Genomic DNA, 72,089 nt, shown 5'->3' with positions numbered 1-72,089 from the left:
AGTCTACTTTCTCGCTCAAAAATGTGTTGAATTTATGTCCAACTTATCAAAGCAAATAAAGCCAAGCCAATTTCTAGATTCCAAATAAAGAACAGAGCAGCTCAGAGAGCAGTTTCTGACCTCAACATACCATGCTTCTAAGTTTGACGTTCAAAAACGTTCAGTAAATCAGAGACAATCAAAACATTAGACACAACAACCGAAACGGTTTTACCTGTACATTTTTATGTGATTTTTTTTCATACTTCATTGTCTACAAAATCTTAACCACAAGCATCACAACTAAGAGATTTTTCACCTGTGTAAGTTCTCAAATGGCTTTTTAAATACGACTTGTCACAAAATGTTTTACCACGTCACAACTAAAGGGTTTTTCATCCGTGTGAGATTTCATGTGCTTTTTTAAATTGACTTTTATTTTTATCTTTTACTACAAGCATCACAACTAAAGGGTTTTTAATCTGTGTGTTTTTGTGTGTTTGTTTAGACTTGATTGCTCACAAAAACATTTACCGCACAAATCACAACTAAAAGGTTTTTCACCTGTGTGAGTTCTTACATGAATTTTCAGACCAGAGCTGTCACGAAATCTTTTACCACATACATCACAACTGAAGGGTTTTTCACCAGTGTGAGTTTTTATGTGTTTTTTTAAAATTGATGGTTCAAGAAAACTTTTCGCGCACTCATCACAGGTAAAGGGTTTTTCTTTTGTGTGCGTTTTACTGTGTTTTCTTAGTGTTGACCAGCTATGAAAGCTTTTACCACAAACTTCACAACTAAAGGGTTTTTCCCCTGTGTGAGTTCTAATGTGGCTTTCCAGAGTCAACTTGTCACACAATCTTTTACCACATGTATCACAACTAAAGGGTTTTTCACCTGTGTGAGTTCTCATATGTTTTTTAAGGATTGACCTTACATGAAATCTTTTACCACATTCATCACAACTAAAGGGTTTTTCACTTGTGTGACTTGTCATGTGTTTTTTTAAAGTTGACCCATCACAAAATGTTTCACCGCAAGCATCACAGCAAAAAGTTTTCATGCCAGTGTGAATTCTCATATGCACATTTAAATGAGACTTTAGTGGAAATATTTTTTCACAAATATCACAAGCAAAAGCTTTTTCACCAGTGTGAGTTCTCATATGCACATTTAGGTCACATTTCCTTGTAAATGTTTTACCACAAACATGGCAACCAAAAGCTTTTTCACCAGTGTGAGTTCTCATATGCACGTTTAAGTCACATTTTCGTGTAAATCTTCTACCACAAGCATGGCAACCAAAAACATTTTCACCTGTGTGAATTCTGGTATGTATGTCTAAAGAAGATTTCCATAGAAATCTTTTACTACACATATCACAACCAAACGGTTTTTCACCCGTGTGAATTTTCTGGTGTGTCTTTAGATTGGATTTTGTTTTCATTCTTTTTCCACAAACTTCACAATCATATGTATTAACTCCTAAATGATTTCTCATGTGTACGGTTAGATACTTTTTAGAATTCCAACTTTTACCACATTCATTGCAGCGAAACCTTTTAGAATCTGTCGGAGCTTCTATACGTGGGTCTGCATCCTCCATCTCTCTTAAACATTTATTAAATGGACAGTCAGAAGAACTTTTTACTGAACACATTTTCCTCTGAAAAGACAGCGTGTTAAATGTTTTTTCACACTCAGAGCTGCTCATAGACTTGTTGACAGTGCTTCCCTCCAAATTTATACCCTTCTTCCAATCATCATCACTGTCTTCAGTCTCAGACTCTGATACGTGTTTGAGCCTAGCGCTGGGATAGTTCACATCCTTATCCTCACAAACTTTAGTTTCTGATAAGAGAGGAGCGTTACCGTATGTTTTTAGATCTGGGTTACTGATGAATTTTGTCCCCCAACATCCCTCTTCATCAGCTTCTGCTTTTACATCTAGGTTTTCTATTAGGGGTTGTTTAAGCAAAGGTTTCTCTTCATCATCTTCATTCCACACACGAACTTCAATTGTGGGGAATCCTGTGGCATCAGGCTCCTCCTTTGCACTACATTCTTCTCCCTCCAGACTGGCCCAACTTTCCTCTTGTTCCTCCTTTACATGTAGAATCTCTGGTTTCTGCTGTTCCACATCAGTACTCTGCTCCTCAAGAAGCTCTTCTTTAACAACTGCCAGAAACACAGAAATGCTTGCATTAGGATTAGGGGAATCTATATTTGTAGAATCTATATTTGATCAGAACCAGTCCACCGACTGGAAATAAAAGCTTCCCAATATCAGCAAAGAAGAATCTACAGAAGTGTGCACGCGCAGCCATTTGTTTATGCTGCAGCATTTAAAAGTGTGGCTTAAAGTTGATGACATAAATTAACAGCCTGCAACACTGGCAATGGATTATATTATGCAAAGGCCGTCACACAGTTGACATGTTTAAACACCGCCTCACTCGTCTGTGACCCGCTGCACCGATGCTGGTTCCATAAGGGAATTAATTCTTCCTTTTATTTCATTACACAACTCCTGCAGGGAAAACTGTGTTGCCCTGCGATGGACTGGCAACCTGTCCAGGGTTGTACCCTGTCTCTCGCCTGTAGACAGCTGGAGATAGGCACCATCACCCCTCGCGGCCCCAGTAAGGATAAGCGAGACAGAAAATGGATGGATGGATGGATGGATGGATGGATGGATGGATGGATGGATGGATGGATGGATGGATGGATGGATGGATGCATGGATGGATGGATGGATGGATGGATGGATGGATGGATGGATGGATGGATGGATGGATGGATGGATGGATGCAGGGAAAGCAGAGTCTTTTTGTACTTTCTTCCTCTTACTTTATATCTGAAGAGATACCACCTTGTTTCGTACACTTTCTGGATAGAATGAAGAGCACTTAAATCTCTAACTGCCAGACTTGTAAATAATTTTAAAGGGAAACGTCAGGTTTTTTTTTTACATTGGACCCTTGATTTTGTATTATTACATCATGTTCTACACACCCATATGAGTTTGAAGATATTCCCTTAGGATATATCAAATTAACGTCGTGCTGTGGGCAACAAGTTGAAGGCACAAACTAAAATGTTCATAATTTATCATTTATGGTACGCCAGCATTGCTTACGTTACTTGGATATAACCTAACGGAATATCTTCAGAACAGCTCGACAAGACACAAAACTCATATGGGTGAGTTAGGGATGGAACGGTTTATGAAAACCGTCTTGGTTCGGTTCGCGTGTGTTGCGTTCGGTTCATGCGCTGCTCCTTTTTCTCATAGGCGAAGCGTTTACACTCCAGAGCAGAAGGTGGCGGTACTGCGACCAAAGCCAACCACCAGTAGTAAACAAGAAGAAGAAGAAGCGAAGCAGCGTAGCCGGGTGTAGCCGAAAAAAATCAGTTGTTGTGGAGAATTGTGTGGGTATGGCGAGTGGGAAAGAACAGGAGTTGGAAGACGCGCCAGCAGCACTTTAAAGGTCTGCTGTATGGGACCACTTTGCATTTAGAGTGACCTACAATGACGGCGGAAAGAAAGTTGTGGATAAAAGTGCAACAGTGTGCAAGCATTGTGCAACACGTTTTGTTTATGCTAACAGCAACATGACCAACATGTCAGGCTAACCCCGAAATCCCACATACTCCGTCAGCGCTCCGCCCCGCTGCGCTCCAGACCGCCTGCTCAAAGCAAAGCCTACAGCCTCCGCTGTGGCACCCGTCCGCTCCGCTCTGAATTCCTTGGAGATCGTAGAGGGCATGCGCCAGATTTTTACAGATAATTACAATTCATAATTTTTTTGGGGATTTTTTCATTAATTTCATTAATTTTTATGGGATTTCGGTGTAACAATCAACATATACCGTTCCACCCCTAGGGTGAGTAGAACATGATGTAATAACGTAAAATCAAGGGCCCAATGTAAAAAAAAAAAAACGTTTTCCTTTAAGCATGAATTCATCATTTTATTTTACACTCAATTTATGAGATGAACTCAAAGATCCAAAACTTTCTCCACATACACAAAAATAATTTCCCACAAATATTGTTCAAAAACCGGTCTAAATCTGTGATGTGAGCACTTCTGCTTTGCTGAGATAATCCATCCCACCTCAAAGGTGTGCCATATCAAGATGCTGATTAGACACCATGATTAGATCACAGGTGTTAGTGGATTTCATGTACGTAATCCAAACTGCACGCATCAGAATAATAAAAGCGAACATATTTTGCCAGCAGATTTTGACATTTTAAGTTAATATAGGAGATAATAAACAGTTTCAGAGGAGTGATCATAGTTATCTTCTTCAGCAGCGCTGTGTCTGTCTCCCTGCCATCCTCAGATCAGCTTCTCTGATTGGTTGTTGAGGTGCGTAAAGCAGCAACATTTCATTCTTTCCATCTCCACTAGCTGCTGCTTGTGAAGCGCGTCATGTGCATCAAATGCTCAAAAGCTCATGAGGCGCTGATTCGGCTGCTCAGTTGCTTCAAGATGCGCTGCTCCTGCTGCTCAAAACACGCTGCAGGACCGTTTAATGCGCGTCAACCATTGACTTTGCATGTAAACCATCTCCTATTGCTGCTTCAATCGCGTACAGAGCATAAGCCAAACTAGATCTAGGAGGTGTCACTTTTATTTGATTTTTTTTTTTTGGCAAGCCGTTGCGCTAACTTTTTTTTTTTTTTTGAGGAAGAAAAAAGCTTATTTATTAGTATATTGCTTTTGGCCAAACTGTATTGTTTCCTACTTTTTGAACTATTTTAAAAGCTTTTGCTTTTCTTTTTTCTTAAAAATAACATTGATGAGTATAATTAGGAATATGACAATTAAACATTATAACATTCATTTATAATATAATTGATACTTAAATGTACACCGCAGACTTTTTGAGCTAAAGAGTTGATGCAAAGTAGTTATTTTTAAATGATTCCTTAGGCTTATATACAGCACTTGGCACCATCAATGTTTCAAGCAGGACTCCTGTTCTTGAAACACTATAGGAGCAATATTATTTGAGGCCATTTAAAAACCATGCAATTATGTCTTTTAGGAAGAAACAGACAAAATAGACACACACACAATCCAATTAGCTTCCACACGGTTACAATAGGTATAAATACAACTGAGATGGATGCTGTATCTTTTGGGGGGGGGAAAAAAGCTTTGTGAGAGGAGCTCTGTATTGTGAATCTTGGATAGCATTATCGAATTTGACATGTCTATAGATTAAATTTCCCCCTCCGGTGGGCTGACGAAGATAATCGTTTGCAGTTTCTTGATTTTTGTCCTCTAGCCCCAGCCCTGAATTTTAGCCCTAAAGATACCAACTATAATAATATAATCATCTTTATTATCAAACGTTTTATACATCATGACTGATTCTAGCTCGTACATTCTTTGGTGATCACATTGTTCTGAAGCTACAGATAGCTGCTAAGTAGTTCTTAATATTTTATCCATCTATTGCTTAGGTTTCGTGTTGGGGCTATATGTCTAGAGTTGTTTAGGTTAATAAAAATCTTCCAATTTATTTTTTAAACTGCACTTTTGTTCTGCTCATAGACATTATATACGTAGACGCCTCATTGGACGCTGTTGGCAGCTAAGCCGACTTGCGTAGAAGACAGCCATCTTGGATTGGACCACAGTTCAGACTGCTGCTGTCAGAATGATTAGGAGGCATCTTAGACCTCCATTTAATCACCTGAAAGACGAGTCAGAGATAACATTAATAATAAGAATAATAATAAAAAAAGTGAAGCCACCGGCTGCCATATTGGTACTCCTCACTCCCACGGAGATGCGCAGTAAAAATGCCTACATGTTTAGCATTTGGCTTCAAAATCAAGCGGTTTGCTGACTGTGGGAAGACGTTTCACAGGTAATTTCACAGTCACTGGATGTACTAACCAAGAAAATCCATATATACTATAGTACAGTATCTATGATCTATGTATAGTATGTAGCGTAACATTAGTCTGGCTATCTCGGATCGGCTCGAAGACATTGACTGAGTTAGTTATTGACATTGTTACTAATGTTAGAAAATAGAAAGTAAATAGAAAGTAATTCACTGTGAAATGTCAATGTAGTAAATCTTTATTAAGTGGACGATGCGCTCATTCCTGTAGTGTTTGTTGTATTTCTCACTTGAAAAATCAATGTGTTCAAATATTTTGCATATTATATGAACGGGAAAAAAGCAACTCAAGCATTTTTAAAGGCTACATCACAGACAGCATAAAAGTATATGCCATCATTCATGCACAATTTGCAAGTAGGAATATACTATAGCATTAACAAACATGTACTTTTAATTGAGTCTTGATGTAAAACTTTGAAATTATATGAAATATGTTATAACAACAATAAAGTCATCAATACATGTATATTATATCATCATCATTTTAGCACTTTTGGCACATCTGTATTGTTATACTCCGTTAACCCATTCATTTTGTTTTAATGGATTTTTATAATATGTCATATTACAGGATTTATTGACTTCATAATGACTATGCAATGTGATGTTTCTATGTTTTATTACAAGCTAAAAGTAATCTACTGATGCTATGAACCAGCAAGTGTCTGTCAAAGTGATGAATTTATCTTTATTTTAAAAGTCTTAAGGCCCAATGAAAATGAGAACATCCTCGTTGTTCGGTGCTGTAGCCCACGGATTGTTTACTTTGCAACAGGTCTAACTAGGGAGTACCAATATGGCAGCCAGTTGCTTCCCTTCAACTACTACCAACGGGCAATCGTCAATCCAGCGAATAAATAGAGATTAGTGGTCAGAACCCCTTAAAAGACCAAAACAAATTTTAAAATTACCTTTCAGTTAGATTACACATATTTATTCAGATTAAAAACTATTTAAGCTGAACTCCGTCTGGATGAGATATATGGAAAGTCATATATTTTGCAAATAAATAATATGATAAACACAAAGTTTTATATCACTATAGAATTATGTTTTACAAATATTATATACTTATATAGTATATTATTATTATTCAAAGGATTGCACTTTGATAATGTGATCTATTGAGGATATTATGATCTTTTGAGGAAAATTTGTTGTAGCCGATTACAGCACAATGATACATTTGAAGCATCTGACAGACCACCAAATAACTTTTTTATTTCCTCTCATCAACAAAAATACACATCCCTGAGTCATCATGTATTCGTCATCAAAGATCTATGTTTTGCTCATCGGTTTTCCTTATGAAAATAAGGAGCTTCAACAAAATACTTTTGTCATCATCATCGTTGGCTAAAACAACAGTGCTCAGCATGCAGTCAAGTCTTCCAGAGTCCTGCTAATGACCTGAGTATTCGATACAGGTGTGTTGAAGAAAACATGCTGAAAAGTCACTACAAGTGCCTGAAAAGTTGCCAAACATAGCAGCAAAGTCATCAAATTGGCAGGTTGAATTAAAACTACTATTCAGCTAAATTCATCTGATTAGAGAAATATAAAAAAGTAAAAAACAAAAAACAAAAATATAAATTAGTTAAAAAAACTTTAATGAATATTACAGTAGATTCTAACAGGCTGGTTTGGAGAACACATTTCTCTTCAGGATTTGGAATGAGTTAAAATAAACTTGTTCAGAACAATTTGAATGTGTTGAAAGTTCTATTGGTGCGTTCTCACCAAAAGCGTTCTTGGCGTCAGAGCACGTGTTAGGTATGCAAAGTCTATCAATGATGGCGTCAAGTAGCGCCGAGGGCTACTGTGGTGCATCTGAGCGTTGGGAGCAGCGTGTCCTGATATCCCAGCAACAGACACTGGAGTTCAAAACTTGACCTTTTGTAGCTTGACATAGAGTCAAACTTTCAGAAAAGCTGATCCAGGAGTTTTCAGGGAGACAGACACTACATGCAAGTGGTAATCTGTTTTGCAGAGCTGTCAGCATATGTAAACTGTGGTATTTTTCACCTGTGTGAGTTCTCAAATGGCTTTTTAGATTTGACTAATCACGAAATCTTTTTCACGTGTCACATGTTTCTCATCCGTGTGTGTTTTCACGTGTTTGTTTAGACTTGATTGCTCACAGAAACATTTACCACACAAATCACAACTAAAAGGTTTTTCACCCGTGTGAGTTCGTACGTGGCTTTTCAGACCCGAGCTGTCACGAAATCTTTTACCACATACATCACAACTGAAGGGTTTTTCACCAGTGTGAGTTTTTATGTGTCTTTTTAAAATTGATGGTTCACGAAAACTTTTCCCGCACTCATCACAGCTAAAGGGTTTTTCATTTGTGTGCGTTCTACTGTGTTTTTTTAGTGTTGACCAGCTATAGAATCTTTTATCACAAACATCACAACTAAATGGTTTTTTACTTGTGTGAGTTTTCATATGTTTATTTAGAGTTGACTTGTCACGAAATCTTTTTTCACAAGCTTCACAACTAAAGGGTTTTTCCCCTGTGTGAGTTCTAATGTTGCTTTCCAGAGTCAACTTGTCACACAATCTTTTACCACATGCATCACAACTAAAGGGCTTTTCACCTGTGTGAGTTCTCATATGTTTTTTAAGGACTGACCTGACACGAAATCTTTTACCACATTCATCACAACTAAAGGGTTTTTCACCTGTGTGCATTTTCATGTGTTTTTTTAAACTGGACTGATCACGAAATATTTTACAACAACCATCACAACTAAAGGGCTTTTCATCATTATGAATTCTCATATGAGCTTTAAGGGTCGACTGGTCACACATTCTTTTACCACATGCATCACAACTAAAGGGTTTTTCACCTGTGTGAGTTCTCATGTGTTTGTTTAAAACTGACTGGTCACGAAATCCTTTACCACATGCATCACAATTAGCGTGTTTTTCACCAGTATGAGTTGTCATGTGTTTTTTTAAAGTCGATCCGTCACAAAATCTTTTACCGCAAGCATCACAGCAAAAAGCTTTTATGCCAGTGTGAATTCTCATATGTACATTTAAATGAGACTTTCGTAAAAATCTTTTTTCACAAATATCACAAGCAAAAGCTTTTTCACCAGTGTGAGTTCTCATATGCACATTTAGGTCACATTTCCTTGTAAATGTTTTACCACAAGCATGGCAACCAAAAGCTTTTTCACCAGTGTGAGTTCTCATATGCACGTTTAAGTCACATTTTCGTGTAAATCTTCTCCCACAAGCATGGCAACCAAAAACATTTTCACCTGTGTGAATTCTGGTATGTATGTCTAAAGAAGATTTCCATAGAAATCTTTTACTACACATATCACAACCAAAAGGTTTTTCACCCGTGTGAATTTTCTGGTGTGTCTTTAGATTGGATTTTGTTTTCATTCTTTTTCCACAAACTTCACAATCATATGTATTAACTCCTAAATGACTTCTCATGTGTACGGTTAGATACTTTTTAGAATTTCAACTTTTACCACATTCATTGCAGCGAAACCTTTTAGAATCTGTCGGAGCTTCTATACGTGGTTCTGCATCCTCCATCTCTCTTAAACATTTATTAAATAGATAGTCAGAAGAACCTGTTACTGAACTAATTTTCCTCTGAAAAGAAAGACTGTTAAATGTTTTTTCACACTCAGAGCTGCTCATAGACTTGTTGACAGTGCTTCCATCCAAATTTAAAGCCTTCTTCCAATCATCATCACTGTCTTCAGTCTCAGACTCTGATACGTGTTTGAGCCTGGGGCTGGGATAGTTCACATCATTATCCTCACAAACTTTAGTTTCTGATGAGAGAGGAGCGTTACCGTATGTTTTTAGATCTGGGTTACTGATGGATTTTGTCCCTCCACATCCCTCTTCATCAGTTTCTGCTTTTACAGGATCTCCGTTTTCTATTAGGGGTTGTTTAAGCAAAGGTTTCTCTTCATCTTCTTCATTCCACACACGAACTTCAATTGTGGGGAATCCTGTGGCATCAGGCTCCTCCTTTATACTAAATTCTTCTCCCTCCAGACTGGCCCAGCGTTCATCTTGTTCCTCCTTTACATGTAGAATCTCTGGTTTCTGCTGTTCCACATCAGGACTCTGTCGCTCAAGAAGCTCTTCTTTAACAACTGCCAGAAATACAGAAACGCTTGCATTAGGATTAGGGGAATCTATATTTGGAGAATCTTTATTTAATCCGAACCAGTTCCAACCTTTCAATTCTCCCAAAATCATTCAATAATATTTATTTTAAATGACTAGATTCAATGCCGTCCACCGACCAGAAATAAAAGCTCCCCAATATCAGCAAAGAAGAATCTGTAGTAGTGTGTGCGCGCAGCCATCTGTTTATGCTGTAGCATTTAAAAGTATGGCTTAAAGTTGATGAAACTAGAACAGCTGCATATTTGCGAGAAAGAGTGAGCACTCCAGAAGCCCACCAGGTTGAACTGTTTGAACTGACTAGTTTCTTCGTTCAGCTAAAAAGGCGCAGCACAGCTGTACCGCTTCCACTGGAACAGAACCTGGTTCTACTGGTTTCTTCCAGTTAAAAGGTAGTTTTCCTTCTCCACTGCTGCTGCAGCAAATGTCTACTATCCCACATGCTCATTCAGGAAGGGTGAATCCTGCAGTCATGCAATCAGCTGATTTTCCTTAGAAAACTTTTAACCAATCTGTTCATGATTGCATCGTCTCTGCAAAAGATCCTCAAAATGACGTGTTGTGATTTGAGCTTTTGATGCAGCTTCACATGCAGTAAAGAAAATTAAGACCCATTTAAAAAAAAATTAAGACTTGATTCAGTGAATTTAAAGCTTAACATTTCAAGATTTTAAGTTGAAGAATTTTTAAGGACCTGTAGACACTCAGTAAAAAAATAAAACATTTAGTATTTGATGAGATTAAGAGATACACTGTGTTTAAAGACTAGCCCAATATGTCTCATTGTGGGAATAAAAGCTTTAGGTAAAATCTCTAACTTATCTAACATGAATGTGCTGTTAAATTACTTTATTTTTTATTTACCTGAATATCACTCTTCCATTTTTAATTATGCTTTATCCCTTTGTTTTTATCGTTTTACTGTATGTTACTTTTATGCTTTTTATTTAGTAATATAAATAATCTCCACCTTAATCGTTTGTTCTATTAAGTGCTCAATATTTAAAAAATAAATAAATCTCAGAAAAACACAGAAATACACTAAGATTTCAGGAAGCTCACGTGTTTTTGTTTTTATATCCCTGCTATCGGTTGCTATGGATACCATTAAATAAACCTGCAGGAAACACAAACCTAACTTCTGGAGCAAAGCTTCAGACTGCAAACCTCCCTCCATTGTTCGGGGTTTCTTCATCTCCTGTATCCACTGTGGTTTCCTGAGCTGCTTTCTCCCTCCGATCAGCTGAGCTTCAATCCGCTGGACTTCTTTCCAGACTACAGGAGGTAAAACTGCTGCTTCTAAGCTCCAACTTCTTTCATTATCTGAAAGAAAAGCAGATCCGCGCTCAAGATAAAACAAGAATACCACGTAGAGCAGTGCGCCGCCATCTTTCTTATTTTTCTACTTCTTCTTCTTTTGCTTTTCATTCTTCTTCTTCTTTTCTGTTATGGCGGATCGCCAGCAACTTTAAGGTGCATATCGCCACCTACTGTACATGAGTGTGCAGCAACATTACTTTACATCAAATTCTATTTTTTATTTTGTATTCTGTAGATAAATAAATAATGCTCTCCTTAATCTGTGAATATCCTTTATATTTCCTTCATTTCCACATATTTCTTTAGGACTCCATTACTAGCCTATCCTTCCAACCATTCTTCTCAGTTTCTCCCTTTCATGTTTACATGTTTTACAGTTAATCAGTACATGTTCTATATTTTCTTTTTCTCCACATCCTTCACATTTATCATTATTTTCCTCCATATTAAATATAAATTGTAATTTAAATATGTATGACCCACTGTTAATCTGACCATTATTACTTCTTCCCCTCTGTAATGTATTCTTATTAATTATTCTATTTAATACTGACTTTCTTATCTTCATTCAACCTCTTTTGCCATTTTTCCATTTCTTTACTCTTAATAAGTGATTTTCCTTCCCCTTTCTCAAAAGGAATTGTAATTGTTATTGTTCCCTCTAAAGCCCTTTATGCCAATATATCTGCCTTTTCATTGCCTTTTACCCCTTCATGTGCTGGAACCCAACATACCAAATATCAATGCCATCCCTATATAATCTAAATAGACTGATAGATTTCTAATACTAAATCTTTTCTATCATTTCCTGCTCCCTGAATACTTTCTAAAACTGTTTTGGAATCTTTCCGTAAAAATTGACTGAGAACCTTCATCAGCATACTGTTTTGGAATCTGTACAGATCATCACCATGTCTGGTCTAACTTCCTCTACCCATTATAAGCTTGATATAATTGCCACCATTTCTGCCGTGAAAGCAGATCGTTGATCAGATATTCTTTTATAAATGTATATTTTAAACTCTGGTATATATATATTCCTATTCCCACACATCCTTTAATTTAAAAGAACCATTTGAATATATTTTAAGGTAGTTATAATATGAGTTTCTTAAATATGTCAGTCTTTATCCCTATTTTCCTAGATCCTCTTTTTGTTTTATATTGGCCAATGGCAACCAATTTGAGGTGCATTTACAGCCACCTATACCAGCCTGGAGTGTGGTCATCAATGACGTCAGAGGGAAGTTATTAATGCATACCTCAAAGGTATGCACAGACCTGCATATTATCTATCTATATCCATACACACTCACATATACATTAGTATGTGTGTATACGCACATGCATATAAGTGTTTGTATAGTTCTTAGGGACATAAAAAAGGATTTCGACACGCGTGGCGCCATCTGCTGGCTGTACTGCAGAACTACCACAAAAAAGCCAGATTTTGATTTCTGCATTTGTGAATGAAAAAGATGGAATTTGAATTCTACACAGTATCCAAAGTATCACTTCCTTGTTTACCCTCTGTACACGTTGTAACTCTGTTCTTAAGGTGTTGGTATTGTAAATATACACAGAAGAGCTTTATTTACTAAAAAAAAGCATAAAGCTTTTTAAAACATCTGAAACAGTTTTTCTTCAGATGTTATTTGGCGTTGAATACTATGGTGAAGAGGAGGAGGAATATCCTCAGTTTGATGACGATGGTGTTGATAAGCTGGACAGTGAGCTGCTGCTATTCTTTTTGTAAATTTAATTTTACTGCAGTCAATCCGCAGCTTCTTCTGTATTTTTGATGTAGGCTACTTTTGCATTTTCAGAGCCCTGGAATTGGGATACTTGGACAGAGGAAGAACAGCAGGAGGAATGTAATGAAGAGGAGTACAGGATCTCTGGACCTCACTGCGAGGATGAAGATTTCATTGTGAGCTAACTCTTTTTCTTTTCTTCCCAAAGAGTTTTATCGAAACTAACCAATCAGCCTCAAGAATTAACTAATTTCTGCAGATGGATGCAGACTACAACCAAGATGGACAGATGGACAAAAAGAGAAAGAAGTCTCACTTGGCAGAGGTCATTACTAAGGCTAAGCCAGTGTTTGATCTTGGTTGGTATCTCCAACCATCCTGAACCTGGCTGCTCCTCATGTGGTTCCCTCTCCTGACTGGAAGTTGTTCTTGTCATTTTAGAGGAGAAAACCTTGGAGCAGTACCAGGATGAATAATACAAGCTGGACTATGAGGACATCATCGACAACCTTCCATGCAGGTTTCGCCACAAGCAGGTTGAGATACGGAGCAGAGTATAGCTCCTACTTTGCAGAATGTCTTTGCTGGTTTAGCTGCTACCAAAGAAAGCCAAAGATTTGGACTTTATGTTAGAGTTACTCTAGTATTCAAATGGAGAAAAAGTATACAGGCAGTTTCATTGTGATGATATGTTATGTCCTGATTTTCTTCATTTTTTTTTCAATGCATTTCTATAGCAATAGTTATATAGTTAACAATGTACCTTTAACATATAAACATAATTGGGCTAGAACAAACCCCATTATACCCACATATATACTTCCACACTGAATACAGAAAAATTATAAGAATAATAATGAATAAATAAAAACATTAAAAAGGTCACAGTGTCATTTTTATAAGAATACTCCAAAAACGAAATCTGTGCATTGAAAACCAAATACCTTAAATTTGCTATTCTGCCTAAAAATAAAGAGATAAATGTATTCAATATGTATAAGCTCCAAATGTGATTTTACTGTAGACAAATTTCATCTTTGTGAACAAGAAGAGGAATGAACTGAACATATTTTTTTGTGTAGTAAAACCCAAACATTTTTTTCCTCAGTTCATAACTGGTTTCTCTCCGTCATGAACAGCTATATTTTATGTAGAACTTCCCAAGGACCACCGGTGAAGCTTGTAGAACTTAGCTTTATTAGCCAATGTGCACTTAAAGCTGCAGTCTGTAATATTGAGAAGAGAGCAGACTGCGACTGAAAATTTGAAGAAAAACAGGTTTCACGCCACTCCCCCACCCTCTCTGCTTCACTCATGCCCCACCTCCAAGCTCCACCCCTCTCACAGCATCTGCGCGGCTACCGCATGCGACCACAAGCGTCCAAGCAGCGTACGCGGCATGGAGTGTGAACCGGTAAGAGCGATAACACTCACCTCCAAGTAGCTAGATATAAGATGCTGGTTATACCGAAGTTTGCCGTGTAAGCAGTTGTCGGCAGGGGCAGTAAGGGCAGTTTCTCTTTCGCTGGTGGCTGTCGCTCCGCCATGACTTCCACGCGCGTCCTCCTGACTGCGGAAGCCGGGCGCTGCGGCAGGTTAAGCGGTGAGGGGGGGGAGCTGTGACTGACACTCCATCAGACGCTCCTCTGGCTGTGATTGGTTGTTTTGACTCGTCCCGAATTATTCTTTCCAGATTGAAATACAGGCAGTAGGCAGGACCAATTGAAGCAGTTTTTTTCACAGGTTACATATCACATGTACTGCTGTCTGGGCATAGGGACAGTTTTAGCCAATATGACAAAAAAGTGATTTTTAAAACTTACAGACTTCAGCTTTAACAATAACAGGATGTTCAGCCTATATACGTCAGTCTGCTCCCGGCTACGGAAGCCCAACCATGCCATATCACTATATCTCCCCCTTTTCAGCAGCAAACATGCATGCTTAACCTCACTTAATTAAAATAGCATCTCTGAACACTAGGACGTTGGGGTAGAAAGCCCTCAGTCCGCAGCAACGTAGGGATTATTCTGCCCTCGATAGTTACTGTTTCTATCAACACTTGAATCCAACATGAAATAGAACCTTTTGAGTCACTGTCTCCATATCTCAGAGGAATTCTGACTACTCTTCCCCTGGATGTAACCTGTGAACCTTCAAGTGGAGTAGGACGCTCCACCTCTGGGTGCAGCTTCTTCTGAGGAGGGCTTTGGGGCGTGGAGTCAGAGCTGTCCTCAGATGAATCAGAATCCGAATCAGAAATACTTCAATAATCCCAGAGGGAAATTACTTTTGTTACACGCTCCAGTTACAGTTTTATATATATATACACACATCCAACTACACAAGATAATAAAGATAAAAATAAAAATAAAAAAGATCAAATATATACACATATAGCTCTTCTGTGTGTGTATATATATATATATATATATATATATATATATATATATATATATATATATATATATATATATATATATATATATATATATATATATATATATATATATATATATGTATGTATATATATGCATACGTAAAACAAAATCCAAGTAAAGCGATAATCCAAGTAAAGTGATGCGTGGCGTGCAAAAATAGCGCATAAATGTCAATTACGGGGGGGGGGGGGGTCTGAATTACTTGAGGGAGGCGTTATAAAGATTGAGATGACCACAGGTAAGAATGATTTCGTGCGACAGCAACAGACCACTGTCCCAGCATGTGACAGCAAAGAAGAGCGTGCTAGCAACAACTGACTCATAAAACATCCTCAGCATCGCCCCACAGTTGTTAAAGGACTTCAGCTTCCTCAGGAAGAATAGTCGGCTTTGGTTCTTTTTGTAGACCGCCTCAGTGTTTCTAGACCAGTCCAACTTATTGTTAAAGTACACTCCCAGGTACTTATACTCCTCCACAGTGTCAACAGGAACCCCCTGGATGGAAACAGAGGTCACAGGTGTTTTTGTCCTCCTCAGATCCGCTATAGGTCCTTAGTCTTTGTCACGTTTAGCTGTAGGTGGTGCAGCTCACTCCAAGTGACAAAGTTGCCCACCACAGTCCTGTATTCAGGTAAGCTATCAGTCAGTTCCGCTGGGGAATCAGGTGACTGTGGCTGATCTGGTCGATCGGCGGGCTGTGGAACGGCTTGCAGGTGTCTCAGATTCCGTCATAGCACAGCTCTGTTCTCTTTTTCCACCATAAGACCATGGCTCCTTGCATTTTGCAATGATCTTAGCCGGTGCTCTCCACCCTTTTTCCCCATCAAGTTTTATCCTAACATTCTGTCCTGGTTGTAGTGTTGTGCAGAATGATGGTGATCATGGAAGAACAGATATGCTTACCTTGTCTGACTGTCTTTTCACGTACCAGATCTTTGTCCACCGTGCCATCTTAGTGCGTGCCTGGCAGAGTGTTAGTCCTTAGTGCCCTTTATGTAGCTCTGATAGCACCTCAGCCCTCTGTGCAGCAGGATTGACCAGCCGGTCCTGATATAACACCAATCCATCCCTTTCAGAGAGATTTGCTCTTGCGGAATAATAACGATGAACAGACGGATTCATCGCCGTTTTGGTTGGCCATCCGTTCCGGATGAATCTTGTAATATGCTGCAACTCGAGTAGCTTCACAAATCTTAGGCAGGAGCATTTGCTACAATCGACTCAACGTGTGCTTTTACTATATGGTCTGTTGTCACATCACTTACGTTTTTCTGCGGCCTCCTGGATTGCCGGAACACGTTGTGCTTCCACGTTAAACCTTAAAAGGTGCATCAGGAGTCTCTGGCACCTTGGAGATGCCTTATCCAGATCATAAGTGTTTATGAGTGGTACAAGCGGTTTGTGGTCTGTTTGCAGAAGGAAACTGTCTATTCCTTGTACATAGCGTGCAAACCGTTTACACGCCCACACACTGCCAAGCACTCTTTTTCGATTTGGGAGTATCTTCTCTCGGCATCTGACAGCCTGCAGGAGCAGAACGCTACTGGCTTAAGCCATCCTCATGTTCTTGTAATAGAGCTGCCCCTAAGCCACAGCTGCTTGCATCGGCGGTGATGAGAGTCTTCCTATTTGCATCATAATATGCCAGAGCTGGGGCTGTGACACAAGCATGGCTTTAACAGCGATGAATGCCTGTTCTTGTGTCGTCCCATACCCACTTGTTCTTTCTTCTTAACAAGCTGGTGATTGGGTGTAGCTTGGTGGAGAGGCCTGGCAAGAACCTCCCCACGTAATTAATCAGACCCAGAACCTGACAAAGCTCCCCCACATTTGTGGGACTCTGCATCCATGTGATGGCTTCTACCTTGGTCGGGTCTGGTTTAACGCCCTCGGCACTGATGAGGTGACAGATTTTCTGATTTGCTGAAATGACACTTTGCTTTGTTCAGCTTTAAGCCACTGTTCCTGATGGTCTTCAGAACAGCATTTAGGTGGTTGTCGTGTTCTTTCTTAGTCTGTCCATAAACAAGAATGTCATCCATGACTACCACGACACCTTCATGGTCCTTTAGTAGTGTGGATAACTGTCTTTAAAAAACTTCTGGAGCTGATTCCAAATGGGAGTCGTCTGAAGCAGAATCTACCAATAGGGGTTATATATGTTGTCAGTTTTCTGCTCTATGGATTCAGAGGGATCTGCCAAAATCCACAGGAGGCATCAAAGGTTAAAAACACTTTAGCCCCCACCAGCTTTGGAGCAATGTCTTCCCAAGTTTGTAAGATGTAGCGCCCTTGTTTCACTGCTTTCTTTAAGCGTTTCAGATCCACACATACTCTTCATACTCACAATCGACTTGATCTCTGTTTTTTCAACAGGAACCATGGGGGCGCACTGATCAGTAGGCTCGGTAACCTCTTCTATGATGCTCAAATCTAGCATGCGCTTTAGTTCTGTTTCAACCTTCGCCAGGAGAGGGACTGGTACACGGCGAGGCGTTGTGAGGCTGTAGGGCTCTGCGTCTGCTTTCAGTTCTATTTTAACAGTGTTGCTATTAAGCAAACCAATTTCTCCAAAGACGTCACCTAGGAGGTCTGTATTCATGTTTTTGATCCTCCTGACCAGACTCATCTTCCCAGCAATGCTACCTCCCAACAGGTTGTGAGCATAGGGTCCATTTATGACAGTAACACAGAAACAGTATTTATGGTGCTTGAACTGACTTGTGGCCAGAAAATTGCCCACAAAGTGGACTTCACCTCCAGGGCTGCTAACAAGTGCCATTTTACTTGCTGTTACCCATCTTGGGCTCTTTGGCAGTCTGTAAAATGCAGCCTGAGACATCACTTTAATGTCGGCACCTGTGTCGATTTTGAATCTGACAGAACAACTTTTCATACACTAACCTCATCTTGCCAAAACTCTCCCTACAATCGCATTTAAAGGTGAAATAAATATACTTACTTTGTCCTTAAAGAAAATGTCTACCACCAATGCTAAAAGACACTATTGTTTCTGTCTCAGTGTCATTCTTAATTACCCATTATTATTTTTCAGTGCAGTGATTATTCTTTGTCTATGTTTATATCTCTATTTGATGATATAATTTAGAACTGAATAGCTTTTCTTTTTTTATTATATTTTTTTATTGCTATTTTGCACAATTTAGTATTTTTGTTGCTGAATATTTTGCAGATATATTTTATAAACATACATTTTTTTAGATTTACTGATATCTTTCTACCCCTTTTATACCAATACAATGGATTATATTTGTTCAAGCTCTCTAATGACTGTAGTCTTTGTTCACTTTACAATAAAAATAAATAAACAAAAAATAAATAAGAAACAGTAGTGAGAAGTTTAGTCTTAATTTTTTTCTTGCTTTATGTGTCAACTCTCACAGTCAGATCTATAGAATCCTGAGCCAAAACTACGGTCTCCTCATTTTCATGGACCTTGAATAGACCGGGACTTCTTCTTCTTGTGAGGTTTTATGGCGGTTGGCGAAATAGTTAAAAGTGCATTACTGCCACCAACTAATAAGGAGTTAAGCAAGACCAGATGAACCTACTGTGAGGAAAAAACTGAGAGAGCATAATGTTAGAGATAGTACTAACAGATTCTGCAGATTGGGAGAATAGAGATAGAATGAAGCAGAATGATGAAATGGGGGTCCCTATGTCCTCCAGCAGTCTAAGCCTATAGCAGCATAGCTATAGAGATAGCTCAGGATAACCTGAGCCACTCTAACTATAAGCTTTATCAAAAAGGAAAGTTTTAAGTCTAGTCTTAGAAGTAGACAGGGTGTCTGCCTTACGGACTAAAACTGGTATACATATAAAACTGGTATATATATATATATATATATATATATATATATATATATATATATATATATAAGAAGGTTCTGGGTATATATATATATATCTTTTTATATATACACTCACCGGCCACTTTATTAGGTACATCTGTCCAACTGCTCGTTAACACTTAATTTCTAAGCAGCCAATCACATGGCGGCAACTCAGTGCATTTAGGCATGTAGACATGGACAAGACAATCTCCTGCAGTTCAAACCGAGCATCAGTATGGGGAAGAAAGGTGATTTGAGTGACTTTGAACGTGGCATGATTGTTGGTGCCAGAAGGGCTGGTCTGAGTATTTCAGAAACTGCTGATCTACTGGGATTTTCACGCACAACCATCTCTAGGGTTTACAGAGAATGGTCCGAAAAAGAAAAAACATCCAGTGAGCGGCAGTTCTGTGGGCGGAAATACCTTGTTGATGCCAGAGGTCAGAGGAGAATGGCCAGATTGGTTCGAGCTGATAGAAGGGCAACAGTGACTCAAATAACCACCCGTTACAACCAAGGTGGGCAGAAGAGCATCTCTGAACGCACAGTACGTCGAACTTTGAGGCAGATGGGCTACGGCAGCAGAAGACCACACCGGGTGCCACTCCTTTCAGCTAAGAACAGTAAACTGAGGCTACAATTTGCACAAGCTCATCGAAATTGGACAATAGAAGATTGGAAAAACGTTGCCTGGTCTGATGAGTCTCGATTTCTGCTGCGACATTCGGATGATAGTGTCAGAATTTGGCGTCTACAACATGAAAGCATGGATCCATCCTGCCTTGTATCAACGGTTCAGGCTGGTGGTGGTGGTGTCATGGTGTGGGGAATATTTTCTTGGCACTCTTTGGGCCCCTTGGTACCAATTGAGCATCGTTGCAACGCCACAGCCTACCTGAGTATTGTTGCTGACCATGTCCATCCCTTTATGACCACAAAGTACCCAACTTCTGATGGCTACTTTCAGCAGGATAATGCGCCATGTCATAAAGCTGGAATCATCTCAGACTGGTTTCTTGAACATGACAATGAGTTCACTGTACTCAAATGGCCTCCACAGTCACCAGATCTCAATCCAATAGAGCATCTTTGGGATGTGGTGGAACAGGAGATTCGCATCATGGATGTGCAGCCGACAAATCTGCAGCAACTGTGTGATGCCATCATGTCAATATGGACCAAACTTCCTGAGGAATGCTTCCAGCACCTATGCCACGAAGAATTGAGGCAGTTCTGAAGGCAAAAGGGGGTCCAACCCGTTACTAGCATGGGGTACCTAATAAAGTGGCAGGTGAGTGTATATCTTTTTCTACTCTGGTTAGAGCCTGTTTGTGCTGTACTCTGAAGGGAGTAGTACACATCGTTGTAGGAAATCTTCAATTTCTTACCGATATCTCTAATGGAATAGCCTTCATTTCTTAGAACAACAATAGACTGTCGAGTTTCAGATGCAAGTTCTCTTTTTCTGGCCATTATGAACGTTTAATTGACCCCACAAATGTGATGCTCCAGAAAGTCAATCTGCTCAAAGGAAGGTCAGTTTTGTAGCTTCTGTAATGAGCTAAACTGTTTTCAGATGTGTGAACATGATTGCACAAGGGTTTTCTAATCATCAATTAGCCTTCTGAGCCAATGAGCAAACACATTGTACCATTAGAACTCTGGAGTGATAGTTGCTGGAATTGGGCCTCTATTCAACTATGTAGATAATGCACCAAAAACCAGACATTTGCAGCTAGAATAGTCATTTACCACATTAGCAATGTATAGAGTCTATTTCTTTAAAGTTAAGACTAGTTTAAAGTTATCTTCATTGGAAAGTACAGTGCTTTTCCTTCAAAAATAAGGACATTTCAATGTGACCCCAAACTTTTGAACGGTTATGTATATAGATTGTACATCTGAAAGTGTGCAATGGTGTAATGACACAACAATAGGCCTGTGAGCAACATTATCTGGGTGGGCCCCATATGAGGCAGAACCCCATCCACCTCTCCCTCTTCAGTTCTTTGAAAGAACGTGTTTATTTTGGGAAGTTTTTTCCGTTCTTCCAGCAGCTCTTCTTTCCCTCTTCTTTTCAGGAATCCGCTTAAGTTCCTCTTTTTGTTATCCATCGTAACAGTTATGGTTTTAATCTACGCTCTGGATTACCCATAAATCCAAGTCGTTTAGTAAAAAATAAAATACTCAAATACATCAATCTTTTAATCTCTTTATTGCGGTTTGAAACATATTATATGAGTGTATTTTTTAACAACCGTCTAATGAACTATACACAGTTATTAACATAGTAATTAAAAGTACTGCTTTGCTGTTGGTGTCGTGTTTAAACGGCCTAACATCATGGTGAAATCTGCCATATGTTGAGATATAAATATTAAGAGGATAAATATTAAGAGGATTTTTTCACACCATTACATTTTCAAAGAGACGTCCTAGTCTATAATTGAGTAGGGAGCCAAACAGGTGTCAGTGAGAGCCTGTCTTTAACAGTTTAACCTTGTAATGCCAAATGTATCGTATTTGATACATACGGTTTCTGGGTATTTTTTGCGTCTGACACCTTTTGCATAATTTAATGGTAAAAACTTTGCTCAAAATCCTATTGTGCACAATCAGATATACCTGATAACAGAGGGCAGAAGACTATACAAAAAAATTATCTTGACTTATCGCATAGTAATAAATTATTAATATCAAAAATGTATTTCTGTTTTTTTCTTTTTACATATTTTGTTAAAAGGCCAAATAAGGACTTCAAACCAAAAAAAAGTAATTTTCTGTTTTGTTTTATTCTTGGATCGGGCTTTAAAGGGTTAAACTGGCCTGTTTTTGTTTTGGTCCCATGGACCGTATGCATACATGCAGAAGTTAACCAGAAGGTGGCAACATTGTAACTAGTTGCACATAAAGTAACTCCAGAAACAGAAAAGAAAAAAAAAAAAAACTCAATGTGATAAACCTGGGGTTTTATTTAGCATTATGTAATTATTTTATGTATACATCAAGTTATAAACTATATAATTTCCTCCTTTTTTCCATCGATGACCAGGCTCCAGGCCGATAGGTGGCGCTGAATACACTTTAAGTTGTTTTGCCAACTGTAAAAGAATAAAAGAGAATAAGACAGCGTGATGAAACTTCCTCCATGCTCTCCAATCCCCCCATAGAGCAGGTATGAAACATTAATGCTATGTTTTTAAATAACTGGTTATCTTCAATGTTTTAAATCTGCATCAGCGCGCGCATAAATCTGGGATCTTCCGGTTCCTGTAGTCAGGAAGCTAACATGCTAAGTAGCTGTTCATGTTTTAGCCGAAAGCAGGAAACGTTTGCTGGATCAATCTAAGATTAAATCTGCGGAAAGTTTTCTGTTCTCACATTAAGATCTGAATGTAACTTTATCAGATAACGCAGAGGTTTATCTTCCATTAATTCTATGTTTCGTGAAATAGCAAAATGATTCCCATCGATAAAAACCAGTTCAGTTTCAGTTATAATTTAATAACCTTTAGATCGGATGTTTTTTTTTTCTTTTCAATCTGTTTCTGGTTTAAAGAAGATATTTGTTTTTAAAAAAGATAAACACGTTTATTGGTAATGAATTAGCTCCTGTAATTAGGGAGAATAGGAAAAGAAATAATTAAATAGTCCAGGACATGAATGTGGGATTAAATTATTCCCCATTAAAGGTGAAACAGAAGAAAAATGTGGACTCCCTGAAAACCCCATAAACAGCTCGATATGGAAGAGGATTAGAGCCACTGGAAAAATAAAAGTTAACTGATTTTTTTTATTTGACTTCAGTATAATATGAGAAAAGGTTAGAATTCTGACTTTAATCTCAGAATTGTGACTGAATTCTGACAGCTAGCAAACATGTTAACATCAAGCTGTAGCCATGTCTGTTTTAGAGACTAGCTCTATTGTTTTCATCAGCTTCTGCTCTTCCATAATGAAACAGCATCACCAGGGACCCAAGTTGCCTAATTTCATCATTTTTTACCAATGTGTCACTGTTCCTCCCAAACTACTCACATCTTTGTCAGTGAATCTGAGTGTTCCACATCTCTGCCTTCATGGTGCCCATCTACATTAAAATCCAAAATTCTGAGATTAAAGTCTGCATTCTGAGATTAAAGTCTGCATTCTGAGATTAAAGTCTGCATTCTGAGATTAAAGTCTGCATTCTGAGATTAAAGTCTGCATTCTGAGATTAAAGTCTGCATTCTGAGATTAAAGTCTGTATTCTGAGATTAAAGTCTGAATTCTGACATTAAAGTCTGCATTCTGACATTAAAGTCTGAAGTCTACTTTAGCTGTTTCCTAAAGTAGACCGGACCAAATTAATTCTGTCTTATATGTAAAGGGATGCTGTTGATGTTCACAGGTTCAACAGACACCATGGATGTGCTGTATAGTCCTCTGGGCTGGGGCGTCGTCGCCGGGCTGGGCTGCGGACTCCTCCTAGGCTGGCACCTCCGCACGCGTCTTGGCCCCATATCCAAGAGCCTGATGAAAGCGATGGGGAACGGCACCGAGGAGGCCAGCGTGATGGGGGAGGGAGGGGAGTTCAAGATGGTTCTGGTGGTCCGGAATGACCTGAAGATGGGCAAAGGGAAGGTGGCGGCTCAGTGCTCTCATGCTGCAGTGAGCGCCTATAAGCAGGTTCAGCGCAGGAGTCCTGAGCTGCTCAAACAGTGGGAGTACTGCGGCCAGCCCAAGGTGGTGGTGAAGGCCCCTGATGAGGACACCCTGATAGATCTGATGGGCCGAGCCAGGGAGGCGGGACTCGCCGTCAGCCTCATCCAGGATGCAGGAAGGACACAGATTGCACCCGGCTCTCGCACCGTGCTGGGCGTCGGTCCTGGTCCAGCGGATCTAGTTGACAGCGTCACTGGAGAACTGAAGCTCTACTAAAGTTGTTCTTTGTTTTTTAAATATACAATTGCATCTTCCAAACAAGAACTATCATGACATTTTTTTTTGTGAATATTAATGCGGATCTGTTTTGTAATTAAATTTAAACGATGACCTACAGAAAGAACAGACTTTATATGTGATTTGTTAAATAAAATAATAATGGGTTCAATTACCAATATTTAGCTTTATTTGATTAACTAATTAGACAACAAAAGGTTCTTAATAGAGTTTTAAAAGAATTTTATACAAATTAAGCTAGAACTGACATTTGTACAATTTGTCTACCTTTAATATAAAATGTGTCTATATATTTTGTTGAACAGTTTTGGTTTAGTTATTGCCTTAAATGTCCTTCTTTCTGCAGATGTTATGTTTAATAGTCCTTTGAACCATCATTACTTTGGTTTATAGCATGTGGTGGTAAGCTTAAAGAGAACTTCAGGAATTATCTAGTGAGCTGTTTTACCCAGAGTCCGACTAAAACGTTTTTGGAGCCAAAAATATAACAAACAAAACTTATTTTTAATATCTGCTGTTAGAGAGGGTGCCATTTTAAACAAATAGTTTCTCTTGGCTCTTTTAGGTTGTAAAACAAGGGAAACCATAAAATATTTAATAAAAAGGAAGCATAGATGTTCTATAAGATATTTGATGTATATAAACAAAATAGATAAAACACATTTCTGCTACTTTCAATGTTCTTTAATAGTTAGAATTACATTCAAATGTTAAACTTATCATTTTTAGCCAAGCTGTTTAAATAACCTATGAACCAAATCACTCTGGTCTGCTATCAGTCAGTTTTCCATATCTATTTGTTTCCATGAATCCTTTTTAGTTGAAGCAGAATTGTTTCAACTCTAGTTAATATGCAGAGGCTTGGATTTGTTTTCTGCTGCTGGTGTGAAATATGGTGGCAGCATCATTCTGTGGGGTTGATGGTTAATTCATGTCAATCAGGTGTGTGAAAGGGTGAGACTGCCGAAGCAAACGTACCCTTATTTTCATTTAAAAAGGTATGGAGTGAATTATGGTTCATTACTGCTGCAAGCAAAGGACACCAATGTTTTTTTTTTCCTCAAAGATGTTTTTAAAACTTTTCTTTCCGATTATGCTTTTAGATGGAGTTTTACAATTTACCTTCTTTTCAAATTGCGATATACGGATCACATTCTCCTTACTTCAAGGCTAATAAAACACTTGTTCTCTTCCATGCAACAAATAAAATTGCATCCTCACTCCACAGGAAAGACAGACCACCAAAAATGAAGAGATTAAATGTCCAATTTCTGAAAAAGAAATTTGAAAGAAAAAAAAAAATCTGAAGCAAAATTTGGAAAAATTAGAGGAAAAAAAGTTTGATAAGTTGCTTTCTTACTTGGAGCACTTCTCCTGAAGTACCAGCAGAGGGCACTAGAGCCTCAGATTTTAAATCAAAATTTTAACAAAGGTGTTCTGTTCAAGGCAACCTTCAGCACCTCATTCATGATTTGGGAGTTACTAATCTAGATTATTTCTACATTTTTTCTGCAACTTAAAAACCATCACATCACAAAACCATTACAATTTTAATGAATTTTTAATTAACCAACCATCAGAAGCCCCTGGACTGGGGAAGGACTGTGTTTAAAACAGAAGAACACTTTGGCTCACTGGATAATAATCCACGTTTTTTTTTTTTACATTAAAATTAATATTTTTGTGAATTAAGGTCCACGATTCTTGAGTAAAAATACAGAATCCATTGAAGGCCAGGTTGAAGATGTGTGACATCTGCTGGTGTTGGTCATTTAAATCATTATTAATGGAGTGGATTATATTCCATGGTAGCAGAAGAAAAAAATACCTTTTGAAAATTTGAAGAAAAAAAGAAAAGAAAAAAAAAGCAATCCAAAAGGGATGTTTTTAAGTCATTTTGATTTTAAATTTTCCAATATTCTTCAAAATATTTTATTTAAATGTTTCCATTGTAATTTAAAAAAAACATTTTTAAATTTAGTTTTATGGATTACATTCCGTCCGAATAGATTTTTACAGATCTAATTATTTTCATTTGGAGGGTTGGCCATCTTCTGTAGCAAAGATGAGTTTCTATCAGTCTGCATGGAAATTAACATTTTTATTGCTCAGTGTGCATCAAGCGTGAGCATTAATGGGTTTGAAGTGAATGTGATCAGTAAAATGCTTTCAAAAGGATGCTATTCGTAAACCTCAACCTGAAAATTGTAAGATAAATCTATAAAAAAAAAAATTATATAAATTAAAAAGTAAATGAAAATGGGGGAAAAAAATAAAAATCAGAGAAAACAGCAAAGTTACTCTTTGAAGTCCTTCAGGGTTTCATTTCATTTTCACAAGTTCTTCCTCTTTTCCAGATAGTGGAATAAAAGTCACTCCATAAATAATTTGGGTTCATCAGAAGCTGTTCAGACTGATATGGAGAACGGAACATGTAACAGTTATGGAAGATAAAAACAAAAACATTACAATAACTAAACAGCGACAGCAGCTTTGAACAACAAGCCTTTATTTTATTTTTTAAGTGGAAACAAAACAGCTGTTTCATTCATTAGGATTCCTGATTATGCACAATCAAGTATCGTAAGTGCACAATTTAAATCTAAGGTAATTTAGATAAGAATATAAGGAGTTAATGATTGATTTTCTGTATACAAGCAAGCCTTTAGTAAAAACGTCAAACCCCCCCCCCCGCTTAATGTTTGGACATAGTTTAAGGTTTGGAGGAGCAGGTCAACTGAAAACTTTAAATGCAACCCAGAACAGGACACACGAAGAAGAAAGTGGAGGAAACGTCTCCATCAGACTCTGCAGCACTGAGCAAACAGATTGGGGGGGGGGGGGGGGGGGGGGGGGGGGTGTTAGTCACACACACACACACACAGGTCTGCAGTCCCTCCTGAGGCAGAATGGTCCCGTGTTAAAGCAGTGTGTAAAGCACATGGAAATGTTTGGAGAAGAGCTGAGTTTGGAGACTTCTGCATAGGCATTACTGGAAAGAATCAAACTTTCCTGGACATCAACGTTTGTAAAATAGTTTTTAGATTTTATTCAACCATCAGTCCTGAAGAGTGAGCATGGGACCGTGACTCAGAACGTAGTGTTTCAGGATTATGGTTGTGAAAGCATTCTGATGTTGCAAAATGACAAAGACAAAAAAAAAAAAAAAAAGCACACGTCAGCAGTTTTGGTGTCTGGATATATTCTACAATTCAACGCATTGTACAGTCAGAGAAAATGAAGCCGCTCAGACAAACAGGAAAAGGTTTCTTCTCGCTATAGAGTGCAAATCAGATGCTTCACAACAGACCTTAAATGTGAGGAGAGGACTGGCTCTCCTCCACAAGCCCACCCATTCTACATTAAACCATTTCCCATTCAAATAAAATACAAGAAATTAAGCTAATCAATACGGAATGTGAGAAAATTTATCGGATTTCATCCTTTTGACAAAATAAACTTTGAGTCCTTCATGACAGCTTAAAAAAAACAAAACGAAGAAAAATAATAAATGTTTATCAGGATCATCCCCCTGCTGCTGGTAGGAGGCGGGGACATGATGAAGGACTGAAGGAGGTGGATGGAGCCTGGAGGTGGACAGATGGGAGAGGCGGCGTCTTCACATGCCGTAGCCGAAGCCCGGCTGAGCCGCTGGTGGAACGAAGCCTGCAGGCGCCTGGTAGCCATAGCCGTACGCCTGCTGCGGGGCCACTGGTACGCTGGGGCCTGCCGTCAGCATCAGCTGGGGCGTTCCTAAACCACACCAAAGGTTTTAGCTCCAATATCAATAATATATTATATAATAATATAATTATAATCCTGTTACCGTAGACGATGGGTTGCGTTTCTGTCGCCTGCTCCTCTTCTTTTCTTAGGGACTCTGAGGTTTCAAGCTTGTCTACCTGTATTGCAGAGAAATAAATTGTATTTAGGGATGAAAATCAATACTTTGCCGCCAAAGAAAACAGGCTGACAGACATTTTAACAGAGCAGGTGTTTCCTTTAGATCCTCAACCTTTAAGGCAGGAGTCTGCAACCTTTAACACACAAAGAGCCATTTTGGTCTGAATCCAGCTGAGATGCTTTAGGGACATAAATCATATGTGTTTATCGATTAAACTCAACTAATTAGTTTTGTTAAAGATCTGATAAAGGAAATCTGTTGCCATTTTAAACAACCAACAGTTTATTTGTATACAATCTCTATATGTATAGATATAAGGGATGGTTTTCTATTATTGGATATTATTTGATCAAAATATAAAAACAAAACTTAGAAGCCAACAAGAAAAAGTAGATCAAAACTAATTTCTGGTTCTTTGAACATTCTGTTATATTGTAATACAATATTCTTATAAAACCTCATGTCCGTACCCGATCTGTGTGGGAAGCACGATCCGTCCTGCGCATGCGTCGTGAGCAGAATAACTAAAAAACTTCGTTTTTCTTACTTTATTCTTTTGTCTTTTTCAGGCAGGGGGTTCCTTTTGGATATTTTTGTATTTGCATAAATATTGCATGTTCTAAAAAAAAAAAAAAAAAAAAAAATGCAATAAACTTAAATAGCCTTTTGAACGTTACAGTGACTGATCTGAGCATGTCCGAAGATATCAGCCAATATAATGGAGAGAATGTAAAACGTATCCATTTGTTCCAGAAAAGTCTTCAATATTTTCTATACGATGTAGTTTAATTCTTTAATGTTTTAAGTATATGAATAGGTATTTTCAGTACCATTATTACGTAGTTTTTCTGCGATCCAGATCTTATTCTGTTTGCGCATGCGCAGGATGGTTCGTGTTTCCTGGACGGATCGGGTAGCGACAACCCACACTACAGCTTCTTAGACTGCTATTTATTATTAGACTACATCTGTTGGTTCTTTACATCATTTTAGGCCACTATTAGGATCCATTTTAGAGGTTCCCAAGAGCCACGGGTTGTAGGCCCCTGCTTTATGGTAAACAGACTCTTATCTAGTCATTATCTGCTTGCAAAGATTTAAAATCCAACTGGTTTTTAATCAAAGACAAGGCCTGATCTCATGCCACCTATTTTATCTTTCAGCTCTGAATATGCCATACCCTGTATTAGTTACAGCTATATTACTGAGAGGGATCAGAACCAGTGAAAATGAAATGAGGCTGAATAAAACTCTTCAAAGCTGAACTTCTACAGCAGAGATAAAGTAAATCTCATCTTTGAACCTCTGTTCCTTCAAGAACATTGATCGAAGCTTCTAGGAATCTCTGCTAACCGCTTTTTGGAGAATAAAATAAAAAATTCACTGCACGACTAAAGAGGCAAGACATTTCCTAGACTTAAAAAATAAAAAATTCAGGCAGCAAATCAGATAAAGCAAAAATGCAAATTAAAAAGATGTCCAGAGGACGAGCAGCAGCACAAGCAGTAAAGGTACGCTGAGAGGTGCATCAGGCTCCATGCCCAACAACAGAGCAGACTGACAAAGCAGTCCCATGCTGTGAGACACACTGCTGCTCATATTAAAGCCGGGCGTACACTGTACGGTTTTTCATCCTTTTCTGGGCCGATTCTCCAGCTGTGTGAGAATTTTTCGATTGGGCCGACTTTCAGTCTGTGTGTGCGTGTGTAGAACACGGGGGTAACTAGCGGCGATCAGCCTCTCACGACCACCTCCTCATAAGGAATCGTAAGGTCAGGAGAAAATTAAAAAATGTTTGAAATTCAGTCGGCCGTGGTAAGATGGTTATGGACAAACGAGCACTCTTCCTCCTCTCAGATGTAAACACAGAAGCATGGCGGGGGTACGAGTGAAATGGAGTTCTTTCTGTAAAACTGACAGACCGCAGTAGCCACATTTGCTCAGCCATGTCTTTGTGAAATTTTTTGCTGAAAGCCCTAAAAAGAAAAAGCGACGACATATTTGGACAAATTGCCAAAGCAGCACGTTTCTCTCTAGTGAGCTTCATATTCCTCTTCTACTCGTTTGGCTTCCAGATAGATGAGTCCAGGTAGCGCCATCTCACTGCAGAGATGATACCGACGTGGTTTTTAGACGTACAGTGTGAGCAGGTAGATCTAATCAGAGCGTCGGGACGCACAGTGTGAGAACATACATCGTGAGCTGCGAACTTTTAAACCCTGCGGTTTCGTTGCACGACTGAAAATATCGCACAGTGTATGCCCGGCTTAAGGCTGCAACACTGAGACGCAGCGTGGCGACGGGAAGCCGGCTGGATCCAGGTGCTACAGACGCTCTACTGCCAACCAAGACACCAGACGCACAACCTCAGAGCTTCCTGTGCTCCGGTCACAGAGACAAAAGGTTCCCTTAAGTATCAATGTTGCCCATTTTTGGGAGCCGAATGTCTAAAGTGACGATGACGCTTTGAACCATTCAACAAAGCGCTGCTTTGTTTGACGGGTGCAGCTGCAGCTAAACCAGGTGATGCTTGTTACAAACTAAAACCATGCACACTGGGGGCTGCAATCGCCCGATCGCTTTTCACCTGCTCCTTAACCGCTTCCACCTGTAAGGGAAAAGGTGCGGCACAGGAGATCAAGGTTAAATATTACTGAACACTCAGCAACAGAAGGCAAGACAACAAACCCCTTTACAAATTAAAAAGTGTTTCCTTTCATTTAAGGAGAATTCGACACTTTTATAGATGCACCAACCTGAACTTTTTGGCGGATACTTTAGCTGTAGGTTGAACTTTTTTTTAATGGAACTATTTAGGAATGAAAGTTTGCTTTTACAGAGGGGAAACTAAACAGATTCACCAGATTATCTCCATTTATCCATCAGAGCACAAGCTGCTGTTCAACCCATTAGTAACAGAATATTGTTAGACCTACAGCTGAAGGATCAGTTCTGATCTGATCTGATTGGTGCATATCTATAGTATATGGATTTGCTGTGAAGTTGAATGTGTTTTACCTTGGAGAGGTACTCCCTCATGACCTGAATGAAGTATGGCATAGAAAAGTCCATGATGTTGTGCCTCCAGGCGGTCTCCAGCACCACGTCAGGCCGCAGCAGGTCGTAGCAGGAGAAAAGGCAGGCGGCAAAACACTCCTTCTTGTTTTCCTGTAGGAACCAGGCCAGCAGCTCCTCTGCCAGCTCCACGTCTTTGGACTCTGATGCGTACTGCATGGCATCCTGTCGGACAGAAGGAAAAAAATGGTCACGTCTCGGTTCTCCGTCAAACTCGGCCCCCAAACGAGCAGACGAAGCACCTTGTAAAGCTTGTCCTTCTTGCACAGCTCCACGCTCTGCTTCCAGCGGTTGTTGCCTTTGAAGAGGTAGGCAGCGATTCTCCTGAACTCGATCAGCTCGTGCTTCTCCAGGCGCTGAGCCAGCGAGATGTTGTCAAAGTTGTCGTAGGCGTCTATCGATGTCCTCAGTGCCTGAAACAGATGGGCCATAAAAGTTAAGACTTCTGGTTTATTTCATTTTAAAATCCAAGTGATGTTGGTCAAACTTACCTGATAGTCCTCCTCGGTGATGAAGAGGTTGTTAAGTGCTTCGTTGACTGATTTGTTGTTGTGGTTCTGTACTGAGCGCAGGTAAGGTTTGACCAGAGGCAGCTGTTTAACCTGGAAACGCACATGTTGATTATTGAAGACGCATATAAGCTTCTGTCAAAGGATGGTTGGATTTGAACCGGTCAGGTTCAGAGTACCTTAGTGAAGAAGTTAACGGCACGCGAGTGATCCAGTCTTGGGGAGAGCACCAGCAGCAAATCATTCAGTAACAGAGGCTTGAACTCCAGGTAGAACTGGACGGCTTTGTAGTACAGCTCCACGTTGGCCACCTGGGAGAGATTTGGATCAAACGCAGTTCAAATACGAGACGGAAAACTGTAGGAGAAACTTTGCTGATGATACGGAGCCGTACTTTGGTGATGATGTCTTTGAACTGGCCCTCCTTCCAGGCGTCGGTTGGGTGATTCATCATGGTGATGATGGCGTTATCAAACTCCTCATACTTGTCATAAAGGAAGACCAGCTCCGCCCACAGGTGAGCCTGCTCCGCTGCTCTGAGAACCTTGGGGATGTTAACTCTGGACCAGAACAGCTCCAGATGCTCCCTCATCTTCTGGGGTTTGAACTTTGAGTAAAGGATGGCCAGCTCTGTGAACATGCCCATGTGAGCGCGCTCCAGGCCCAGGGCGGCTTCCAGCATGGTGATCAACTCCTCAAAGTAGCCACGGTCCTGAAAGAGAAAGGTGAGAATGACTATGGTTCAGAGGGAAAAGGCAGCATGGATGTTAAAGCAATGAAGGCCTTTCACCTACCTGGTAATAGTTGATCAGCTCCTCCAACTCGTCAGCGTGCACCACTATATGGAGGCCGCACATCTGGGCCAGTCTGAACTCCTGGCCGTCCACGCAGGCGAAGCAGACCTCCTTCCAGGTGCGGGTGCTGTTAGCTTTGCGGGCTCCGTCCACGGCAGCCTGATACTCTCCCAGGTGCACCAGAGTGGAAGCCAGGCGGCCGAAGTTGGAGACGTTGTTGTAAAGCAGTTTGGCTGCTTCGTACATTTTCTCGTCATAGCAGCGGTCTCCAACCTAAGAAGGACGTTCAGTGTTTAAATGTGGTTTGGATGGATGGAGGTGTCGTTTTGTAACGGAGCAAAGCCGACCTGCTGAATGTGAGCGTTGTTGGGTCCATTGATTAACTCCTCCAGTTCGGCCAGGCGGTTGGTTTTAGCCAAAGCAAAGATCAGCTCCGTCTCTACATAGGACTCACGAGCCTTCTTACGGGCCATCTGAAGGAACTTCACGAGGTCCTCCCAGTTACCTGAAATATTCACAGCATCAAGGGGCTGATGGGCCACGGTTTCCCTCTATGTATCAGTTAGTAGAACCACAGAATTTAGTTTGTTTGGATGCAACAGACCAGCATGAATTTATCAAGCAGGCATTTTTTTTTTCTTTTTACAAATCAAACATCTTAAGTGAAGAACTACCTTCACTTGGTCAGCTGCAAGTTGTGCAGGTCATATTTTTCCAGCCTTTCACAACTGCAGATTAATATACAGTCTAAGACAGGAATACAGTTTGATCCAAACTATTTTATTGTGGTTTTGTGTTTAAAGTCCTGTTCCGCTGAGAATCTAACCTCTGCATCAATCTAAAGCACATTAGAGCAGCCCCCCCTGCATCAGACCCTTATTCCAGATGAACCAACCCTTACCGCTCTTATCAGCTGCCTGGACCACCTCCATATAAGCCGAAGGGTCATCAGCTTTGATGTAGGAGTCAATGGCTTCTTTAACCAGCTCCTTCTGCAGCTGAGCCTTGGCCAGCTGGCTCCACACAGCGGGCTCATTGCAGCGTTCTGCAAACTCATAGGCCCGGTCCAGGTTGCTGATATGCTCAATCAGCACCTAAGGAGGAAAAGAAATATCTAACCTGGACTCTTCTTTAATAAAGCAACAGTTTAAGTGTTTGATTTAACAGACCTGCACGGCGGAGGTGTTGACATCAAACTTCTTAAATATGGCAAACGCCTCCTCGAAGAGCTCATTGCTGATGGCGATGTTGGCGATATCAGGGGCGTCGTAGTTGTCCAGCCTGCTGATGTATTCCATCACTCGCGTGTGGTCAGCTTTGATGGCAGTCAGGATCAGCAGGTTCTGCAGATTTCTGAGGAGAAAAACAAACCCTGAGCACATTTCTTTGGTCATGGCAGACATGAGGGTGAAGAACATTCCTGTTAATCACCTGTGTTCACTGAAGACCGAGTTGTCCAACACAATTTTCTCCAGCAGCTCAATGAGCTCATTGGGCAGGTCTGCAGTCATGAAGGCTTTGACAGTGACTGACACCTCCTCAGGGTCCTGGGTTTCTGACAGAGCCGTTTGTACAACCTAATGACACAACCAGAACCGAGGCTTAGAGACGCACAAGGAGAAATGACCCAGGAAGGTTGATCTGCACGTCTTTAGACTCCACCTGGTCAATGAGTGGTCGTCTGAAAGGGTTGCTCTCCAGCAGCACGCTGGCCCACAGCTCGGCATCTTTGCGTCTTACTAGGTAGCGAGACAAGCTCTTGAACAAGGAGTTCTCATTGCAAACCTGATGTGGGAAGAAAATATTAATGTCGATCCCAACATTGGAGAAAATGGCAGCATAAGGGGAAGAATGGAAGAGAATGGCATCCTCACATTGATTAGCTCCTGGTCACACTGCCCTCGCTCATAAGCCACGCAGGCCAAGTGAGGGTCCCTCTTCTCGCAGTACTTCCCCACCACACAGCTGTCATAGAACGGGTTCTCACGCAGGAAGCGTTCAGGGTTATTATTGCTGTCGATGTAGATCTTTGCCAGGGCATTATGGGTAGCAGGTTCTTCACAGCCTTCGTGGATACGGGACTCCAGCCAGGGCAGCAGCAACTTCAGCCTGTTGGAAAAGGGTTTTAAAACCACAGCAGCTACATTTAAAATTCATCCGAAACCTTTTATAGACCAAATTTGTTATCACTAGAGGGATACTAGGTAGTTAGCGGATCTAGTAAAAAAATTAAATGATTTTAGGCCAGTTAAGCAGCATAATGAATGATCACAGTTCAGACTATAAATTGTTTAATGTTTAAAAATCAGAAATTACAACTTTCGCTACTTTTTCCAGGCAGACGTTTTCTTGCAGCATCATTGGTCCGGACTTCGGTGGTTCAGTAGGAATAGCAGAGATTTTATTTCAGTCTGTCTGATCCAGTCTAGTCTTCATTTTTTGGGGGCTGTGACTGAAGCTACAGGGAGTCAAACTTTCTGGGAGTTTGACTGAAAGGTTTTGTCACCTGAAGAACAGGGTTAGAGTTTGTAACAAGCTGTGCTTCAAAAATCAAATTTAACTAAAACTGCCTGGCAACCAGCTTTCCTCTGTACAGACCAGTGTTAACTTTTCTAACAATTCAGCAAGATAGGAATGGAATTATCTTTTAATAACTACATAACCCCTAAACCGTTTTGAAGGGTCAAATATTAACAGTGAATGTTTTTTTTTTCGTGCACTGGGAGAGAAGAGCAGCACCTGTTCCTCTTTTCAACCTCTGCAACAAGTTCATCGGTGGAGAACTGTCCTCGGACGACTAAGATCAGACTCTTGATGACATCCTCAGAGCAGTCCACATCCAGCAGACCACCAACCACGACCGGGAGACGGCTAGGGTTCACCTACAGCAGAAGTTGGATCTAAGTATTCCCATCTGAGACCAGGATTTTCAGGCATTGAAAACACCTCTGCAGGGCTTCTTACCTTCTGAACATAAATCTCAATGTACTTCTGCAGGTTGTTTCTGTACAAGTAGAGGACCAGGTCATGGACGAAATCAAAGCGATCGCAGACGATAATGAGGGGCAGCTGATCGGTGAGTTTGGCTTCCTGTGAGTCACAAAAACAAAGCGGATTGAGTCAGTGAGATAAAACCTGCAACAATTAAAACAAACCCCTTAGAATCTGGCTTAGAATCTAAATTTGTTACCAATATTGGTGCATTTAATGTTAAATTGCTAAGTTCCGGTCAATTAAGTTACAACCAAATAGATCTACTTAAAAAACTCCCTATATGGATGAAATGGCTCAATTAGTGAAATATTTTTGGGGGAAAAAATGGATGAAAATCAGTTTCCTGCTTGCAAAATACAATAGATTTGCACTGGTATGCAGTTCGCTCACCGCCGCCCTTCACTGTCATATGGAAGCTGTGGAAAAGCTCTCATTCACTACAATAGCTGCAATATTTGCTTCAGGGTTTTAAGCCGAGCAGTGAAGATTGGGAGTTATATAAACCTTTAACAGCAACAAAGTGTTTCTATTGTAAAGCCTGTATCTGAGATTTTAGATGCAGGCCGATTTATTCCAATAATAGCTTTTTGCAATTTCTGACAATCAGATCAGGACATCAAATAAAGAACTTAGAATCTAAAAGTCACATTACAAGGAGCAGCATCTATTTAAGCATATGCAGGAAGAAAAAAAAAAAAAAACTATTTAGGGTTACTTTGCAAAGAAATTACAAATGTGTTCAGCTTTTACAGTAAATAGCAGTGTTGAAGCAGAGCTACTTTTCATCAGGTCATTTCAAGCAGCAATAATAAAAGATGTGTGGTATAACAACACCACAAGATCAACACTTTAGGACTGAACACCTGACGTGGATCAGAATTAACTACAAACACTCAAAAACAAAACCTGATTTCATAAACAAACCACTGGATCAGGGATGCACCGCAAATTCACCCACTGGAAAAGCTATTTTCTTGGCCGATTTCTAATATGTTCATCGATAGTCATTTGACACAGAAACCACACTTCTGAAAACTGATGAAGCGACAAACATCAGATCCATCGAGGTTGTGTGTAAAGCACTGAAGCAGGAGAGCACACACTGGAAAAACGATCTAGAAATAAGTAGAAATGTCTTAAATTAAGTGTATTTACCCCTAATTTGAGTAGGTAAATGAGATAAGTTTGCCAATGGAATGAGTATTTTTACTCTTAAATTATAATTAGATAATATGGACTTGAAATAAGACAACACAGTTGTGTTGTCTTATTTTAAGTTTAAATTGTCTTGTTCCATTGATAAAATGTCTCTTTGACCTCCTCAATGAAAGAACAAATGCACCTATTTTAAGAAAAAAAAAACTTCTCTAGTTTTAGATTTTTTCCCAGTGCAGGTTGCATAGAAGAGTTTTTCTATTAAGCGTGGCAGACAGGTTTTGAGTGAGCGGGTTAAAAAGCTACACATCAGTCTCAATGAGCACTCAGGTCAGTGGCATAAAATGCCTTAGAAATCCAAACACACTCTCACTTTTCTGAATCCGAGAAGAATGCGACACGGAAAAGTTAACTGACACCGAACATGTCCACTGCGTGTTCTCCCAGTGTTTTGAAGGTAAAGGGCTTAAAAAATGTCAGTGGTAGGTAAATATTTTGGCACTTTTGACTTTGAATAGTTTATAAATTTAATGAAATGCCTCGAGGTTAAAACTTAATAGGACTTTAATAGAGTTATACAATTATAATATCAAACATAACTTCTGTGTTTCGGTTTTCGTTTCCTAATTGTTCATTTTCAGTCAGGGCTTTCATTTGGGTGCATCCCTACACTGGATACCAACTACCTACAAAACAAAAGAATTACAGACAACCGAATGTCTAGCTCTACACAGCTAATGCAGGAATTGCTAAATATACGCCTACATACAACTCTTAATTTAACTCTTTATGTTTAATAAAGGAGGTGCGAGAAGAAAGGATAAAACAGGATCTTCTACTGTGGAGGAGAGACAGATTTACCTGATTCATGTCCTGCCATTTTTATGAGAAGACAAGCAGAAAGAAAATTCACTACCGTCAGGATTTATAAGCAACTGAGGAAAATTAATCACTACACAACAAGGCGATATACCCCGTAAAGACATTCCAGGGTCATTCATTGAAAAGGAAGCAAACTAACCAATAAGCTGCACATTCAAAAAATGGTCAGAAATCTAAATGGCCATGTGTCTAACTTCACCTTGAGGAAGTTCTTTACACGCTCCGGGTCGTAGCAGTTGCTCTCTCTACAGATCCTCTCCACCTCCTTAATTTGGCCCGTCTTGCAGGCAGCTTGGATGTACTTGAAGTGGACTTCAGCATCCTGACTGAAGTTAACAATAGAGCCCAGGAAGTAGAACAAACCTGAGATGCAAAGAGACAACACCCATTAGTTCAAACAACCTTTGAAATAATTACAGGGTTCCCACAGTCCCGCTAACGTCACAGTAAAGAATTTTCAAGGAAGCAATTCTCTGAAATTTAAGGTCCCTTAGCAGCAGAATTTTCCTCCTGCTATCACTTAAAGTATCATCTGCATCCATGTTTACATAGACATAATCAGAATAAACATTGATTGAACTAAAAGTAAACTATTCTGTTAATATTCAGCAGTATGGGAAGTTAACAGCGGGAGATTATACAGACTGACGATCGATCAGAATGCAACCGCTCAATAGGATCAAATTCATCTAAATAAGACAAGCTGAGCCCAATGTGCGTTTGTCTTGTCTGACAGGCCTGAAAATATTTTAATTGGATGGAGCATGTAAACAAAAGCCCCATTTTCACTTTCCTCTGAAAACCGATCCACACCGAGCTTGGATCAGTTCACTAGCCGAGCTTTGTTCCTTACGATCGTTTACACATCACTCTAGCATGGTTCATTGCCTCCTAGTGATGACTTATGGTACTATAGCTCTCTAGAGCCACATCTAGAGCCTGTAACATTCAGGAAGTTTGCAGAGAGTCAGTTGAGGAAGGTAGCCTTTGGTGAATTTACCTGACAAAGTCAGCTTTTTGGAAGTGGATACGACAAAGCATAGTCTAATCAGGGCTTACAGACGCAGGAAACAATGACAGACATTGAGGTTCATCACACTGCTAAGCAGAATCATCACTGGAAATCCTGTGGCGTGGTAGGGAAGCTAGTAGTTTGAAATATCATGATTACAGAGGCTAACTGTAAGGAGATGACCCGGTCTGCTCATGCGCCCTTTGTTATCAGAGAACCGAGCCAGAACTGAACCCTAATGATGAACTAGTACCAGTTTAGCGCAGTTCAGTTGTGTCTGGCACTGTCCGGTTCAGTCGTGCATTCCATTTACACTGAGTTGTCTCGGTTGCAGTGCTCAGACCGATCTCAGAACTGTTTCAAAAGGGTTGTGTAAATGGGGCTACAGCCAATGAGCTATTTTAGTGCTATGCAAACACAGTAAAATAAAACTAAATGGCTTAGAAGTCGCTGGATCAGAATTAAAAAATATATATTTATAGCAGACATTTATATTGACAAAACTTGGTAGATTTGAGCTATTTTGGCAGCTCTTCAGCAATTATCTAAAATAGTTTGAAATTATTTGTTTTTCAAATTCAAAAGTTTAAGGATTTTAAATGACCAATTGTAATCCTGTAACGACATCCATAGGATGTCACTTAATATTTTTCATTTTCACCAGCAGCAGCTTAGCTTCCATCATAATTCTCAGGGTTGAAAAATGACTACAATATTAACAGACTGCCTGAGGAGGATCAGACTGAACATAAACAACCATCACTTCAAATTTTAGAAATATGTCCCTGATCTCTGAGATTTAGCTGACATTCTGTAATCCTATGCTTGTTTACAATCCATCTGATATAAAAGAGCAACGTTGAAGGTTTTGAGGTCAACTGTAGATCAGGGTGTCACCACGCCTGGTTTCTCACCTTCAAAGCTCTTGAAGGACTCAAAGAGTTCAGTGAGAGCCTGTGTGGAGAGCTGTTCATGGTACTTGGAGGCCACCTGGACGCAGATCTGTAGGTTCTGGCGGATGTTGGCTGAGAGCATGGCCCTGAGGCACTCCATTGAATCCTCCACTGACAGCGAGCCAAAGAAGTTCACCAGCCACTGAAGGAGGAACAGGAACACTTGCTCCATTTCTTCTAACAAGTAGACAAAAAGCCAAGGCTTTCTGACAAAAGAAGACCGTTTCATACCTCTGGGTTGAGAAGATGTGTGTGCACAACAGCACGCTTGATGTCATACAGGTCTGTGTAGTGCTCAAGGGCCCTCTGAAGAAGACCGGCCTTCTCACATAGTTGGGCGATATGGGCACGGTCATAGTGTGTAAACATCTGGTTACCAAGGATCGCGTCTGCAACCTACAACCACAACAGAAATGTTAACAAAAAGTTATCTGCATCATACAAGCATTTATTTAATAAAATTCATGCAGACTGGTCCACCTGTGGGGCGTGCATGAGGTTCATCTCCAACAGGCGAGTCTGCAGTGGTCCTTCAGAAGGTCTGTTGTTCTTTAAAGCATCGAGGAGGAAGGAGGTGCACTGCTGGATCAGGTTGTACTCCATAAACACATCCACAATCTGAAAAGATAAAGGCACAAGGGTAAGATACCCTGACCAACTCTGACTCATTCACAATCACACAACAGCAGTTACAACAGTGAAAAATGTATTTTCATGGGTTTAAACAAACCGAATATTTCAACAGATCACAGCATTTTGACCACACTGATTTAAGTTTAAAAATATATTCCAGACAGACACTGAACTCGAGGTTGAATGACGATCAACTTAAGAGTCTTGTTAAGTTTTACTTGTTTTTATTTTATAGAGCACATAAAACGAGTTTAAAGTCAATCTTGACGTCGTCATGTTTCTTTACGTTCAGGTTTCCAAATCTTTCCAGACAACGCAGCCAAAAGAACTAGTGATGTTTAACCAATCCCTGACATGTGCCGCCAACTTTCTTTGAAGCCCATATTCCCTTTCTCCATCCACATGATAAAGATAAGACCATGATTTAAAAAAAGTCACAAAAGTCTAAATTTGATTAAAAAAGAACAAAAGAATGGCAAATGGAGGGAGCTGCAATGCAGGAGCTCTGTGGGATCTCTTAGCCATGGCTGCTCAAGGCATGAATCAATCAGCAGACACATGCATGTATTGGCCAATGCAGACACAAAAAACTAAAATAAGGCAATATCGGCCCAGAACATTGGCTAGCCAGCATATTGGGCTTATCTCTACTTTGAATCGTTGCTGCTGAAAAATATTAGAAACTTTTTCAGTCACATTTCACCTGGAAATGGATCCAAAAATAACCAGACAAACATTGTACACACTGTAGTGCTTCAACTTTCTCAGAGAAAATAAGTTAGCATAAAAAATGCACTGCATTATTTATAGCAAGCATTGATATTAAATAGAAAAAAATTAATAAAACAAACAAGTAAATGGAGACCATCTTGTTTATTCAAGTAGCTATGGTGCGTTTTTAAGAAAGAACTTTTTTTTTGCTCTGGCAAATATTTAGCATGTGTCCATAGTGACTACTGACAAATATGTAGAAAAGCTGTTAAAGCCAACGGTTTGATGCTACCATTTCGGACATTATTCAAGAAGTGAAGCTGACAGGAAATTATTCAATGCATTCATGAAGTTATTGCCAAGTCTTCCTCTGCATCTACTGCACTTTAGGAAAAACGGAAAGCCCTGTCAGCAGTTTACTTCCTACCTCTGCAGAATGGCTGCAGTGTAAAAGCAAAGGAAGTAGTGCATTTCCTTTATGCTACAAGATAGCGATGTTACAGCTGTATCCTGTAGTCAGTAATCCAAACATACTTTAAAGTAGGTGTCCCACACAAATGAGGTAAAGACTGCAATCGGAAAAGCTGTGGAGTAACACTCAGACTACACCTAATGAGTTTATATACCTTCTCCACTACAAATCATGTAGAAGCATGAGACGTGAGTAAACGTAGAGGCATCGTTCTGACCTGTGTGATGTCTGCCAGTGGCTCCTCATCCTGGACCAGCATCTGTGCAAACTGCAGACCTTGTTCTGGGTTTATTCGCATCACGTTCCTGAGCAGAAAAATCCAGTCTGGGGTGTAGCCCACCTTCAAAAAGCAAAATCATGCAAATAAAAAAAAAATGAAAACCTTCAACTTGAAATTTATCTGAGATTTGTTTGGATATAACTTTGGTTCCAACTGTAGCTTTCGTACCTTCTTGGCATACAGTACGATTTTTGGGAACTGGCCGGTCTCTGCAAAGCACTGAATGACCTTGTTGGGGACATTTGCCCTCAGATACACACTGAGGGCCAAGGTAGGATCAACCGCTTTCACCAGATCACCCAGTTCCTCTGAACACTCCAGCTAAAATACACAACATTAAAATTTAAGATTTCTATAAGACATTACGGCTGTGGTTTAACATCAATGATGTCATGGGAAAAATCTGGGCGAAATATACAGGTAAAAAATGTACATTTGAGTTAAAAAAAAGTTTCTATTGAGGCATTCAGGATACAGCCCATGCTTTAAAGGGAAGTGCATTCATTCCTGGAATATCAGATGATCTCATGTATTCAGTAATGAGCAGCCATGTAAACAAAACAAGTCAGGAAGTGGCAGGAAATGCCTGAGGGAGAGAGAGAGGAGGCTGAGCTAAATGCCTACAGTACCTTGTCTTCCTTCAGCCACTTCTCCAGAAGCTGCTTCCGACCCTGCTGCAGGACAGGCCTGCAGAGCTCCAGGGACTCAAACTTGTTGAGCTGGCCCTGGTCCAACAGGATACCGAAGTACTGCAGCAGGGGAGAGGTCTGGCCTGGCTGAGTGGGAACACCCTGGAAACGACGAATGGTGTCGGGTGTGCGCAGGATTCCCTGAAAAAGGAGAAATAGGATTTAAAGAGCATATCAGATCAAGGATATATATAAAAAAAGGGGAGTAGCACAAGAAATAAAACCCAATTATTAGCCTAAAATAAATGGAGCCAAATCAGAAACCCTTTAGAGCAGTCCGAAGCGTTATGAACCCAATCTAGACAGAAGGTACCTTTGGTGCATTAGCAGCAACTTTGGCAGCTTCAGAGTAGTTGCCAGCAGCAAACAGGTTGTTAAATTTACGAGCAAAAAGCTCTTCAGCTCCGGCCAGGTTGTTGCGGACAGCCAAGCGCAGAGCGAGATCTGGATTCTGCAGCACGTTGGTGATGTAGGGAATGATGTTTTCTTCCTCCACACAGACAGACAGCACCTGGGTTCAAACAGAATGGTTCAGACACTGTACCACAGACAAACTTTAAAAACTGATTAAGGTTTAAAGATTCATTCTTGAACTGATTTTCATGCATCTCCTCCAAAAAAAAGTAATTATAAAACCATGTATATGCTCTCAGTTATTGAAAAACTGAAATGTAAGAATTCACTTTTTTGAAGTGAACTTCCATCAAGCTTCCATCAAGTCCTTCTCACATTCACAAACTGTGCATTAGTTTGGCAGCATGAACAAGTAACTAATCTGTGAGCGGGAGGATTATACTCCACTAAAAGCCACCAGGCATCAGGAGTCATTTTAAAGCAACTAGAACTCAACTAGAAAAGGTCAAATCAACGACACTTGAAATATTTTAGCAGTAAAATAATTCATAAACAGTAGAGAAAAATAAATAAATACTAGTGCAATCCTCTGCATACTAAGATCAAGTATCAGTTGTAACATGAGCTGCAGTATCAGGTGCATAAGACATTCACTGACCAGGACTGCAATGAAGAGAGACAGAAAAGCTGTAGGGATTCTGATGCGATGGCCAAGAGCAAACTTAGACTTTAGGAAACCCACCCCAATCATTCAAATTATTGCATTGTGCTTGCTTCTAAATGCAAGCTCAGCATACAGAGATTATGCATCAAATATATAGTTTAGTTCATCCCAAATTCAATCAATTGAAAAAAGACCCTTTACTGTTAATTCTCTTTGAAATAGGACTACCGCTATTGTAAAACATACAGAGCTATTCTTATTGATGAGATTTTATAACTTTGCGGAATTTACTTTCTTTAACCTTCAGTTAGTGCTTTAAGAACATCTAAAAAGTGATAACTTGCTGCCAAATAGAGAAAAAGTCACATATTTGAAACCATTCATGTGCAAGGTTTCTAACTCCAACTTTTAAAACCATATTTTTTTCTTAATCCATGATGCGATTTTGTTTTCCCCAACAGTACCCAAAAAATTTACTCCATAAAAGAAAGCATGCGAAATTAGGAAATAAGATATATATCAAATTGAACTGCTAAGCTAACTGATGCATCTGTTACCACTAGAGGCCAAAACAGTGGCTCATTTCCTCTCAGATCATGCCTCCATGCACATTTACAACCATGTGTTGCACAGACACACACTGACATTTATCTGCCCCCGCATATAGGCACGTCTGTCACATCTCAGATCAACTTTCAGCCATCCAGTTAATTATTCATGTGCTGTGTGGCCTGAATGGAACAATATTAATCAGCTGGCTGTATCCAGTTCTCCTCTGGTTCAGCTTTACACACGGTAACATACAACCCTGTGTGAAACACCACACCATGGATTATTAATGACGCCTCCTGGCTGAGTCTGAGCTTGCCTGATGACACAAAAACAAATCAAACGCTTTTTTACCGAGGTCGAAGCCACAACGTGATGTTTTGACAAAGTGCTTTCTAACATTTAATCGGTGCAAAAGAAATAAAAAGGCGTTTGATTTAATGTTTGACAGACAATTAAGAGCGTAGCTCTACAGCCATGTTCATAAGAACAATCTTTGGGATCAGCATGATTAAAACCGTCTGGAGGAACTCTGGTGGGTAACCTTACCTGTCCCTTACGGTTGACCCCAATGATGCCCGAGGTGGCCTCATGTGGAGCGGTGACAAAGATGGTTTCTCCACTGATGCGGTTCATGTAGATGCAGGTTCCCGTCTCCAGGTCGTACAGGTGGATGTAGCCATATTTGGTGATGAGGAAAACCACATTGTGCTTAGCACTTATCTGTTAAAGGACACAAAGTCCATATATAAAAAGCAACCTTATGGGGGAGGGGAGGTTGAACTAGAATAAAAAATGAAGTGAACAGACACTTTTTTTAAACAGAACAGCTTGGTGCTACCCTAGGATTCCAAGAACTTGTTATGCTAACAGTCCAGAGTCACATTTGGCATCAAAAGGACTTTAAACACTAGCGTTGTCAAAATAATCAATTCCTTGATTTAGCTGATTTTAAATCGACAAATTGTTCAAAGAAACCTCAAAATTTAATACATAACATCTGTACCGTTGCACTACCTTTGGCTGCAATGCTGGGCTAACAGAGGACCTAGCCATCTAAAAATGATGGCGGACATTGCAAGTCTGCAAACATTGGGGGAAAAAAAAAAAAAAAAAGTGTTGTTTGAAGTAACCTTCCCTTAAGGCAGATGGACAAAAAAATATTATAAAATTCTGAGTGGTGCTATATGTCTTGTAAACAGATCAATCAAGCTCTGGTTTCTCTAACAGTGAAGAATTAGACCTTCCACACAATGTGAGCCAACATTCACTGCAGTTAGCATGACTGACACCAGCGGCCCAATGATTGGGTTCTGCTGGTCTGATCTCTATCAAATATTCCTGCTGCAGGAATCAGCATATCAGAAATTTGGAATGAGCCAGATTCATGTCTGTTTCTTGTATGAAGTAATTCTTTATTTGGCTCTCATATCAGCAAACATACATAGATGGAAGCAAATCGAGGTACAATAAAATATCAACTAAAATTGCATGACTGAGTCAAAGGTACAGACAAACATATCCTCTTTATTTTCTGTGATAGGGGAATGAATTCTTTGGAGAGCCAAAACTCACAGAAATAACATTTAAGCTGAAATGTATAACCTGCCTAAAACAAACCAATACACTTATAATGTAATATTTAGTAAGAAATGGAATACATTTTTTGGAACTTTTTTGGAAATTACATAAACAGAAGCTATGTCTGTCGTATCATAAACAAGACATGTTATATGCTCTTAACCAGAAATAACCTACTAGGAAAGAGGGAAAAAAAAAAAAAACTGCCACATATCAAAGATAGAGGGTCATGTTGATTTTAGTATGGTGACACCACCTTTAAACACTAAACATTTACACTGTGTTGAAATCAAAGCTTCATAAAAATGTATACATTTGGTGTACTGAATGAAACATACCTGCATGGCCACTGGAAAGTCATTCTGTGCTTCAGGAGGAAAGAAGACATCCACCGCCTTCTTTGGAAATGGCTGATTACCAGTGGGTGGAGTTCCCACCTCAATGATGTGCAACTAAGCCAAAGTAGACAGGAAAACAAATTACAAGCTGGTTGATTGATCTCCTTCCCCCACCAGCAAACTAAAAAAAGGCAGATTATTGCTTGGGTTAGCAGAACGGATCACCTTTCCTCCAGCCTGTCCTCTAACAGCGAAACAGAACAGAGTTGACTCTTCTGCGTTTCCCTCGATCTTAAACTGGGCGAAGCTGGCGGCATGGCCTTCAATGGGCTGAGAAACCTTTCTGTCCACAGAGTAGAGCTGCATGGCTCCCACCACTCGATTTTGCTAAAAATAAAACATAATAAAAAACATCCAGACATTTAGGGCAAATATTTACAGAAATTATAAATTGATAATGTTAGCTGGTTGTATATTTCTTTAACCATGGATTTAAAGACAGTTCTTTGTTTTTTCATAATTTTTGCTTAAGAAAATGGCATTTCGTCAGGATGTGCATTTTGAAGGGATTTCATCTTGTTTGCTTTAAGTCTGTCAGATCACTTAGAGAAAGCTTTGTCCATTCATTCAAGATGCATTTTCCAAACATTTCTATACCCATTTCACAGAGGTGTTAAGTAGTGGAGTACAAATACTTTGTTAACTGTATTTAAGTACACTTTTTAGGTATCTATACTTTACTCCATTACTTTTTTCTTCCTACTTCTGACTTCTACTCATTAAATTTTCACACATGTATCTGTACTTTCTTTTTTTTTTTTTTTATACATTTTTAAGACGTTACTCGTTATTCTTGGCTTCAGTTTAATGTTTATAAATATTTATTTCACGTCATGTGCGCCATCCAAAGCAGATCATTGGCTCCATCCACATCTAGTGAAAACTAATGTGATTGGATGAGTCGTGTAACGCAAACACTCATTGGTTAGCTAAAGGAAATCATCAGAAGCAAGCAGGTGTTCTTCAAACTGCAAACATGAATTGTCTATGCCATGCTACAATGTCAGATTCAGAAAAGATGTTGAAATGTCTGAAAGGTCGGATACAGTCTCAAAGAATTTTTCTAAATAGTCTTTCAATTCATATGGTGGCATCTGGCTGGGTTTTTTGAAGGTTACTTTATACTTTTATTTGAGTAAAGAGGTCAAGTTGATACTTCAACTTTTACTAGTGTGTTTTTAAACTGCAGTATCTATATTTCTACTTAACAGATGTGTGTACTTTTAACACCACTGCCATATCATCATTTTCACTTTTAAGTTATTTATTCACCTCAATTATCGTTTTTCCCACCAATTCGATGAAAATTTTAATAAATCTATAAAGATGCATATATACAGGAGGAGAATAAACACTTTATAGAAGTAAAGAAACAAGGCTCCTGAAAGTAATGACATCTCGTGCCTTAAAATACCCCTCCAAACTAGGGATGCACAACATTTATCGGACAAAGATTATACTGGTGTGCTTGGTGGAATTTTATCAGCCCAATAGCTACAATTTTCCACTATGGGTCATGAAAATCAGAAAATTATTGGTTATTGGCATTGGTTGATTTTGTTAATATCATGCATCGCTACTCTAAATCCTGCAAAATAAAATAGTGTGTCTACAGTAGGAGGTACAGTGAAATTACCTGAGCTGAGATGCCAATGAGAAGGAGCCATTTCTGCTTTGCGTCGGTGCGGTAGTTGATGATCTGGCAGCCAGCCAGGCTGGAGTGCCGGTCAAAGACTTTGACAGGTTGAGAGTCTCCCTCCATGCTCCAGTGGTAAACAGCCGTGTCAGTCACAAGTGCAACTGTGTTCAGAGAGATCCACTTCCAGAAGGTCACGTCGTCCGTCATAGTATGTGCCTTCATCTTGCTCTTCATCTCAATGTTAAAGATCTGAAGGGTTTTGGCCGCTACAGAGGGGAGGATAAAAGCAGGAACCAGGCCAAAAGAGGTTATAGTTTGTGAAGGGGTTTTTTTCTCGTTATCCCCAGACACACAAACACAGACTTCATTGCAAATGAAACACCAAAATTTAGCAGATGCAGGAAATTTTATTCATAATTGGAATGGTGCCAGAAATGATAGACAGGGATACTGAACATGCTGTAGTGAGAAACTGCATAATCAAGCAAAGAGAAGGTTTGAAAGAAGAAAATAAAAAAATCTATACACACATATTTGGGTTCCAAAGAACTACTTTAGTGAACATATGGACATGTTCCAGTTTTAAATGTTAGGCTGCATCAAAAAAAGAGCCAAACCGAAAGAAAGAACTTTTTTAATATCTTCTCAAAGCAACAATTTGCTATGTTGGATGAACCATTTATGATTAGAAATACAGACTCACTAAATACATAAGTTATTGAATAAACTCTTCAAACTGGCCTGTTTGACTCCTTCACCATAACTAATGAATTGGTGTTAACCTTATGAAAACTAGAGATTTCATTCAAAACTAAAGGTTGTAATCAATACGTCAACAAATCATTATTTGTAGCTTTACTTACACATCACTTTGAGATTAACTCATTCATTACAAGATTTACTTTTAAAGGCATTTTCCCCTCAAGATTTCTTTATGGATTCCAATTTTGCAACACCTATTTACGTTCACTCATTTGTTTTGTTTTTTTAGGATCTTTTAATCTCATAGGCTTTAATTCATATACTTACTAAATGAACTAGGCCTTTTAAAATAACTTTCACTTTCCTTTCATATGGCGGTTTAATTTTAATGTCACACTAACATCAATATTTGGCATAACTACGTAGTCGGTTAATTAAGTTAACAGCAAAAAATAAATAAATAAATTATTACTAGCAATCAAATTCATAATTGAACCTGATAAAAAAATAAATAAATTGTAAAATAGATTCGAAATGTTAATATAAATCAATACAGAGTCTTAAAGCGAAGGGGCAGTTTTCTCTGTGGTGAGGATTTCACCTGGAACGAAGGACCTTTAAACCCAGGTACCAATGAGCATCAGCTAACGTGCTACAAATCACTAAGATCCAATTAAATAAATGTGATAGAGTTAATATTCGGCTTTTGCTAAGCTACGCTGCTTATTTTGACTTTGCTGTCATTATACAGAATGGAGATTCACGCGTGGAATATTAAACTAGTAATGGGCTCTAAAAGCTGACCAGCTGCTTCTGCTCACTAGCCTAGCAATTAGCCATCATGCCAATTTCCACATTTGTTTATAAAACAAGAGACTCATATCCTTTAAATTAGGGCTGGGCGATAATTCAATAACGATATATATCGATCGATAGACGTGTGGCGCAATAGAAAAAAAGAGGGTCGATAAAAAGAAACGCTGTTTTCCTTCCTTCTCATTGTAGCCTAGCATGTAGGTTTATGCTAGTCACTACTTCCTCCCAACCAATCACAATCGCGGACCCAGGCACGCCGTCACCAAGCGCCGCCCTCTAAAACCACAACACAGGGCACATGCAGATGTCGCAGCAAGGAGAGGCGGAGGAAATTGTTCCAAAGGGGTTTTTGTAGTTCGGCAGTCTGGCAGTATTTCGGTCATGGCAAGTCGGACCAAAAACAAACCAGAGTCATCTGAAAAATGTGTAGGGAACCAGTGAAAACCAAGTCTGATAACACAACCAACTTTTTTTTTTTTTTTTTTTTTTTTTTTTTATCATCTCAGCCGCTCACACCCGCAGCAGTACGAGCTGTGTAGGCCTCGGCGCGGCTCTCCTCCGAGGAATCTTCGGGAATTTCGGGAAAATATATATATATTTTCAGTTCTGGGCAGTTTCCCACGTAGTTCTAACAATTGAGATAAAAATGCTGAGGGGCCAGAAACTTCAAAGTAATAACTCAGGTTAAAGCAGGAAACGGGGGCGGCGGCGGCGGTGGGGGGGCATTTATTTATTTGTTATATTTATTTTGGTCACTTTTCAGGTCACTTTAGTTTATTCTTTGTCAGTATTTAATAACATAACCCAGGTCTCTTAAGTCATTTTTCTTTAAAACAATTCTGTTATGGTTAAAAAAGTTGGTTAAATAAAGATTTAATTCGAAGTCTGTGTTTGTTTTTTATTAAAATTAAATCATTTAGCAATATCATAAAAAGTCCAGGCAGAGCTGCACATAAAATATGGTTTCAAATCTTTTCAATAATTATCGATAAATATGCATTTTTTTTTATCGATAAGCTTTTTTTCTATATCGCCCAGCCCTACTTTAAATCATACATTTAACCACTTTTTTTTAAGTCTAATTGCATCAGTATGTCCCCAAACTTCAACCTGCCCTCCCCACAGGAAAAAGAAAAAAAAATAAAGTCCCCTCCTTCGAATGATACAAGATTAAAAGAAAAATTAGGTTAAAAAAAAAAAAAAAAAAAAAAAAAGTATTTGAATGAAAAAGGATCATAAAATACATTATGGAAGAAATTCTGAAATGTTTTGAAGAAAGTTCATCAACATATTTTGAAATAAAAAAAATTTATATATATATATATATATATATATATATATATATATATATATATATATATATATATATATATATATATATATATATATATATATATATATCATCTCTGTATATCTGTATATACATACACACACACACACACACACACACACACACACATCTTAGAATATATATACAAATAAATTGTGAATTCAATTAAATGAAGCAGTAAAATAAGGTAAAATCATTGAAGTATTTTTACTTTTAATACCATTAGGGTATTTCTTTATTCAAGAAATAAATAATCCCACCATTCAATTCTAAATATTAGGGTTCTCCATAGATAACAGCCTTCACCAACAAATACCAAGCAGAAAAAAAAAAAAGAATGACAAAGGCTCATATAGACCCAAGGCATTTTTCTTATAGAAAATATTCACCTACCTGCATTTTGTGTTTTAAATTAGTCAGAATTAATTTAGTGAGCTTAAGCTTTATTAAAACAAAGCAGTGGAACCTTTTTGCCTCATAAGTAGTCGTCGACAAACGCACCGGCACAGCCACGGAGATAATTTTATCAAAGCCATATAATCAACGTACAATGAGCGGTCCGTCAAAAAGACCACTTGATTGGGCAGCCATGTTTTAGACAGTAAGCATTACAGTATTTAACAGAATCACACGGAGAAATTTGTGTTAATCTTTCAAGTGTTGTTAATTGAACAGGTTAAGCTCAGACTGCGTCGCATGAAGATTGTGACGAAGCACCAAAGAGAAGACAAAATGAGGAAAAGAAGAGTTTCTACGCTACAGCGAAACTTGAAAGTATCAGTGAGGGATAGAAGGGCTTAGAACTAGATGTAAAGATCTACATTATCAGCTGACAAACTTTATGGTGTTAAACAAGTTTTTTTTTCCCCTACTAAAAATGGTACATACTGTCTGAGTTTGTTATACATGACATTAAAACCTTAAAAGGAATTAAATTCTATACTTAAATAACTCATAAGTTGTAAAACAAGTTCCACCTGAGATCTATGTTATTCTAATCTTAAATTTTAATTTCTTAAGTTACAATTGAGAATACAAAAGAGATGTCCAATTCCCAGTTTATTTTGTGTTCAAATTTCTATTTGATTTCCTCTTTAAGGACTAAAAGATAAATTTACAGTTTCTGATTGCCTACAATAATCAGCTTAAGTTAGAGTGAGCGCAGGAAAATGCCTAAAACAAGCAGCTCAGTGGGCTCTGAGGACTAGAACTAAAAACCACCAAATCAAACTGCAAGTCAACAGCTGGTGGATTTGTGTCAGACACAAAAGAGGAATTCTTTATTTTGATGCTTTAATGGAAAAAAAAAAAACCCTTCTGCTGTTCAAGCTTTTTTGCTTTAAATATTGTGATGCAAGATGCATGGTAGAAAACAGTTTGGGGTCGTTTTACTTTAAAGAAAATCATTAATATTGTAGCTCCACTGCCCATTAATTGCTAACAAGAAAGGAAAAAGAACAACAGCAAGTCCAAGCAAAGTGTGAAAGCTAAATGGTCTAATTTCTGTTTCAGGATGCCTGCTCCTCAGCTTAGAAGAGCAAAACTGAGTCAAAAGTATAGTCAGTGCTATATAAGGAATCAAAATCTGGTGCAGTTGAACTTCCTAATATGTCGATTCCCTCAAAGCCAACAGGAGCCCTACGTACAGAACAATTTGGCCAAAAAGAAATAAAACCTACTTTAGGGACAGTTGGAAGACAGGTGAAAACAGGTTTTTGGCTTTTCAATTTCAGATGGACGAGCACACAGATTACAAATGAAATGTGAATTAAAATTATTCTTACCCATAATATGACCACAAGAAAATGTTCCAAATCATTTCATAGATAAATATGATGGAATGCCAGCAAGCTATAAGGCTGTGAGAGCAAAATCCTGATGTTTCTCCGAGAATGTCAAAGATACACTGAGCAAAGTTTGCTAAAAGGCCCTAAGAGCAAAACAGAAATGTGCTCCAATGGTCTGCCTGCTTCACTACTTTAGAGACGCTATATGAAATATTTGAGGCAGGTTCAGTTTGCTCAGTTTTACTTGTCTAAACAGGATTTTCCTTTCACAGTAAGTATTTAAAGTTCAACTCACCGTCTGCAAACATAAGAAAGCAGCAAGAAAACATACAAAAGACAAAAAAACAAAAAAAGTCAAAGCAATTATGGACAAAAATAAAGAAAAGAAAATATGCCATTTCTAACCTCTGATGAGAAATGTTTAAGGTTTAATAAAATAAATAACTGGTCAATAAAACTTTATGGCAGAAAACTTAAGTAGCTGCATTTATACAGACAATGAATGAAATTAACAATAATATGAAATCTATATAGTCAGACTGATGTTGAAAGCAGTCTTTAAAATAAAAACAGGAAAACAGACATATTAAACATTTAGCCTTAAAAGTTGGTACAACATGTCTCTGAAAAGTGAAGAAATGTGTAAACAAAGGCCTCTGTAGAGCCAGGACAGAGCCATACCTTTAAGTGCAATGACCTTGCTGGCGGGATTCATGATGGCACTGTCGGCTGAGATGGGTCTCCGGATGGGAGTGTTGGGGTCGGCCATGTCGATGATCACAACTTGAGCCTGCTCCCCCACTTTTTCACGGACACAGATGAATTTGTCAGACTCCATGGTCAAGGTGCTGAAGCCTATGTTGGCCGGATTAATCCCCAGATTTTGGAGCTGGGGAAGACATGAAAAAGACAGAAGACGTGTCAGAGTGAACTGAAAACAGACTACAAGCACCTATAGCTTACCTGGCAGAAAGATGTATACTTGGTATACATCCAAAAAAAACTTTACTGTTACTCCTAAAGATTCAACTTTAATTGATTTTGGACTCCTGCCGGAAAGGAGGATGATAGCTGACCTGGAGAAAAAAGGATGTTCCCTCAATACATATGTCGATAAAGGAAATGGCATCTTGTATTATGTTGGAAAGGCTGACTTGTAACCAGGGGAAGGGCTGCAGAGTTTGAGACTAGATGGAATCCGTTAATAGAGTTTATTAAACAACTCAAAACTGCTGCGTTGATATGTGTTCTTGAATGTTTGTGTTTTATTAAGTTTTATCTAATTTGTTAAATGTGTGAAGTATATGAATGTTTATTTTATGAATGTTATTGTTTTGATTATAGAAACAAACAAAAAAAAAAAAACTTTTTTTGGAAGATCTAGACACAATATAACCAAATCCAAGTAAAGAACATTCCTTATTTCCGATATCGTGACCTAATTTACATAAAAGTGGATGGAAGAACCCAAAACAGATGGGATCAACAGTAAAGCCTCTTTCACACTAAAACTGATTTTTCAAATACGGGTTGACCAACTTACAATCGGCCTGTGGTTCCCTTCCCATTGGCAAGCTGGGCCTGACCCCTTGCTGATCGAGGTCATGCAGACCTCTGATCCCCCCCACTGCCGCGTGTCTAGTGACACCATCATGCTGGGTTAAGCGTTGACGATTAGCGTTGACGATGTCTTCAGTGCGACAGAAATCAGAAACAGACAACAATGGAGAGCAATATGGAAGGCAGCCAGGGTGACGCAAGTGTGCTTTATGTTTGGCTCTTCTGCCCGTCAGAATCCCCTCTTATAAACGCTGGGCCATGTTTATCAAATGCAACAAGATTTAAAACCTCAGCTTGAATCTTGCAATGAAACCTCATTTTACCCTATAATTATAGTCGAGGAATATCCATCCCCACCAACAAACCCCTCTTTCCCTTGTAGGCAGTCGGTGTATCGATTACATCCCAATAATTTTGTAAATAATGCAGATCACAACAGAACTAATTAACTTTAAGCCCTTTCCTTTAATGTGATTTCTTAGAACACCCCCATTTCTGATCAACTGTGTCACCCCTCTGCACCACTTCCAGCAGCCTTCTGCCCCAACACACCTGGCGAGTAAAAGTGCTTTTTGGAAGCTAGTTAAAGACTATAAAGGCTTAAAATTTGGGTTTTAGCATGTTTGCCCAGATGCTACTTTGGTCTAAAGCTCGTGATTTCCCTTTAGATTAACTGAGATTGAGAGAGATATCAAATTAAGCTGCACGCTCTGCAGAAAATGTTCAATTCAAATTATTCCTTTAAACTGTTATGTGGTTTTTAAACAAAATGCATAATACCTTCTCTTTTTAAATATTGCATTTAAGAAATTTGTACACTGCGGTCAAACAACTATTTACTGTTATGAAGAACGAAAAAAAAAAATGTATAAAAAATCTACTCTGCAGACCTAATATACAAGCACAAAAAAAAATAAAAATAAAATAAGTCTTTGCTTTTTATGTTTTCCTTTCTAATGAACTGTTGATGACATCAATGACATGATTTAAAACTGGGAGGAAATGAAACTACCTAACAAAAAAAAACACGCTTCCCTCCATGTTGTGTTGTTGCAACTTCCTCTAGTTTTGCAACTCATGAATAATTGCCCACATTTGTAGTACTTCTCATCAAATTTTCTAAAGCAATTAGAAGAATCTGTTCAGCATTTGGGGAAAATCATCTTTGGTCAATTTTTAATAGGGTAGAGGAGTAGATTTATTTTAGACAGTTTTAGCCTCCAGGCATTAATCCAAATCTATCCAATTTAAAACAGACAAGTGTCCTCATTCCAGCTGATAAATTGCTATCATTCAAAGCTAATCAGCAGACACTTTTCCAAGAATTACTAAGCAGAATGGTGACTGCGTTTATCAATGAAGGGTTACACCCTCCCACAGCCCTGCCCCACCCAGCTTACCAACAGAGTAGCCAGGCTCTCTCACAATGACACTACAGCAGTGATGAACTGAAAAATAATCTGAAGCAGAACCTTTTTCCACATATACTTTAAATAACACCAGCCTTTATTGACTCATGCTGGGGGATAACTTCATGCAAATCTTGTGTGCCATTTTAACATCATCCAAGTTCATAGCTTCAAATAATTTCACTGAACTCAGCAAATCACAATGAGATACTGTATGTTCTGTACAAGAGGAATTCTGGGAACTTCTGAAAAAAAAAAAAAAAATAAAGTTTGTTAGGCTTACATTTCATAAAGTCACCTAGTACAAGAGTAGATGGAAGTCCCTTCATTTAAAAACACTTAAAGTAGGAACAGCCCGCACAGTAATATCACAATGAATGAAAAAAAAAAAAAGCACACAGATGGGAAACTAAGAAGAGCATGGTTTAGTCTAGCTGGTTGGTTTCCTTTGAAAACAATTCAGTAAACCACTGCAGTCTAAAACAGCTGTGACATCAATAAACAGGAATTTGGGGGAAAGCAGGTCAGACCTGTGGAGCTACAGCTAATGTGGAAAACCCATCTAGACAGCCAGTCTAGCCTGGCTTTGCCTCCCCCACAGCTGCTTTTAGCTTCAGTAAGTAAAGTTATTAAGGCGAGGATTAATGAAAAATGCATTAGAAGTAAATTAAGATGATTAAAACATGGAGGGGGAAAGGAAAGCTAGTTTTGGACAACTGTTTTAGATAAGCCAGAAAAAATAAAATTTATAAATTTACCGAGCCTGGTCTGCAATAATTAATACAAATAACTATGTATGATAATTTCTTCTGTAAAAGATGCTGAAACAGGAAATGCATTTTTATTCTTCCATGTCATTTTATAAAAAGCAATACTTGGAACTATCACAGTATATTATATAGAGGCTAGGCCATTAATTACAGTTGCAATATACCTACATTTTTAAACAGTCCTAGAACTCTGGTTTGGTCACATTCAATTTAACAGAAGACTACGAAGAGTTTTCCTTCCAGCCCCTTAGGTGGCGATAAAGTGCTTGAATTTGGTTTTCTGCCATACAGAAGGGAGGAGACACAGCATCAGCTAGCTCGCAAATCACCAGAAGGAAGCACTTGTCATGCAACAAAAAAACTCCTCCGAGAATGGATTCTGGACATGAAGGCTTTCAAGGTGAGGAAAACGATGAAACCCTGGCGTGAAAAAAAAATAAAAAATAAAAAAATCTACATCATGTGGTTTTGACTGCTGAGCAATACACATTTAAAATCCCTCCTTCACAGCAGAACAATTATTAAACTAATATAATATATAACTTATATTACAACGACTTGTAATATAAATAGCTTTTTGATTCCGCTTGCCCTTTACCAGCTTTTCTGCAAAAGATAGTCATCCCTGATTAAATGACAATCTGATAAACAAAAACAGGAAATGAGAACAAGAAAAAAAAAAAAAATCATGCATTTCTACAAAATATGTGTAACATCTTGGATTTATGTGAATACATAAATGGGAGGCTGCCAATTGCTGGGCAAGGCAGGACCGAAAATCGAACCTCAGGTTAACACTTATTTAAGGCTATTGTATAAACAAAAAAAGCTTTCAAATCTTATATGACATCCTGTTGACTTTTAAAAATTCATTTCTACAGTTTTTGACAAAGCTTCAGTCATGTCTTTTCTATATAGACAAACGTGCCTTTTCATTCTCGGGTCGGCAGCAGCCGATACATGCGGGCATTTGTCAGTTCATTAGTGCATTCAGCAGCAATGCATTTCCACTCCCTCCATTTACTATCTATGAATGTTTCGTTAAGTTTTTTTTTTTTAGTAAAGACAGTTTTTTGTCTAAATAAAAAATGTATAAAAAGACAAATATCTGAGAGCTCTAATCAGGGACTGGTGGGCTACATTTAAAATAATCAGCTTTAAAAAAAAAAATAACCTTTCAATCGCCGACTCTTCCCACTAGTGTGCAACTAAAATGATTTTTCAACCCAGAACTTAATACCTGCTTCTTTCAGTATCTGAAACGAACACAAAAATTTCACAGTTGTATTTTTTATGTAAGCAACGCAACCAAGACGGCCAATATTATAGAAAAACAGACACTTGTCTTCATCAAAGAACCAAAGTGTTTCGTTTCAACTATTTTTTTCCAAACACTAACATTCCTTAGGGCATATATTTTAACTTGAAATTCACACTTAAATTCAGCATTAGTATATCTAAATATTGCACTATACTTGCTTACCATTTAATTGCAGGGTGCTGCAGTGTCTCATAAGTGTTTGCTCACTGCCAGCATCCAGCTGAAGGTACTGTAATGTTTGAGAACGATGCCAATGATAGCATTAGCTCACTTCCTGTTAATTTAGATAATCTTTTCTATTTTGGTTCCAGTCAACTATACTGATAAAAAAATAAAACATTTTTGAAGTCATGAATCCCTCCGATACATTTCCGCATAAATTTGGAATCCAATTTTAAAAATAAGACCACCCTTTAAAGCAGGTATCCCCAAAGTCGGTCCTCGAGGGCCGCTGTCCTGCAGGTTTTAGAGGTTTCCCTGCTCCAGCACAGCTGATTTATATTGATAGTTTATTAGCAGGCTTTTGGTGAACTGCAATCACGAGAATCAGCTGTGCTAAGACAGAGAAACCTCTAAAACCTGCAGAACAGTGGCCCTCAAGGACCGACTTTGGGGATGCCTGCTTTAAAGGCTCCATTAGATAACAATGGCTATTGGTCTCCTGTTTATTGTAGACCTTATTGCACAGATTTTTTTTTTAACACCTGAAATGTGTACTTTATTCAAGGCTAGGGTTATTTCTGAAGCTTCATAGATAGCAGGATGCCAATAAACCACAGAGTCCTGACACTTAGGTCAGAAAACCGAGTTCAAGTTCCAACTGACAAGTTGGTACAGCTTTCATCTGGAAAAACCTCAGCTGGTTATTTTTAGCAAAAACATGGCATCAGTACTTAAGTTTTAAAGCCGTTTTGATTTTGTATCATCCAGTAAATAAAAAAAACAAAAAATTAGCTGATCCAACTAACATTTATGAACATGGCAAAGAAAACAATCGGTGCCCTCTCTTGTTATGAGAGAAAATTTGCAGAGCCAAACTACAAACCTTCCTGACCTCCATGTCTGATGTGGAGTAAGAAATAAACCTTTCCCCGACAAACTGGGAGTTGAAATCACAATATAGAAAAACAGCAATGTCAATTAAACTGATCTTCTCCATCAAACAGACCATCACACCCACTCAGTTTTGTATTAAGTCCCACACTCTCCTCAGATAATAAAAGTAACTGGTAAATAGGTTTGATAAATCCAGGAGATTCATTGAGATCCATTAAGGTTAGTATGTGGAATATGACCTCTGGCACATTAGTAGGAATACATTTCTGAAATTAGTGCATCATCTGTTCTTTTTTTTAGGTTATCGGTTACAACACTGATTTATCCATTTTGTCCACTTAAATACATTTCCGTACTATTAACAAATTAAAAAACAAACATACAAGTGATGTGTCACATCTCAACTTACAAACCTCACAATCATGCTCCTCGTTACATTGGAAAAAATCTCTAATCTGTGCAAATAGTAACACCATTGCTACGTTAAAAAAATAAATAAATTAACACCTAACAGCTCCTGGGAGAACTGTAGTCAAGCAACTATTGGTTAACAGGACCTTTTTTTATTAGTCTGTTTAATAGAAATATACTCCTGCTCAGCAGAGGTAGAAAAAAATCATTTAGAACCCACACATTAAGTTCAAAGTAGATCAGGAACAATATTCTGTGCAATGTGCTGAGGCTTGCAGCAGTTCACTGCAATGCACTACAACAGGAAGCTAGGGATCCATTGTGTATAGGGACCAAAAAACGCATATAGTACTGCCTTCTCCACTAAGGGCTTGGCCCAGCCACAATCTAAAGAGTGAAGAGCTGCCTTCAGTGTCCGAAATCAAGTGACACGTAGGAAGGAAAAACAGATGCTTTCAACTCCACTTAATGTCAGTCTTAGTGAGGTGGTATAAAAAAAAGGGCCATTTCCTTTATCTCCGACAACTCCAGGATCTTGACTGTCCTGCAGAATGTCAAGTGTTTAGCAACTCAGCATCCTTGCCTGCCTGTCACGAGTTATCAGCTGGTCATTCACACGCATTGTTCAAAGTTCAACATAGACATCTTGTAATGAGACATAAAAGCTTTGCAAAAGAAATCAACATACCACCTTTTGGGTTAACACCAACAAAGTTCAAGCAACAGGTTGGATTTTCAATTAGACATCCATGGAAATAGTCAACTCCTGTTGTCTCCTTATGTTATGTGTAAATAAAGCCAACTTTTGTAAACAGAACAAATTACTGTGTGTACTTGCAAACCTTGATGTAAGCAAAGAAAAATAATGATAATGCACATAGTAATTATGTGCCTCTCTATGTGAGAACTACACAGAAATAATGCCTAATGTATACAAAGCAACCCAATAGGGTTTTAATTCAGTAAAAGTTGGCTGTTCAAATACTGGTTAGTAAATACCTATAACATGCAAGTCTTAAAAACTGCATTTTGTCACTGGAAAAATGGAATTAACTCATGTTTGTAGAGATTTAAAAGGAAAAACCTGAAGAAAAAAAAAAAAAAAACACTGAAAATAAGTCCCAAGTTTACACTGACTCCTACCAAGAGCCAAACAGAAGCAGTCATTTAACACAACATTCTCCCTAATTTTCCAAACATTCAGTAGCGTTTTAAACCAGACCTGGCAGCCTTCCAAAGAATCTTATCATTATGAGAAAAATAAAAAATAAACCATCTTTTGAGCAGCATGAAGCTCAGATGCAACCAATTAAAACGACAAAAGATCAATTAAATGTCTTTAAACTTCAGTCTATCGTATACTATATAAATGGATGATGTATAAAAATGCAAGCTTTGCATGTTAACCGGATGACAAAAGGCACATGCTTGCTGAGTTTGAAGGAGAGTAACAGAAGGCAGGAAACAGGAGATAAAGAGTCGCCAAAGAATAACAGTTTTTGCTGACTGAGACTTTATGAACTAAAGCTAAGAAATCAACATTCAGCTTAATATACCCATGATCTCCTTGAAAATGGCTCAGAAGTAATCATGGAGAAGAGTTATTGAATTGAGCACAATCACATTTTAAATCCAAAACAGGAAAAGTCTATACATTAAGGAGCAAACATGATCAAAATCCACCTAACTTTTTCCTACAGTGGAAATCATCGTAACACTACATTAATCACATAAATTCAATGTGTGTGTGTGTGTGTGTGTGTGTGTGTGTGTGTGTGTGTGTCAGTCATTGGGCTTAACTTTGTTTTATTTTGTACTAAAAAAAAAGAAAAAAACAATTCACGGTAAGTAGAGAGCATTCTTTGTGCAGACAGGCAGAAAATAGGTAAAACTGATGGGTAGATATCACTTTCCTTTTACAGCACAATCAGTTACAATGATGGAATTTGAAAAGCGTATGATAAAACATCCATGTCCTGCATTAGTTCTAGCTATGAAAAATCTACCAGGGGCTGATTAAACACAGGGAAATACTTTGAGACCTGGAAATGATAAATCAGGGAACGCCTAAGTAAATCACACACTGGCAGTGAAGTAATCATAGGTAATGAATAATCTCTGAGTTCCAATTATAGGTTTGGGCAAAAAAACATGAAACTAAGCTACTTCAAGTTTGATCTAGTATTGATAAACTGAATCTAAAAGGAAACTAAAATACAAGCTTTACAACACAGAATCATTCAAAGGACACATGAGGGCAGGACAGCAGAATATTGAGATAAAAATGTTTGCTTAACCCTAAAGCACAATCTAAGCATAATGTTCTTATATGATAACTGCTTTGATTGTCGCCTGTAATCCAAGTGCTTTAACAAGAAGTCAAAAATATTTTAATAATTTCACTACAACTGAACACAAAAGATCTTTTACAGCTTTGTTAAGCCCAGCCTCAATTCAACATCATGTGACAGGCCCACATATTAACTCATTGAATGCTGTTATGATAACACAAAGAAAATACTTTTCATCTGTATTCCTGTAGAAATGTTATCATTTTTCAAAGCAACACATGCCTAACCACACCATCAAATTCACCTGCCTATCAGAGGAAACAAAGCAACACACAATTGAATTTACCACAGAAAATGTATGTAATGTAAAGGATCAGTTTGTGGAAATTATGAATATTTTAAGAGAGCTTAGGGTTTAAATTAAGAAAGCTTGGCCTAAAATAAAATACTGACCATGACCTCTTCTCAGGGATCAATGTCTGAAAGCAGACAATTAAAAGTGAAGGGGTATTATTAGTGCCTATAGTCCTGTTGATACTTCAGCTGAGAGCTCACGATTCTGATTATTATAAAGACAGTGAAATACATCTATAATAAGAGATTATCTTTGAGCCAAGAAGTAGACGCATGAATCCATAATCTTAATGTTTAGAAAAGTAACATTTATTGAGTAAAAAAGCAGTTTAATTCAAAATGGAATCCTGCTGGAGCTGTCTATGAACCTGAGGGAGCATGGGCAAACCCATTCATCATTGAAGTGTAGTTATCAGACACCACATGACTCCAGAACAGGACAAGGTGGGATGCTTGGGAGGCACGAAATGTCCAAAGACAAATCATTATGAGCATTAAGTTAATTTCAATTGCCTTTCTACTACTGCAACATAGTTAACGAATGACAAGCAAACGTACATTCAGTTATTTCAAATAAGATCAGATGAAAGTCAATTATGCAATAATTATGTCCATAAATCTGGAATAGATTTATGATTGAAGGCATAACATGCTCTACACCATACACCAACTGACACCTCCCGACGTACCGTCAAGGACGAACATGGTTATAAAAACTAAAGAAACTTTTGAGCAAAGTTTTGGAGTTTCAAAATCTCGCTTTTTATAAGTATATGTCGTTAAACAAAAAAAGCATTTGGTAAAGTAACAGCAAGTGCGTCTAGTCAAAGTGTTAGCCAGCTGGCTAGATGCTAGTTCAGATAAACGTCATCCACCCTGTCAAGCTAGTTAGCATAGCTCCCGAAAGCTAACTTAGCCTGCTAGCTATCTCAAAGTTCTATTCAGAAAGACTTTCAAACTAGTTTAAAAAGGTTATAAGCGAAAAAAAGAAAGACCAAATTCACTTAACAAGTTTATCATTCATTGTTTAGGCCACATACCTGCAGGTGCTCCTGAAAACGAATAGGTAGGATCTGAGCCATGGCGGTTCCCCTGTCACCCTCCTCCGAGTTTTTTCTAATGCTAACAAACTAAAGCTGCTTCTCACAGGTCCTAGCCGCTCAGCCAGGGAGCCTCTACTCTAAAGCCCACTTGTCAAATGATTTTAAAGGTTCCGCAGAGCGTGTTGTCGGTATGTTGGTACTTTTCATTCGTCCCGTCAGCTTTCGGTTGAGGTGTTTCCCCGGCTAATTACCGACTGCCACTACACCGACTCCCTGGTCCTGCAATGGCGATGGAGGTTGGTCAGCACTTAAAACATCCCGGAAATGAAAGTGCAGTCGATGAGGCGGATGAATACCTTGTCACATTTCTTTAAAAATGTGAATAACATTAAAAATGTGTTATATTCGAAACCACTTGTTTTATATAACTAATGAAAATATCGGCGAGTTAAAGTCTAAATCAGAATGTCTTGGCTTTATTACTTTAGTCTGTGATTAGAGATGTAAGAACGGAACTACTTCTTTCCACTCGCCCTTTGATTTTTGCCACATCATTCGTCTTTGTAAATTAACGTCATTACTACGCGGCGTGTACGGATCTCAGCCAATCAAATCTCTCAGGTCCAAACAAGATGTTCAACTTTTTTTTTTTTTTGAAACGCGTAATTAGCCAACATTTTTTGATATTGCACACTACTGGTTTAAGAATATTACACGTCACGTAATACATTTGTCCTGTGTTACTTATTTTGGAGAACATATTTGCTAACATGGTCCAACTCTTCATTAACAAATGAAGAAAATAATTGGTAAAACAAAAAAAAAACATAAAAAAAATTAAATAAAAAAAATAGATATATTTCAATTTATATATATATATATATATATATATATATATATATATATATATATATATATATATATATATATATATATATATATATATATATATATATATATATATTTTTTTTTTTTTTTTTTTTTTAGGGCCTTAAAAATGGATTCATATTTCCTTCTCAAAAAAGTTTTGCCAGGATGTTGAATATTTGAACTCAAACATCCTATACTAAGTGGAGTAAGACTAGTATCTATTTCCCTTTTTTAACATCCACAATTTCTGCTGGCAGAGGATGTGACATTATTACTCAATGTATAACTGTCCACTGAAACCAATTTGTAAAGATCTTATTTTGCTGAGCCAGCGATCATGGCTTCTTAAAAAGTAGGGTTCACTGAAAGTGAATATACATTCCTAAAAACTTGTCATAGTATTTGTCAACCACATACAACTGTGTGTGGTTAACAAATATCATCACATGCCATATGGTATTTTTTCACAGAAAGGTCAGAAAGGACTTAAGATGCAAATTCAATAAATGAAGCCTTTGAATTTTAAAATGATAATCAATAAGAAGCATTTCATTTTACATCTAATTTCCCCTTTAAACCAATCTAAGGCATAAAAAATGCCACTGCTAGGCCTCTGGTATCATAGAGGCTATAGGCCCAGTTTTTCTTTTTTTGGGGCCATTCTTGAAGCCCATATAGCTTTCTTGGCCCATTTACACAAAATGAGACACTGACAATAACTATTTATCAATTTGCAATTTAAACAAAAAAAAATGCATTCACTAAAAAAATCAAATGAAACATTAATAATAGATAGTAAATAGAGGGATGGGGTCTGAATTTTCACAAATGTATATTTACTTTCCTTGTTTATCATTAACAAGCACAATAATGGATTTACTGTGATGGGTTTAAAATCTCGACATCTATTTTTTCAAGATTTGAGAATAATTTACCAATGTACTCTGGAAGCATTGCTACTTGGTGTTGTTGCTTGTGAGTTTAACAAATTATGCTTGGCCCCATCTTCGCAACTCAACGAAATCTGTATCGAAAAGTTTTAGAGTTGTAATTTGGTTCCAATTTAATGACTTCATGTGACTCTTTACACAATAACAAATGTATTAAAGCAGTTCTGCGTTTTAATGAAAACATTTGCCCCTTTGCAGTGTGTGAAGGGGTAACGTCCAGAAGACAAAGTGATGCAAAGGCACCATTTAATAACCTAAACCTTCTCTTTCAGTGTCAGCTCTTCACAATAAGCTGGAGCTGCACTAGTGTGATTAAAAACAAGACCCATCTTATATCAAGATCTTAGAGCTTCTTAACTTTGAGCAAATACTCATCATATTATACTGATCTAAACCATAAAACCAACAACAGAACCATGGTTAAAGATCTGCTCTACTATCCAATGCCAAGCCAAAAGTATTCTCCCAAATCTGAGGTTCAACAATTGGTCTAACCTGATGGAGTTAAGGAAGTAGGAACCATCAATAGTGGGAACACACTCTTTTTAAACCTTTTAAAATTAGGGACCACCAATGATACTGAAGTTCTTCAGATGACATAAAAGAGGCGTACCAGCCATTACAAGAATGCAACTTTTACATGAAACCAATCGTCTACATTTCAATTTTTGTGCAGGATAACTGTTGAACTGGTAAAAAAAACTCTAATCAAGTCACAAATCAAGACTCTGCATCACACTATAAACATTATACCTACTTGCACTATATGGCGAATCTTCAAAATAGCACTCAACTCAGTGTTTCTACTGCATTTTGAACCATATATATTTATTTATTTTTGATCACTGCTGCACTTTATAAATGGAAATGTTCATTTCACTGCTAAGCTGATGCCAGTTCACTGTCGGAAAGCTGCATGTATCAGAATCTCAGACACAAAAGTTTGTCTAAGTCAAAGCATCAAGCATAATAAAGAGGCCTTAAAATCACATCAAAGTTTCATAAATTATATACAAATAGAAGAAAAGCAGAGACTACACATTAAGAATTTTTTGGTAGTCCCAGCACTTCTTTTCTAAAGACATCATAAAAATTATTTAGTTGATGTTAAGGCCTTGATGGAGTTGATAGTCGGCTAGATGTGCCGTCCTCTTGCTTTGACATGGTAGTTGGTTTGGAGCTCGTCTGCCTGGCTGTGTGTTTCCTGGACGTGACCAAATGTGGAGCTGGTTTACAATTGTCTTTTGTATCGCTGCTTCTTATTGTATGTCTGCTTCTGTCTCCTTGAACCCCAGTCGGCCTCGGCAGATGGGCGCTCACACTGAGCCTGGTTCTGCTGGAGGTTTCTTCCTGCTAAAAGGGAGTTTTTCCTCTCCCCTGTTGCTACAAGCATGCTTAGTGTGAGGGATTAATCAATTTGACTGTATGATCTAGTTGAATATTAAAGTGCCTCGAGATGACATGTGTTGCGAATTGGCGCTATAGAAATAAACTGAACTGAATTGAAGGCAAAGGTGTAAAAATGTCTACATCTACAAATGGCAGATGATTTTGATAATCGAACCGAAGGACTCTCAACTCCTGCATTAAGAACATTCATCGTGACTCAACCATTTCAAATTTTCTCCCAAATCCCAAATAGACTCAAGCCATTGTAATTCACCCAATCATCACCTGTGCATTAGCTTTTTATCCAGTCTGTTAAATGAGTGTGATTCAGAGGCAGCGTCCAGTGAAGGCTGCCCCAAATGGCCTATTCATGTTTCTGTTGCCATGGATTCACAGGCCAAGGAAACGGCAGACACAGGCACTTACAGAGAACCAATGTGTGTCACCTCTAATCTCTGTAGAGGGGAGGCCACACCAACTTCCTCTGACAGGTTCTAACATCAATTTTAATCAAATTAGGGAGTCTGTTAAGACTACAGGCTCTGCTCTTGTGGTCAGCCTTCAACCATGCTAGTATTTGAGAGATGAGCAAAAGATAGTGTGAATCATATACAGTAGTAACTATGCAGACTTTTGGCCGCCACAGCACGCCCCTGTAACTTGGCCAGGATTAAAGCACAGATGGGAGCTCTGCATCTTCCTTTGGCCGAGAGAATCTCACCAGGGATGACACTTGGGTCCAGAGCCAAGAATGAAAAAAAAGCCCTAAAGGGTCCTCTGTTCTCTGTTCCCTCTCCTTTCTCTCTCGTTTTTGCATCCTTTTGTTCCATCTTTAACAATTTTTTGATAAGATAAAAGTCCACCTTTTCCATTTTCTTTTTTCTATCATTCTGCAGATTGAAGTTAATATATGTGCCTGTTAGAAAGAAAAATGCCTTCTCCCTCGCACCACAGCTGGCATGCCTTAATGTCATTAAAGCCTGGTTGACTCTGAACTTTTTATATCTTAATGCGGAAAAAAACTGAAGTGATAGTGTTTGGTCCCAGTAACCTTTGTGAATCTCCCACCCGTTGAGTCTTTTCAAAGGTTTTTTTAAAGCCTGTCGTCTCAAACTTCGGTTTTAAGATGGACAGTGATTTTAAATTGGATCGGCAAATCAGCTTTGCAATAAAGTGCAGCTTTTATTACATCAGACAGTCAGACAAGGTCAAACCTTTTCTTGCACAGAAGCACTTTGAAACAGTTATCCATGCCTTTGTTACATCTCAGCTGCACTACTGTAATGAGGGGAGCCAGTCCTCCCTCGCACGTCTCCAGTTGGTGAAAATGCAGCCGCATGCCTTTTAACTGGAGTACGTCAGAGGGAGCACATAACTCCCATCCTGACCTGCCTCCATTGGCTGCCGCTGCATTTAAGAGTTTGTTTTAAGATTATTCTATTTGTTTTTAAGCCTTTAAATGACTCGGCCCCTCCCTACCTCTCTGAGCTTCTCCACCCCTATGCTCACACTCGGTGTCTCAAGTCAGCTGACCTGCTGCACCTGGTAGACTGAGATCCAAACAGAAGGCACAGATTTTTCAGTTGATGCTTCATATCTGTGGAATGAGCTCTCCCTCCTCATGAGACAATCCTCCTATCTGTCTATTTTTAAAACTCATTTTAAAACCAATTTTTATTCTTTGGCTTTTAACAAAGCATGATTCTCTGTTTTTGTTGTTTGTTTTGTTTTCTTTTTATTTGGTTTTATTTGTTTTAATAATTTATCCATCCATCCATTTTCCAAAAAGCTTATCCTTACTGGGGTCACAAGGGGTGCTGGTGCCTATCTCCGGCTGTCTACGGGCGAGAGGCGGGGTCCATCCTGGACAGGACGCCAGTCCATTGCAGGGCAACACAGAGACAAACAGGAAAAAAAAACATTCACGCACACACTCACACCTAAGGAGAATTTAGAGAAGCCCATTAACCTAAAACTCGTGTTTTTGACTGTTGGAGGAAGCCGGAGTACCCAGAGAGAACCCACGGATGCACAGGGAGAACATGCAAACTCCATGCAGAAAGACCCAGAGCCAAGAATCAAACCTGGAACCTTCTTGCTGCAAGGCAGCAGTCCTATCCACTTCATGACTGTGCAACCCCTAATTAAATGATATTTTATTAATTCCTTTAAACTTTTATGTTGTTTTTATACAGTTTTAACTTTACTTGGTTCAGCACTTTTTGGCAGCTGTGGTTGTCTTAAAGGGCTTATAGACAAAGATGAGTTGAGATGAGTTTAACCATCATCCTTTACTTGAATTTATAGTGTGCCATGCTATGCTTCCTTTGACTTTTTATTTAACTGAACTTAAATGTTTAGTGTTGATTAATGGTTCTCCTTTCTTTTGGAATACTTGGAAAGTTGGCTTTTTTTTATCACTGACCATATTCAGACTATTCTTTACTTAAGTTGTTTTGTAAGCAAACACTAGCATTTATACACTGGTCATAGTCTGGTACAACTTAGCAAAGACAGAGTGAAAAAGCATGATCCAATGCAGCAGAAGATAGGGGAGGCCTTGCCCTTTGAATACAATAAGGTCAATCAAGCACTTAAAATAACATCTTTAGATATCTTTTGCGTCGAGCAAAGCTGTCCTGCCACATATAGGCAACAAGCTTCTACATACAGTATCCAGATATACAGCAACAGGGTACATTGAAAAAAAGCAATGCATGCTGTTTATACATGCCGTCAAATTCAACAATTCTAGACTAAAGCGCTTGGGAAAGAGGGAAAGTTAAGAAGTCCCTTTTGTTCAATAAAACATCAAGGGCAGACTGAAATCCTGCAGAGAATTAGAGGGTTTACAGCAGAGGATTGGTCTCCATCCCCTGTGTCTTCAAAGAACGCATTGATTCCTGCATCGTACCAACAGTGATGGATCCTCATACAGTTCTGCCTAAAGAGACCCTGCTATGAAAACTACTGAGATCATGTCCTCCGATATCAGCTTCTCAACAACATGCATCATGCAAAAGGCATACTTTGGTGATAATTTGTGTATTTTCCCAGTACGATGGGTCAAAAGATAAATCTAACAAAGGAGCCTCAAGAGAAAAACAGGCAGCTGGAGAGTCTATGTCCAGCTTAGCACAGCAAAATACAGATCTGTAGAAGCCTAAACGCAATGAAAGTTGACTATTGTCGCAAAACTTAATGCTTTCTTAATGAAGATCTTTACATTAATTAATTTTTTTTTTAACAATTTTTAAGTATGTTATAGAAACAGACAAGCAACCATAAATCACAATATTTCTTTATCACTGCTTAAACATTTGGTAAAAGGGTCAGGAACACACAAACATGAACTGCTTTTCTAACTCCCAGTATATCTCTAATATTTTTACCATTCCTCTTCAGCCTCATGTAGTTTAGTATAACTTGACCTTTGAACCCTGGTTGAATAGAAGTTACTAATTGACCATCTGTGGCCCTTGTGAAACCTTCAGAAGTACAGTTTGGCAATAGAATCTAATTCAGCACTAAGGAGGCCCAATAAAAGACATCAAAATCTGATCAAATAAAAACTACCCAGTCTGAAGCTTTTCTCATTATTGCACAAAAACTAGCTTGAAAACTAATTTTTATTCAATGCTACAGCTGCTTATTAATTAAGGCAGTTTGTAACAGATTGATATACAGCATAGTGAGGAAATATATAAAATATTGTTTTATCGACTTTAAATATATTCTCAGAATTTTGCCAGAATGGCACCATCATATCGCAGATGATGAGGATGTTGCCATCTAGTGGTAAGATAATTAATTACAGTATTTCATTCACAAAATGGAAGTGAAAGAAAGAAATTTGTTCTGTTATATTTGCAAGCAAAGGACACCTTTTGAAAAAAAATAAAATAAATTACAATCCAGAAATAAAGTGCAATGAGTGTAACTTTGCTGTTTACTTAAATTGCATTTTGTTTTTAAAATAAAAACATTATTTAAGAACTTATTTAAGAAAGTTTTATATAATTTTTTTAAGAATTATATTTTCATATGTTAGTCTTCAAATTTATTTTTCAGGTTGAGTTTTACAAATTGTGTTCTATTAAAATTGTATTTCAGAGATAATCTTTGAATACATGCTCCCCTGGAGTTGTGATTAAGAAACATCTGTCTATATGAACGTTTGCAACAAATGTTTTATCATTCATGAGCGAGTGTTTGTAATGGGCTTAAAGTGAAGAGAATTAGAAAATAATGCAATTTATAAAAATCTGAGAAAAAAAAAGAATTTTCTAATGAATAAAATTTCAATAAAAAGATAAAATAAAGTTTAAAAGAACAAAAGTTGCATATTAAAAAAAAAGAGCAAGAATGTTACTCTTAAAACCTTTCCTTGATAAAGTTTATGTTTAAATTTTAAATTCCTGAAATACAGCTTTTTTTATTTCAATTTATAAAGAAAAACAGTGTTTCTTTTATTTATTTATCTTTATGTTTGTTACATTCCAATGAAAACATGCTTTTTGCCTGCAAAAATAATGATGTAAAATCCACTCTATAAATAATATGAAACTTTTTTTTATCATCTCTTAACAAGCAACAGAGAAACCTTGATTTTCTTCTGCCATCACTGTTACATCTTGTTAGGATTATTTTCTGTTATTCATGTTTGTGCTTGTTAAACCCTAATAATACCTGCTTGTAACGTGTTAAGGCTAATTTCTTTTCCCAAGCAGTTTATCTAATTCAGACAGTCCTTCTGTCAGGATAGAAAGTTATCTTCACTATGTACATAACAAAGATATGGAAATGAAATGGCAACACAGACAGACAGCGTGCTCTCTGTCACTGTGCATTCATAGTGTCCGTGATCTAAGAACACTGTGTGATATTTTGTTATGGCTGTAGCCAGTGATGTGTCCTTAAACTATTATGATAAGCTGTGAGATGTGATGAAGAGGCAGGCTGTGTGTATAAAATGCTTCTATAACTGGTATTCTGGGCCGACTTTTTACAGGAAATGATCTAATGAGGAGGACTTCAACAGGGGGTCCACGGAGGTACTGCATGGGGGTCACGAAAGTTTTGGTTGATTAGATTTTTTTTTATATTCCCCATTGCAATTTCTTCCACTAATTGAAATGTCTTTAAATACACATTAACATGGAATCAACACACTGTAGATAAATGGATAAATGGAGGCAGAAGATGTCTTTCAGTCATCAATGCACACATTCAGCGACACACAGGAGCTCTTTCAAGCTGGACACCGTTTAATTCTCAACATCTGTCCCATCAACCAGGAATCAGAATAAGAAATACTTCAATAATCCCGGGGAGAAATTACTTTTGTTACATCACTTCATCAGTATAGAGTGACTATAGGACGAGTTTGATATAACACAATTGCACACCATATAAATAATTAGGGGGTCCCGCTCCAGCTCGCTATAAGTTTGGGGGTCCTTGGCCTGGAAAACTTTGAAAACCCCTGATCTAATGGGCTTTGAAGTTTTTTTTTTTTTTGGTTAAATATGCCAGAAGGATAAAACACTGTGCAGTAAACAAAGTCACATTGCCACACAAAAAGCAAATAGAAGTATGACACAGAAACAGATTAATTATTCCTAATACTCAGGGGGCTGTGTTTGATCAGCTGTTTAATGTAATAGTGTTGCAGGGAAGTGAGGAGGGTGGTTTTGTCAACTGTGTCCATTTTCTCATGGAGAATGTGCTTTTTTTTTTTTTTACCTTAAACTGTCCCAGTTTAAATGACAGGTTTTGGAGTAAACTTTTGTACCAATGAAGCTGATAATAAATCTGTTTTTGTGTCAAACTTCTATTAGTTTTTTGTGTGGCAATGTGACTTTGTTAACTACTCCTTCTGCCATCTTTATCTAAAACATGTACCTCAGAGCCCATTACATTCAGTTTATTTTATTCTGTTCAGTTTATTTCTATAACACCAATTCACAACACATGTCATCACAACGCACTTTACAGTTCACCAGATCATACAGTCAAATTGATTCAAAGTTATGTATCTAAGGAAAACCAGTTGATTGCATCGATTACACTAACCATACTTGTAGCGACAGTGGAGAGGAAAAACTCCCTTTTAACAGGAAGAAACCTCCAGCAGAACCAGTCTTCTTTTAAAAGTCTGGTCCTGCTGAAGGTTTACATCATTTCCCATAAAAACTAAAAAACAAAACAAACAAAAAAAAGCCTTTAGGGGGTATAAAGGCAAAGGTTTGCAAGAAACTCTGATCAGATGAGACCAAAACTGAAGGAAACTGTTAAATACCCAAAACACCTTATCCCTACTTCCATCCTGTTGGTGGCAGAATCGTGCAGAGGAGAGCCTTCTCTTTATCAGGGACGGGGTC

At 38.4% G+C, this 72,089-nt stretch overlaps 3 protein-coding genes across 7 annotated transcripts in view; 1 reads left to right on the top strand and 2 right to left on the bottom strand.

Annotated features, from left to right (window-relative positions):
* Positions 1-11,506, bottom strand: part of LOC119794493 (gastrula zinc finger protein XlCGF26.1-like) — an 11,917-nt gene extending 411 nt beyond the window's left edge. Inside the window, exons 1-3 of one of the 2 annotated variants that reach the window (XM_038302093.1) lie at positions 11,224-11,506; positions 9,747-10,055; positions 1-2,160 (exon numbers count right to left, since the gene is read on the bottom strand). The exon at positions 1-2,160 is cut by the window's left edge and continues 411 nt beyond it. In XM_038302093.1, coding sequence (XP_038158021.1) covers positions 446-2,160; positions 9,747-10,055; positions 11,224-11,284 — 2,085 coding nt within the window. In that variant the 5' untranslated portion in view covers positions 11,285-11,506 and the 3' untranslated portion in view covers positions 1-445. The remainder of the gene's footprint in view (positions 2,161-9,746; positions 10,056-11,223) is intronic. The other variant, XM_038302094.1, reaches the window with a different exon arrangement.
* A 10,974-nt stretch (positions 11,507-22,480) lies between these two features.
* On the top strand, positions 22,481-24,557 carry ptrh2 (peptidyl-tRNA hydrolase 2). Its single transcript, XM_038302072.1, has 2 exons — positions 22,481-22,633; positions 23,849-24,557. The coding sequence occupies exon 2, from the start codon at positions 23,863-23,865 to the stop codon at positions 24,376-24,378; it is 516 nt and encodes a 171-aa protein (XP_038158000.1). The 5' UTR covers positions 22,481-22,633; positions 23,849-23,862; the 3' UTR covers positions 24,379-24,557.
* A 3,006-nt stretch (positions 24,558-27,563) lies between these two features.
* Positions 27,564-62,824, bottom strand: LOC119794491 (clathrin heavy chain 1-like). Of its 4 annotated transcripts, XM_038302088.1 has the most exons (32): positions 62,495-62,824; positions 52,964-53,171; positions 52,578-52,580; positions 47,645-47,913; positions 46,174-46,335; positions 45,949-46,062; positions 44,579-44,752; positions 42,776-42,973; positions 42,403-42,603; positions 41,942-42,094; positions 41,711-41,833; positions 40,158-40,295; positions 39,909-40,073; positions 39,639-39,819; positions 37,912-38,075; positions 35,646-35,771; positions 35,421-35,563; positions 34,556-34,790; positions 34,344-34,466; positions 34,113-34,258; positions 33,851-34,034; positions 33,583-33,775; positions 33,029-33,186; positions 32,682-32,954; positions 32,282-32,599; positions 32,067-32,198; positions 31,870-31,980; positions 31,621-31,791; positions 31,322-31,543; positions 30,891-30,911; positions 28,226-28,301; positions 27,564-28,152 (listed from the first exon to the last, which is right to left on the bottom strand). In XM_038302088.1, exons 1-32 carry the CDS (start codon positions 62,534-62,536, stop codon positions 28,019-28,021), a joined length of 5,061 nt encoding a protein of 1,686 aa, XP_038158016.1. In that variant the 5' UTR covers positions 62,537-62,824; the 3' UTR covers positions 27,564-28,018. The 4 variants fall into 4 exon arrangements, with proteins under 4 accessions (XP_038158016.1, XP_038158017.1, XP_038158018.1 ...); XM_038302089.1 differs by lacking the exon at positions 52,578-52,580; XM_038302090.1 differs by lacking the exon at positions 30,891-30,911 and having other exon boundaries at positions 62,495-62,823.
* Positions 62,825-72,089: the final 9,265 nt, after the last annotated feature.

This window comes from Cyprinodon tularosa, unplaced genomic scaffold, assembly GCF_016077235.1.
Source record: "Cyprinodon tularosa strain WSP-4 unplaced genomic scaffold, ASM1607723v1 ctg481, whole genome shotgun sequence".
Lineage (NCBI taxonomy): Eukaryota > Metazoa > Chordata > Actinopteri > Cyprinodontiformes > Cyprinodontidae > Cyprinodon > Cyprinodon tularosa.
The sequence above is the reverse complement of the archived record's forward strand: the minus strand, read 5'-3'. Positions and strand labels throughout refer to the sequence as shown.

Coding starts and splice junctions, on each gene's coding strand:
- ptrh2 (XM_038302072.1), top strand. CDS start 23,863: ATGGATGTGCTGTATAGTCCTCTGGGCTGGGGCGTCGTCGCCGGGCTG.
- LOC119794491 (XM_038302088.1), bottom strand. CDS start 62,536: ATGGCTCAGATCCTACCTATTCGTTTTCAGGAGCACCTGCAG. Junction 40,296..41,710: donor CACTGGCAGACATCACACAG/GTCAGAACGATG, acceptor TTATCTTTTCAG/ATTGTGGATGTGTTTATGGA. Junction 34,035..34,112: donor TCGGTCTTCAGTGAACACAG/GTGATTAACAGG, acceptor TTTTCTCCTCAG/AAATCTGCAGAACCTGCTGA.